This window comes from Malania oleifera, chromosome 3 (assembly GCF_029873635.1).
Source record: "Malania oleifera isolate guangnan ecotype guangnan chromosome 3, ASM2987363v1, whole genome shotgun sequence".
Lineage (NCBI taxonomy): Eukaryota > Viridiplantae > Streptophyta > Magnoliopsida > Santalales > Ximeniaceae > Malania > Malania oleifera.
Window position 1 is genome coordinate 95,367,205 of NC_080419.1, and position 72,089 is coordinate 95,439,293.

At 36.1% G+C, this 72,089-nt stretch overlaps 1 protein-coding gene across 1 annotated transcript; it reads left to right on the forward strand.

Annotated features, from left to right (window-relative positions):
• The first annotated feature begins 41,596 nt into the window (after positions 1-41,596).
• On the forward strand, positions 41,597-50,711 carry LOC131151443 (uncharacterized). Its single transcript, XM_058102689.1, has 3 exons — positions 41,597-42,972; positions 46,077-46,267; positions 49,417-50,711. Exons 1-3 carry the CDS (start codon positions 41,711-41,713, stop codon positions 50,709-50,711), a joined length of 2,748 nt encoding a protein of 915 aa, XP_057958672.1. The 5' UTR covers positions 41,597-41,710.
• The last annotated feature ends 21,378 nt before the right edge of the window (positions 50,712-72,089 follow it).

Below are 72,089 nucleotides of genomic sequence, written 5' to 3' on the forward strand. Positions count from 1 at the left end.
GTCTCCAGCAATCTTAATATCACTCAACGTTATTGCATGGACCCTCTCTGTGTAATGTTCCTCTGCTGGCCTCCAAGGGTCGCCTGATAACCACCCCGAAATGGTCTGTAAGCTAGTGTATGAGCTAGTAGTCCCTGGCATGACCAAGCCCTATGACCAGACCTCCCACAATGATAGCAGACGTTTTCTCCCACCTTATATTCACCTGGATGCCTCCAGCCACATCTAGGGCAGACACGAAAAGTCTGCCCACCTTGAAAAACTGTTGCGCCTTATCACCTGCCCCTGGCCTCCTCCAAACCAGTCTCCTCTCCATAAGCCCCAATTGGAATCCGTCTGAAAACCCAAAGGCATGGGCCTCTTCCTCTGACTCAGTACTCCCACTTCTGCCTGTTCACTCTCCTCTGCTACCATGGCTCTGTCAACCAGCTCAGAGAAATCCTACATCTTTAGTATTGCCCCTTGCTTATATATGTCTCGCCTCAAGCCTCTCTTGAACATTCTAGCCTTCTTAGCTTCATCTGGCATAATATATGGAGCAAATCATGACAGCTCTATAAACTTCGCCACATAGGTCAAACTTAGGAACAATTGTACTTTAGCCTCTCTGGTCGTGGCTGGATAGTATCTGTCAAAGAATATATTTCTGAATCGGGCCCAGGTAATGGTCACTGGAATAGGTCTCTACTCCTCCAGTAATTTCATGGCCGTCCACCATCTCTTGGCCTCTCCTACCAACTTATACGTGGCATAGAGGACCCTTTACTCGTCGGTGCAGTGGAGCACTATCAGTACGTTTTCTATCTCCTGCATCCAGTTCTCAGCAACTGCTGGATTAGTTGCTCCTAAAAATGCTGGAGGGTTCATCTTCGAGAACTTCTCTATCATGCACCCCTATGTAGTAGATGGACCTCCCTGCTCCCTAGAGCTCCATGCAATCTCAGCCATGACCTTCTGAGTCATGCTACGTAATACCGCATCTGAGTCCCCGCTTCCCGCACCAGAAAGCCATGCTCCATCATCGCCACTAGCATGGGCGCTACTACCTCCTAGATCAATCCTTCAATAACACCAAATTATCCTAAAAATCCAAACCTCATAATACTTTTCTAACTAAAATATTCTTATACCTCATATTTCTAATTAGAGGTCTAGTTCTACCATATAGAAATAGAAACCAATGATAGTTTACTATGGCTTTCCTGGAATCGTCACGCTAGGAAAAACATAGAAACCACCCCAAAGTTCCTGCTTCTAGACTACAGAACAGAACCCTAAATTCTCATCATAATCCCCAACATTAACTCACTGATCTGTTTTATTCTTCTTAAGATTTCATTCCTACATTCTGGTATTGTTTTCAGTTGTATTATAGAGTCTACAAAACCTAACAACCTAGGCTCTAATACCAAACTTGTAGCAACCCAAAAATTATACCATTTTTTTTTTAAATTTACCCTCATACCACTGTATTACCTACTATAACATCTCAGACCCCAAGGGAGCACTGAGGAAACCTTGATCATATTACATACCTAAGCAGCAGAAAACATAAAGTTGTACAATCAAAATTTACAATACCAGAATTCTATATTTTTCCCAAAGTATGCATACATGATTACATGATTCCCAGTAACATCTACCAAAAAATCCAACTCCCTGAAAACACTTTCCCTTTTGACAGGGCACTGTGAATGACTTCTTTATCTACGAGCCTAATCTGCTCGCCTAACTTGATCACCTGAAAAATGTTAAATCACTGGAATGAGACAATGCTCAGTAAGAGGAAATATGCTATTACTAGTGTGTGGCAACTGAGCTGCATATATATTATAGTGATAAAAACTTTGAAACTATGTCAACTAGTAAAACATTATACAGTATAACGCACACCTATATAGTTTAAAATGCAACTGTGTTAACTTTATACTTATTTATACTGCTAATATTATAATATATTTGTTGTTACCTGTAAATTTGTATACATATAAATAACTGTGATAATACCCTGGAAAATAGTACGTCGTGATTTAGCCCCTCATGACAGAGTTGTGCGGCCGTAGGCGGGACTTATCACGGGTTGGCCTACCAAGTAAGTCAATCTGAACTCTACCATCATCAATCTGGCCAGCTACAATCCCTCCGGGCACGGTAACTAATCTTTACCTCGTCAAACCAATCACCTCAACCTATACTTTTGGGGAGCCCACAATCCCTCCAGCCATGGTTGACGGTATCTCACACACTAATTTTACTCCACAAAACATCAGTATATTCTCATACAACACAAAATCTGGACTCAGATATACCTGTTAATACTGAAAATACCTAAATAATCTACTTACCCTGATTTTAGGATGGTGACCAAGTTGCCCTAATTAACAATCTATTCCAGCATACTTGTAGAGAATCTCCCCAAGATCAACGTGACGACTTCTGATCGTCAAAACGGGGCGAGAAATCTAGAGAGAAGGAGAGAGAGCCGAGCAAAAGAGCAAAAAGAGAGAGAGAGAGAGAGAGAGAGAGAGAGAGAGAGAGAGAGAGAGAGAGAACTAAGAGATTTTTTATTTCCTTGTTGAAATGTGGTTTTCATCTTTTTACAAACCTGGTCACGTGGCATCGTCGACGAGCCACAACACCTCATCGATGAGTTTCAAGCCTTGAAATTAGCCCTCTCGGTAAGTTTTCGTCGATGAGACATGTGTCTATGCCGACGAGCACAAGAATTATCCCCTTTGAGATTTCCTTTTCTCTCTCCTTTCTTTATTATTTAATTTCTATAATTATCAAGGTTACTACAGAAGTTGTGGCTCTTGTAAGTAGTGGAGTGTAATGGAAAGCTTTGTCCTATTTTAAGGAGCGGAATAATAGAATTCTTGGGGATTTTGCCCAAGGTGAGGACGTAAGTTGAGTTTGGCCGAACCTTGTTAAAAATTTGATGTCTGCTCTCTCTCTCTCTCTCTCTCTCTCTCCTCTCTCTATATTTCCGCACTTAAATTCATATTATATCTGCAATGCATGTTTTAAATATTGATATATATGAATATCTAAAATACGTGAGAATAATTGGGTAATAATGAATTAATTGAGATATCCACTAATTAAATTAATTGAGTTGTATAATACTGAATTCGGTGTATATCCAAATTTGTGCTTGTATGGTTGGGTTTTCAATTAAGGATTGAAATACCAAAATACTTTTAAATACCCAATTCACCCCTGTCTTGGGATTACACCTAAATTAACATCGGTGTTAGATCTTTAGAGAAATGGAAATGACAATTTAAGATGTTAAGTGTTGGTGTTGAGACAAGGAGTACCAGGACAAGAGGTGCAATCTATCGGGTCGTGTTAGTTATCAATTTTAATAGGATTGTTCATTAGATAACTTATAATCGTTGGGTTCACGATAATTTTCATTTGGAGTTGATGGTTAGCAAATTTCGAGGATGCAATTTTGTTAAGGAAGAAAAAATGTAATGCCCCAGAAAACAACATGCATATAGGTATATATAAACATAATTAGTATACATGAATGCCGAAAATTAACTAGACAATGTTTAAAATTAATTTCCTTTAATGAGAAGCATTATGTATATTGTAGGAAAAGAAGACAATAAGATGTAGTGATCCTAAAATAATAATAATAATAATAATAATAATAATAATAATAATAATAATAATAATAATAATAATAATATTAATAATATTAATAATAATAATTAGTTAAATAGTTAACTAATTAATAATTATTATTAATTAAATCATATAACATAATATATTAATATAATATAATATTATATTATAATATTATATATTATATATATATATATATATATTGTTGACCTTATAGGTCACACCCAGTTTTGATAATGACAAATACTATTGGTATTTGATGACTTTTGGGTTTGTATGCAAGTATATAATTAGCAGATCAACTAATGGCTCATGAAGACTCAAAGTCTAAAAACCCTGAAGACTTCTTTAATTATTGTAATCTATATTTCATTTCACTGGGTCTATAATAGTAACTAGGTATATCGGTCTGTAATAATCCCTGCATGTCATGCATGTAGGTGTGTAAGCTCAGAAATGCCATAGACTAACCATACAGACCAAATGACCTTAGGGCACCCTTCAGTCGACCTTCGGTCAACCGATGCCAGGTTTTTTGGCGTACTTAAGAAGACCCAAGGTCCCCACACAAAATGCACAAAATAGTCCCCATTATCATCTTCATGTCAGGGGAATTATAATTTGCAAAAATTGGACTAAAAATTGAAAAGGGTTGAGAGGGTTCGAGCGACCGAACCTATGCCGTGTAAAGTGGCCCAGGCGACCGAGCAAGTCAACATGTTGACTTAGCTTCAGGCAACCAAACCTATTTTGTACGTATCTTCCTTGGGCACCCGAAGGCTTTTTCAGAGCACTTTTCAACTACTCGGGCGACCGAACGTTTACGTTCAAAAGACGCTTGAACTGCCTAATTCAATTAACCGAACTCCAAGTCGAGCACCTAAACCACGGATAGAGAGTTTCTATCTTTGGTTCAGCCAACCGAGCCTAGAGTCGGGCACCCCAACCTTCAAGGGTGGCTTTTCTGACTGAGTCTGTTCGGATGACCAAACCAAGGTTCCGCCACCAGAACCTCGACGGGTTAAAAATATTTTAATCATGGTAAATTTGGGTTAAGTTAGGTTAATTGTGTTTAAGCTATTTGAAACTTTTCTAAGAATATACAATAGGTCCCAAACGGTTATATTTTTAACCTTGTCTATAAATATGGGTTCATTTGTGAGGATTAGAAAAAGATTAGCATCAAATCATTTACAAAATCCTCTCTACTTCAAAATCCTATTCTTGCCCAAATACTCTAAAATTTCTATTTCCTTGATACATTCTAGTATTGTGAGAGTATATTGGTTGTGCTAGTATTGCTAATACTCCTAGTGTGCCTGTGTGATTGAGATACTGTTTTTGGGGAATTTAGCTTAGGTTTATCCCACAGATTTTCATACTATAAATCTTGTGTTGGGATAACCTAGTAAGCTTAGGATATTTGCATCATTATTGCGAATGTCCAATAGCTTGGATTTTGGTTGTGCAAAGATTTCTTTTAAACAAGCAAAACATTTTCAAACTAGTATTGTGCTTAGTTCATTGAGGAAAATTCTTTTGAACTAGTTTGATTATCTTATTCATATATTTGGAATACTGATTTGCTATTGAAGTGCCTTGCTTAGATTCCAAGATATTGCTTGTATTGAACACTTTTGAACATTATTGTGATCATATCTTGTTGAGTGTTATTTGCACATATATATAGACATCACTGAGCTTACATTTACCTACATTGTTGATGGTGTGGTTGATTGATTATACTGTGCGTATTTGGGTTCATATCTGCTTTACTTGAAAGCATAATCACTCTACCATTTTATTTATTGAGCAAAATTGTTGTATTCTAGGCATGGGCCTGAAGAGGGAGACTAGCCCTGTGGAATAGTCCCGGATTGGCTTAGACCCGGTTAGGAAAGTTAGGTGCGCCATCCTATTAAGGTGTGTAGGTTGAGGTCAGCCCTGTGCTAATTGACCTGGTTGTAATCGGTGCTACTCCACTCTTAAATGAGCCTTTAGTGGAATCCTCAGGCTTGCGAGCTAGAAGCGGGGACGTAGGCACAGTTTGCCGAACCCCGATAACATATCGTGTGCCAATTTATATTTCCGCACTTTATATTTACCGCACGTGTATATTATTGTGTGAATGATGCACATGATTTAAAATTCTGCATATTATACTTATTTGTGCATTTTGGTAGATAGACCTAGGTTGTGAATGTACTGTTGCTAAACTAGTTTAACCTAGGAGAAAAAGTTTTAAATTCCAATGCACCCCTCCCCCCTCTTGGGAATACGCCAAAGCTAACAATTGGTATCAGATTTTCGTTACACTAGACTTAAACATTTTTGCAAAAAGATCACAATGGCTCAATTTGGTGTATCACCATTTGGTGAGGGATAGTCACTTTCTAGTCCTCCATTATTTTGTGGTGTCGATTACACCACGTGGAAAATTAAAATTACCATATTTTTGAAATCTCTAGACTATAGGGTCTAGCTTGTGACTGCTAAAGAAAGATGTGCACAAATAAATGAAAATGATTTTAATATGATTAATTCTATTGCCATGGATATATAGTACTGTGTTTTAGAGACTAGTATCTTTGTTGAGATTGTGGCATGTAGTAGTACACAGGTAATCCGGGATGAACTTGAAAACAAATATGGAGAGACCAAGGAAAAGGAGGTAAATCATAAGCTAGTAATCAGTGATGAGGTATATGATTCTCACTCTAGCTCGATTGATGATTCTTATGCTAAATGTTGTATCGTGTCTCATACTGAATCATCTATTGATAATAATGTTAATGATGTATACGATGATTCTTGTGAAAAGCACTGTAGCATATCGTATGATGAATCATCTGATAATCTTTGTGATAGCCATGTTGAACATGCATGCAATGATTTGCATGAAAACTATTGTGTTAATTCTTATGATGAATCATGTGCTGAATTGAATAATAAAAGCATGCTGTCATTTGAAAAACTGGAAAAGACTATTGAAAATGAATAAATTTCTAGTTAATATATTTAAGCAAAAATCATTTTTGAAAATTGAGAATAAGGGAATAGCTATACAATTAAAAGAATTAAAAGATTATCATGCTATCCTTGAGAAGAGAAAGATTAAGATGATATTGAAAATTATATGCTCAGAAAAGGAAACAGGTGATTATTCTATAGTTGCACCCAAAGTAGAATATGAAAAGAATAATCACAATAAACCCTCAAGAATTAAAAGAAATAAATCTTTGAAAAAGGGTTCATACTTTAAGTCCCACAGTCATATAAATGCCTTAATGAGTAAAATCAGAATAAATAAGCACAATCTTTCACGCACATATAAAACTTACTTATTCATTGGAAAGATAGGGCACATGAAATATAATTATCCACCTAAAGGTGCCAGGGGCTTAGACAAACAAATGAAATGGATAATCAGTAAGGCAAACTCTGTAGGATCTAAGGAAGATCAGGTTCCCATAGAAATTGTATAAATATTTTAATCTTCCCTTAGTTCCTAGGTTTTGGGATTTCGATGACTATCGGGTTAGGAAGTGGTTTGCATTTAAAATGAAAATTCTTAGTATACGTATTCACTATATATTGTTTCCATACTAAGAAATTGAATAATCTTCACTTCTAAATGGACCATACATCATTGTTAGGTAAATATTTCCAAATGCTTAACCCATGATTAAATATAATACTTTAAGTTAAACCACTTTTATCCATTACACAAAATTGAGTGTTAGGGTTCCATCTTATATCATATATCACTATACCCTAAACTCACATTTGAATATGAAAAGCCTAAATCAAAATTTAGTCATCACTTTGGGCTTAAAAGCACAATTGATTATAAATGATTAATATATATTAAATGTGCTCTTCATAAAACATCCTGCTATAATCAAGATTAGAGGCAACAACTAAAGGATTCAAATTTTATTGATTGATCAAAATATTCCCTTTGAACCAAAAATGTAAAAATCCTCTAATTGTGGTTTATCTTATCCATAGAAAATCCTTACCAAACCAATCATATTCGGTAAGGTTTCACCCATTCCTTGGTTTGTATCCTTGCTTCTTTATGTAATCATATCTAAAGGATACTTTCCAATCACCAAAGAGCAATGTTTAAAAGTTCATATACTTCTAGTTGCTCTTTGTCTAAATGGCTTGGACATATTCACTATCATAAAACTATTTTAATAATGTCCTAACTCTTCTAAATACTCTTCTAAACTTAATAGAAATTTAACTACTAAGAGCATTTAAATCATCATCACAAGCTCTTAAAATTTAAGTGAAAACCTTTAAAGCTTCATCTTCATGAATTAAGTTAAATGGCTAACATGATTGGTTTAGGTTTCAACATATATGAAAATGCAAAGTTTCAAGAAACCTATGCACAATTCTTAAAGTTTAATGCCATTTAAAATTGTGCCTCTCACATTTTGAAGATAATAAGAAAACAGGCAGTTATAGCCTTATCATACTTAAACGAATATACATTGTGACTTTTTTGTCCAATAAGCCTAAAGCATTTATGCCAAGTCTAAATCCATTGAAAATCTTATAACTCTTGGCTAAAGAAATTAGAAAATGAAAAAGGCATTAAATGAGAGTAGTACATAATTCAGGAGGAACATCTCTTTTCAAAATTTCATGACTCTTTTGAATGATCTCATTATTATATTTCCATATGCCTTTATGAAAAGCATGACAGCTCATAACTCATAACTATCCACTATTATTTATTGTTCATATTATATCTTGATGGATAGTGATTTGTGATCATCTAGTATTGTGAACTGTTATTGAATATACTATTTGATAATACTGGATTGCATGGAATGTCATCTGCAAGGCTGTTGCAGAAACTTATTTACTTGCATGCTTGTATGGAACACCAACTGCATGGCTAATGCAGTACGTTGTGTATTACATGCTGATAGCAGTGTAGGTTCTCATGTGCCCTGAACTTAATTATAAATTGCTTAAATGAACCTATTAGGTACAGGTTTTATGGGAAAATATCTGATTTACAGATGGCATGCTGCCAAAATTTCAACAGGATTTTTCCCAAACCAAAACCTTGTGTTAAAGATGATTATGATAATAAAAAGGTTAAAATGTTTTTGAAAGGATGAGTGAAACCAAATAGATAATTAAACTTCATCCTAACATAATCATCAACCATTTAGAAAGGCTCAAATCCATCCCTATAGGAAGCACATAAATGATCCATATGCATCACCTTCATCTACTGAATTATTGAGGCTCTTATGAATACCCTAAACATTGTATCCTGTACTTAAAGGCTTATGCTTTGATATGGAATGTTCTTGGGTTATGAACATTATTGCATGCCTTAATACACACTTTTATGATACATCTATGGTCTATAGGGACAACTATATTGATAGGGGTAAATAGAGTGATTAATATTCAGTATAGTTTATTTTAAAGTGTCAAAATGAATGGCTTATACTGAGCAAAATGAAATTAATCTTTCGATAGTATAAGTAGTGAAAGAATCTAAGCATGTACTCAAATTGATAGGGGGAGCATCTAAACATAAATTCCTATTTTGTTTTGCTCACAAACGTTTTAGCTTAGATATGGTGTTGAATCAAATGTGGCATGTGCTTGAACAAAATAGTTATATTGAAAATGTTTAAGTTGAAATATGTTGTTTTGCCACAGTCAATCGATTTGCCATCTGATCTTGCAAGTGATTGTTAAATCTTTAGGATCATCATGGTTGTAGTTTTTTTTTTTTTTTTTTTTGATATATTTCAGTTTGTGTGCTTAATTAACAAGCCAGAAAAATGTCGCTTGTTTGCATGATCTTTGAAGTTTGTTTTGCAAGCATCACCCCCAGCACTATTTTGCAGAAATCATAAGGGGGATATATATTTATATGTATATACATATATATTTATGGTAATATTTTATGGCAAGAATTAATTTCAAAACTAAATTCCTTTTTCCTCTCTTGCCTTATTATTATATATGGTTTTAAAGTCACATAACTGGTTCATTGATAATAAATGAAATGCATGTGAACTAGTTAGATCATTTTTATGCTCAAACCTACTATTTGGTATCATATGCTGTGTGTTTTAAAACTCAAATCTTTCACGGGTCTTATGATATGTTTCAATTTCCATGGCTTGCGCATCTTTATGGGTTAATTTAGTTGTCATGTCATTCAAATCTTTAAATGACCAGTTATATTGTTTGGGTGCGTAATTGTTATATCTTATACTTTATCATTCATTGTGCATTATATGGTTATATTATTATCTCTTTGGATGTTGAAAGTAATATATCTTGATCATACTGCAACTGTTTGAGTAGTTGTAGATAAATTTCTTGGTTTTATTAACTCAAATAGGTCATTGTTTATATAGGATTTGTTTTGGAAAGTCCTATTTTCAAATGGCACTCTGCCAAAATTTATAATGTATAAAAATGATGTTTACCCATTGCCTAGAGCTGCTATTTTTATGACCCTTTTTGCTGTTGCCAAAAGGGGGAGATGAAGAGGCAAAAATTGGGTCGAATTGAACTTAAATGAAAAATTATTTGCACTGATATACATTATGCATATTGTTAAGGGGAGCCTTCTAAGGCTATACCCATTTTTGCACAATGTATTTTTCATCATCAAAAAGGGGGACACCCAGTTTTGATAATGACAAATACTATTGGTATTTGATGACTTTTGGGTTTGTATGCAGGTATATAATTAGCAGATCAACTAATGGCTCATGAAGACTCAAAGTCAAAAGACCCTGAAGACTTCTTTAATTATTGTAATCTATATTTCATTTCACTGGGTCTATAATAGTAACTAGGTATATCGGTCTGTAATAATCTCTGCATGTCATGCATGTAGGTGTGTAAGCTCAGAAATGCCATAGACTAACCATACAGACCAAATGACCTTAGGGCACCCTTTAGTCGACCTTCGGTCAATCGATGCCAGGTTTTTTGGCGTACTTGAAAAGACCCTAGGTCCCCACACAAAATGCACAAAATAGTCCCCATTATCATCTTCATATCAGGGGAATTATAATTGGCAAAAATTGGACTGAAAATTGAAAAGGGTTGAGAGGGTTCGGGCGACCGCACCTATGCCGTGTAAAGCGGCCTGGGCGACCGAACAAGTCAACATGTTCACTTAGCTTTGGGCGACCGAACCTATTTTGTACATATCTTCCTCGAGCACCCGAAAGCTTTTTCAAAGCACTTTTCAACTACTCGAGCGACCAAACGTTTACATTCAAAAGAGGCTCTGGTGACCGAATTGCCTAATTCGATTAACCGAACTCTGAGTCGGGCACCCAAACCGCAGACAAAGAGTTTCTGTCTTTGGTTCAACCAACCGAGCCCAGACTCGGGCACCCAAACATTCAAGGATGGCTTTTCTGATTGAGTCTGTTCGGCAAACAGAACCAAGGTTCAACCACCCGAACCTCGACGGGTTAAAAATATTTTAACCGTGGTAAATTTGGATTAAGTTGGGTTAATTATGTTTAAGCTATTTGAAACTTTTCTAAGAATACCCAATAGGTCCCAAACGGTTATATTTTTAACCTTGTCTATAAATATGGGTTCATTTGGGAGAACTAGAAAAAGATTAGCATAAAATCATTTACAAAATCCTCTTTACTTCAAAATCCTATTCTTGCCCAAATACTCTAAAATTTCTATTCCCTTGATACATTCTAGTATTATGAGAGTATATTGGTTGTGCTAGTATTGCTAATACTCCCAGTGTGCTTGTGTGGTTGAGATATTGTTTTTGGGGAGTTTAGCTTAGGTTTATCCAACAAATTTTCATACTATAAATCTTGTGTTAGGATAAGCTAGTAAGCTTAAGACATTTGCATCATTATTGCAAGTGTCCAGTAGCTTGGATTTTGGTTGTGCAAAGATTTCTTTTAAATAAGCAAAACATTTTCAAACTAGTATTGTGCTTAGTTCATTAAGAAAAATTCTTTTGAAGTAGTTTGATTATTTGATTCATATCTTTGGAATATTGATTTGCTATTGAAGTGCCTTGCTTAGATTCCAAGATATTGCTTGTATTGAACACTTTTGAACATTATTGTGATCATATCTTGTTGAGTGTTATTTGCACATATATATAGACATCACTGAGTTTACATTTACCTACATTGTTGATGTGTGGCTGATTGATTATACTGCGCATATTTGGGTACATATCTGCTTTACTTGAAGGCATAATCACTGTACCATTTTATTTATTGAGCAAAATTGTTAAATTCCAGGCACGGGCCTTAAGAGGGAGACTAGCCCTGTGGAATAGTCCCGGATTGGCTTAGGCCCGGTTAGGAAAGTTAGGGTGCCATCCTGTTAAGGCGTGTAGGTTGAGGTCAGCCCTGCTAATTGACCTGGTTGTAAAGGTTGAGGTCAGTTTTGTGCTAATTGACCTGTTGTAATCGGTGACGCTCCACCCTTAAGTGAGCCTTTAGTTGAATCCTTGGGCTTACGACCTAGAGGTAGGGATGTAGGAACAGTTGGCCGAACCCCGATAACATATCGTGTGTCTATTTATATTTCCACACTTTATATTTACCGCACGTGTATGTTATTGTGTGAATGATGCGTATGATTTAAAATTTTGCATATTATACTTATTTGCGCATTTTGGTAGATAGACCTAGGTTGTGAATGTACTTTTGCTAAACTAGTTTAACCTAGGAGAAAAAGTTTTAAATTCCAATTCACCCCCCCCCCCTCTTGGGAATACACCAAAGCTAACATATATATACTAGTTCAAAGTTCATAGATTACCCCCCTCTCGTTTTTTCTCTCTCTCTCTCTCTCTCTCTCTCTCTCTCTCTCTCTCTATCTCTCTCTCTCTCTCTCTCTCTATCTCTCTCTCTCTCTCCTCAAACTCTTTTTCTCTCTTTCTTCAACTTTTCAGCAATTACATGGTCAAATCGAAAACGTACACCATATCCGGGTCCCAACTTCGCCCCCGAACATTTTAACCAGAGTGGATTCGTCGTTCAGACGTTGTAGGCACCACTCCAAGGTTAAGGTAAGGGGAATAGATTATGTCAGTTATTTTAAAATACTTCTAATTAAATTTAAGTATGTGAATTTAATTAGTTTTATGTTAATTAAAATTTTCCTGAGTTAAATTAAATTGCCGAGGTTTGATTATATCATATTTTTGGGAATATTTTTGAATTAAATCAAATTGCGGGAATTTGATTATATTGATTTTTCTAAATAATTCAGGCATGTGGAAACGATGTTTTTTTTTTTTTAGTTATTATATATGTATTTGGAGAAAACTAAAGTGAGTAGAGTAATCATTTCCCTTTTTCCTAAAAATGTATATTGTGAGTTAAATAAAATTATGGAAATGATGAGACCTTTGTTTCTTGCAAAATATATTTTTTTCCCGCATAGTTTATCATATTATGGTATAAGCATTTGAAATGTGTAGCATGAGAACAATTTGTTATAATTGTAGAATTAAATCGGTTAGAATCCTTTTTACGATATTATACAGTGAAATTTTGATTTTATACATAAATGTGATTTTATATTGAGTATGGATTTTTAAAAGAGTTATGAATATATATAGAGTTGTGATTTTACACTGAGTTGTGATTGTATACGGAGAATGTGGTTTTATACTAATCAATGGAAATATTAAGAATACTGTGGAATTTTGAAAAATGACGGTTTTATACTAAGTTGTGAAAATGAGATCATGCTACTATTTTTATCACGAAAATTGTAATATAACATTGGTAGGATATGAGGAGGTCGTTATATTGTTATTATATAATATTATGAAAATTGCAATATAACGCTGGTAGGATATGAGGAGGTCGTTATATTGTTATTATATAATATTATGAAAATTGCAATATAACGCTGGCAGGAGATGAGGAGGTCGTTATATTGTTATTATATAATATTATGAAAATTGCAATATAATGCTGGCATGATATGAGGAGGTCGTTATATTGTTATTATATAATATTACATAAATTGCATTATATGGTTTAAGAACCCTAAAGGACCATATATGCTAAGAGCACGGTGTCGTAGCTATAGAGATATGTCAATGCAACCACATTACTCAGAAAAGAGTGTTGGTAATGGAAGTCGATTTGGCCTACAAAGTATTGTGGACTGCCACTGAAGTCTGGACCAGGTTGCTGTAGGCAAACCGTACTGGAGACAAGAGATTTTGACTTAGCTTGGTGGTAGGCCAGCCAAAGCTAAGTCCCACCTTTGAGTCGCACAACCTGATCGTGTGGGGCGATTACATGATGTTATATGATTATACATTCAAGGAGGTTCTTTTATGCCTATATGTGAATTTACGTATATAGGGAAATTTATTAATCCAGAGCATGTTTTGAGAAGAAAGTAAGTATTTTTAAATATATAGGCGTGAATACAGTTTTACATGATTTCTCAATTAAAGTTAAGTTAATTATTGGATGTGTTTTTACTACACTAAAACTGATCATGTTGCCACACACTGATAATAATTTATTTCGTCTTACTGAGAAGTATCTCACCCCATGATTATCCAATATTTTTCAGATGCCATATGGAGTATAATAGTGATCAGAGTAGCACAATGAAGCGTGGGTGGGATAGAAGATTTTATTTAGAACAAATTTTTATTAAATTATGTTTTTGATGTATTTAGGGGTGTTAATTGTGATATTGGAAATGATATTGTTATATTGGGATAATTAGTACTCTAGTAATCAGCATTTGAGGACTTTCGCTGTCTTTATTAGTGATTATTATAATATGAAATATTCAGGTTATTACAGATGGTATTAGAGAAATTGGACAAAATTTTCTAGGTTGTCACAGGGTGAATTGAGTTTTAAAACTTTTTAACCAAATTAAACATTTACACGATTCACCACATATCATATCCCATTTTAATAATGGTCGTGTATGTAAAACTAAATAAGCAATGTGTGTAGACATACACGTGTATCTCATTTAAAATAAATGTGTGCATGCAATTAGTTATAACCATAAATAAACAAGCATACACATACTGAATTTAAAGTGTGGAAATTAAATTAAATAAAGAGAGAGAGAGAGAGAGAGAGAGAGAGAGAGAGAGAGAGAGAGAGAGACGATATTTGTTATCAAGGTTTGGCCAAACCATCCTATGTCCCCACCTTGGGCATACCCCCTTAAAGATTCCACTAACCCTGCTCACTTAACGGGTGGAGTAGAAACCGTTTACAACTCATTACGGGGCAGAGCCTCCCCAACTCAAATTACCAAGTTGAGTCCATCTAGTCTCCCTTACGAGGCAGAGACACCCCAGCTCAATTTACGGGCTGAGTCACAACTAACACACCTTATGAGGCGGTGTCAACTCAGTTCTATTCACCAGGCTAAACCAAACTAGGTTCTCTTTACGAGGCGAAGTCTCCTCAGTTCAATTTTTTAGCTGAACCGAAATGGTCTCTCTTATGGGACATAGACTCTCCAGTTCAATTTGCGGGTTGAACCCAACTGTTACATAAAACTATTTTTGTACAAAATAATGCTTCTAAATACAAGCAAAGATGTACAAGTTGGTGCTCTAAAATGCACTCTCCAATGATATGAAATAAGCTCAAAGAGTAAGGGTGTTTTTCTTAAAAGGATTCTTTCACCTTTGAAAATAATGTATATGATGAGTATTGAAAGGTTTTGGCCCCAATAAAAATTTCTCTCAAAAACTATTTTTCAAGGAATAATAATAGGAGAACCTAGGGTTTTGTTCTTAAGATGAGTTTTGAAAAAACTAATATGTTTGATCTTTTGTGTTCAAAAATGTTTTTGCAGTAAATACAATATAAGCATTTGAATCTTGCAATGGATGTGCAAAGATTCAAAAGCTGCTAAGAGTTATCCTAATAAATATTTATCAAGGAAATAATATGGGAAAGACTCAAGGCTTACTCTCAACGATGATTTTAAAAAATGATAAACAAGTGAGAGTAAATGCATATGGATATAAAAATAAATGCCCAAAAATAAATGCTCTCTTTCCATAAATATTTTTTAAAAACAATGAGTGAAAGAGATTTGAAGAGAATATAAAAAATTTGCCCCAAAGAAATATTTTTGTAATAAAAAATGGTTTAGGGGAACTTTGATTAAAAATAGCCCAAAAAGATTAGAGAGAAAAAATTTCCTAATCAAAGTTACTAATTGAAGTTATCATAGGGGTATTTTATAGATTTTTAGAAAATTTGACCGTTAAGAGATACGCTCGGTATTTTAGAATTTGTTTAATTAAAAATTAAACATGGATTAGCGCTGAAAAAATATCGGAACTCGAGAGGTTCGGTTGACTGACGTTAGCATTGGTCGGCTAACCTCAAACAAGAATTTAAATTTTTAACAAGGTTTAATCGGCCGAGCAAAAAATTTGAATTTTTAATAGGGTTTGATCGGTCGAGCAAAGGACGAGTTGGCTGACCTAGGTCGATTTTCCTTTCTTCATAAGTTTGGTCAGCTAGCCAAATGACCGGTCGATCGAGCCATGAAGGCCAGTTGGCTGAGGATGTTTTGAACTAAAAGTGTCGGTCGGCTGAGGAAGGCAGAAAGGCCTAGTTCTTAGGTTGGTCGACTGTGAAAGCTACATTCAAAAGTTGGTTGGTCAATTGAGCCTAATCAAACTTTGACTGTCGGCCTAATGTGTGGTCGGCCGACTCAGCTATTTATAACTTGAATTGGTCGGTCGATCGAGGTTAATGAATTCCTCAATTTTTGCCTTGATTTTGACCCTAAAGCCATTCTAAAATCTTTGTATGATTTTAACTTTTATGAAAAATATTTTTGATGAAAGGATAGGTCCACTAAGGTTAGTCTAAAGTCATCTCAACTTAACAATTCATATGATGCAAATGCATGCTTTATTATAGAACAAATATATAAAAACTAAAATGCATTTACAAATTAAATCAAATAAGTCTTCTTCTTCTCCTTTGCTCTTTTGTCTTCATGGAATGTGCTAGATGTATAAGCTTTACGTTCCTCCCGACTTGCATTTTCCCCATGTATTATGTGTGTACCAAAATATAAACATGTTCAAACAAAGATCCTTGGGCTTTATCAGCATCAAAATAGGGATCGGACTCTAAAAGACAACAAATATTTTGCTGGCACTAATAATTATCACATACTCTTTTCACTTCATTTTCCGAGCTTTCAATGTAGCTTTTGATGGCTTTTTCCTCAGCTAAGCGAAGTCTTTCCTGCAGCCTTACCTTTTCCTATAGGCATACAATTCCTTGAACTGCCCTTCCTATCTGAAATTGAACCAAGATCCTAAAAAATGAAGGTCTTGTCTGAAGAGTGGGAGCTACCTGAGAAGATGTTGGTTGGAAATACATAACCTGGTCAGATTGCCCCTTAACTCCTTCAAAATATTTGATTGAGTGTCAACTTTAATTCGAGTTGGTGACATCATATTAATTCGTCCTATCAAGTTGTCTCCTTGATGACTTTGCTAGACTTCTGAATACTACTATACTTCTATTTTTTCTTCTTTGTACATCACTACAGAGTCGTACATGGGACAGTTTAGGGCTAATTCAGAATTTTGGCAAAGTTGTCTGTATGCTTAAAATGAATGCACTAGAATGCGGTAACAATATTAAATATAAAACAAAAGGGAACTAAAAATAATATACAACAAAAGAATGGACTAAGTCTATGAAGAAGGATGAAGCTCTTGTTGTAAGAACCCGAACCGTGGTATGTGGATTTGATATTTGAAAGAAGGGTAAAGTGGTAATTTGGGCAAGCTTCATCGATGAAGTCAGAGTTCATCAACAAAGTCCCTTCTATTCTCAGCGACGAAATTCAGTGTCTCATCGACGAGGAGATCTTGAGGGATTTTGGGGAAAATCTAGAATCTTGGCTCGTCGATGAGGCCACCATCTTGTCGATGAAGGCAATGGCAGACTCATCGATGAGAACACCAATTCGTTAACGAATTCACCCAAGTCAAAAGGGCTATAAATATACAAAAGAGTTGCTTCCAAGCTAAGTTAGCTTGATTTTCTCTCCCCCTCTCTCTAGAACTCGAAGCTCTCTCTCTCTCTCTCTCTCTCTCTTGATTTCTTCGACGTTCGTCACCTGATTCGTAAATCGGGCATTACTACAAGGATCGGAGAAGGATTCTCTATGTTTCAAGCGGATCGAAATCTCGTTTCGAGCAATTTTGGGTTTCGGGCTAAAATCGAGGTAAGGCTCAGTTTTTTTTTCTGATTCAAAATATGTGTAGTAGTACGTATTGTAAGCATGTATTGTACTGTGATTTGTAGGTTTTGGGGTCTCGATTTGTAGTTTTGGGAACCGTAGAGTTTGTAGTTGGAATTCGGGTTAAGGTAATGGGTTTCAGTTTATATCAGTTTATTTTCAAAATCGGGATCGATAAGCTTATAGACTATGATCGTATGTATGTTTTGGTAACTTATTTAGGGAATTCTATCAGGTAAAATACAAGATTTTCAGGTTATAATTTTCAAGAAAATTTAGGGATTTTGGGTATCATCTCTACTTTGTTCAGAAAACTTTCTGTTTTCTTTAAACTATATTCTTGAGATAACTATTATCCATAATTGTATAAAACTGTATACTTGAATTGGAGACAGTATGATTTTTCGTAAACCAAATAAGTGTGGTATGTATGGTTGTATGTAATTGTTCCAAGCATTTTGTAAAACAGCTATGTGGTGGCCAATTACCATACGCTAATATGTATAGGAGTGTGAGCTCCAAAATGATTCTAGGTTTTGTGAAATTGGCTAGTGGCGGCTAATTATCGTACGACAAAACATCTAAGTGGCGGCTAATTACCGTACGCTGCACCATCTACTGGCATGAAAATCGTGGGCGAGAGTTTTCGGGTCTATGTCCGAGGGTGTAAAATATCACTACGTATCCCGGCTGGTCACCAAAGGGTGTGAGCTACACTCTATTGGCAATGTAATCACCGTCAAGTTTCGAGTTTCATGGAGTAGTTGCATGTTGACAATGTAATCGTTGTGAAGCTTCAAATTCATGGAGTAGTTGCGTACTAGTGTGAGCTACATCGTATTGGCAATGTAATCGCTGTGAAACTTCGGATTTCATAGTATAGTTGCGTATTAGTGTGACGACACTAACCGTATGTTTTGGGTGTCGTATGTATTGGAATGAATTTGTGAAAATACTGGAACTGTATGGAAATGTTTTCGAACTGTATCATATGTTATAGTGTTATGTTTTGCGTAAAATAACACTGGTATGCCACACACTGATATAACTTGTTTTCTTCCTTATTGAGAGGTGTCTCACCCCGAATATACGTACAATGTTTTCAAGTCCATCAGGTAGCCATATTTAGCATCCTAGCAATCGGAAGCAGGGGTGTCATTAGCTGCTGTTCATACCTGATTAGGTACGAGATTTTGTAACCAAGTTGTTGTGATGGTCTTTGTGGACACTCGGAGTATATACGGTATTTATGGGATTGTATACCTTAGTATTGTATGGGTTCATGTATCCTAACTTTGTATAGACTCTGGTATGGTATGTTATATGGAAAGATGAAGCATTTTCTATTGTGTAACTAATGAGTATGTATATATATATATATATATATATATATATATATATATATATATATGTATGTGTACAGGGCATCTATGTACTCCACGGGGTCATACCCTATTATTGTAATGTATCATGTATGTTTGAATTGATACAGAGATAGGTTAGGTTACTATATTCACACCTGGGACCCATCTGCGGGTTCAGGACGTGACAACTTGGTATCAGAGCTAACCATGTTGTTAGGTCTTGTAGAGTTGGTAGGCTTAGCTCTAAGTACATGCCAGAGTATAGGATGTAGGAAATGGGTAGTGTAGGTCAAGGATTGTGTTGTTACTAGATGGGGACTCATTGGTGGTGATTTGTGTTCTTCCTAGAATAACGATTTCAGAAAGATCATGGCAAACCATTGATGAATTTGTGTCAGTGTGACGGGAGAGCACTAGACCCGTGGGATTGGTAGTTCACATGATTAGGTGTTTGATTGTGTTAACTGTGTACGATATAGGAATTCTAACTGATTCCCATTGTTTTCAGAATGGAGCCTAAGGATAATAACTTGGAGATTCACTCTGAGGAGACGGCAAGCGATGAGTCTCCTTCTGTGTCTCATGGTTTGGCGAGGCAGATGATCCGAGAGATTGGGCGGAGTGTTAGGAGACATAAGAGCTCTCCTACTGATGCGGGGTGTACCATCGAGAGGTTCACACGCATGCACCCTCCGACATTTACGGGATGACCTGATCCGATAGTGGCGGAGGACTAGGTCGAGAAGACCGAGAGGATTTTGGAAGTCCTCCAATGCACTGAGCAGTAGAAGGTCTTGTACGCTACTTTATATTTGACTGGGGAGGCAGAGCGTTTGTGGACGGCGGAGAGTCTACTAGAGAGGTAAAGAGCTAGCTCATCTGGTATGACGTGGGGCTGCTTTGAAGAGGTATTTTTCGAAAGATACTTTTCAGTCTCCACTCGGGATGCGAAGGCCGATGAGTTCTCAGGCCTGACATAGGGAACTCTGATGGTGCAAAGTTATGCTGCCAGGTTTATCGAGTTGTCTCGATTTGCGCTGTACTTGGTTCTGAATAAGCATGAGAAGGCTCGGAGGTTTGAGAGGGGTTTGAGGAAAGACATCCGCTGTCTTGTGGGGATGCTACAGATCCGTGAGTTCTCTATCTTGGTGGATAAAGCCACCATAGTTGAGATCGACCTTCAGAGAGATGAGGTGGTGCAGGACCAGGGGAAGAGGCCGGTATCTTCTGATCCTCGGCAAGGATAATGGAAGAAGAAGAAGAAGAACTATAGTTCAAGTTATCAGCAATCTACCAAGCGGCAGAGTTATTAGGGGGATCCATCCTCCACACCATGGGCCAAGTGCAGTAAAAGGCATGATGGAAAATGTCAGCCGTTCTGGGAAAACTGCTACAACTGTGGCAAGTCGGGCCACATGTCACGGAGTTGCCTGGCACCAAAGAGAGATACGCCTACACAGAACTGTGGCATGTCAGGCCACATGTCAGGGAGTTTCCAGGCACCGAAGAGAGATACGCCTACACAGAGTTAGAACCTTGGGAGTAATTAGATGTCTCAAGGGAACTACCAGGCAACCACGGCTCTGGAAAGGGTATATTCACTGATTCCAGTAGACACGGAGCACGCTGGGAATGTGGTGACAGGTACCATGTTATTGCTTTCAAATAGAGCTATTGTTTTATTTGATTCGGGGGCATTCCATTCGTTCATATCTGCTAGTTTTGTGAAGTCGTGTGGGGCTGAAACCTATGCGATGAATGAGATATTGTCTGTGACTATGCCAACTGGGAGTGTAACGATCTGTAGTAAGATGTTAGGGAACTGCCCAGTGGGAATCCAGGGGAGATTGCTACTAGCGAACCTTGTAGTATACAAAATGTATGGTTTTGACGTCATACTAGGGATAGATTGGCTATTCTCCAGTTTTGCAGTGATTGATTGTCATAGGAAGGTAGCAGTGTTTAGACCTTCTGGAGAACAGAAGTATGAGTTTGTAGGATCGTGTGTGCATTCGACCCCACAGGTTCTATCTACGTTACAGGTGAGGAGACTACTATTGGATGGGTGTTAGGGGTACCTAGCTTGTGTGAAGGAAACGCCGCGGGATGAGTTGAAACTCGAGGATATTCGGGTAGTCAATGAGTTTCTAGATGTGTTTCTTGATGATTTACCTGGTTTACCTTCGGATCAAGAGGTGGAGTTTGCGATAGAGTTGCTACCTGGCAAGGCACCGATCTCTAAAGCTCCGTACCGGATGGCTCTAGCAAAACTTCAAGAGTTGAAGGAGTAGTTGTAGGAATTACTAGACCAGGATTTTATTCGACTGAGTGTTTCGCCCTAGGGAGCTCAAGTTTTTTTTTAAAGAAGAAGGACGGGTCGATGCGCATGTGCATTGATTACCGTGAGATCAACAAAGTAGGGTGAAGAATAGTTATCCTTTGCCTCGTATAGATGATCTTTTTTACCAGCTGCAGGGAACGCAGGTCTTTTCGAAGATTGGCCTACGGTCAGGGTATTATCAGGTGAGGGTTAGATCAAAGGATGTAGCGAAGACTGTTTTTCGAACCAGATACGACCACTATGAGTTCTTAGTAATGCCGTTTGGGTTTACCAATGCGCCGACAATGTTCATGGATCTAATGAACAAGGTGTTTCATGAATATCTGGATCAGTTCGTAGTGGTGTTCATCGATGACATTCTGGTATATTCGAGAAGTCCAGATGAACAAGAAACCATCTGAGGTTGGTATTACAAATTTTGTGAGAGAGGAAGTTGTATGCTAAACTGAAGAAGTGCGAGTTCTGGTTGAATCAGGTCGCATTCTTAGGCCATGTGTTGTCTAAGGGCGGTATCTCAGTTGATCCTAGCAAGGTTTGAAGCTGTAGTCAACTGGGCGAGACCGAAGAGTGTGTAGGAGGTTGGGAGTTTTCTAGGACTGGTGGGTTACTATCGTCGATTCATAGAGGGTTTCTCTAAATTGTCTAGACCTCTGACACGATTAACAAAGAAGGGGGTGAAGTTTGACTGGACTAGTGATTGAGAGCAGTGCTTTCTTGAGTTGAAGCATCGGCTGGTTACTGCTCCACTATTGATCATTCCTTCGGGGGATGGGGGTTTTGTGATCTATAGCGACGCGTCCCTGAAGGGTTTGGGATGTGTGCTTATGCAACAGGGTAAGGTAGTAGCTTATGCTTCTCAGCAACTTAAGGAGTATGAGAAGAATTACCCTACGCATGATCTAGAATTGGCTGCTGTAGTTTATGTCCTAAAGATCCAGCGACACTACCTGTACAGTGTTCAGTGTGAGATTTTCACTGACCACAAAAGTCTCAGGTACTTTTTCACACAGAAGGAGCTAAATATGAGGCAAAGGCGGTGGCTAGAGTTGATCAAGGAGTATGATTACATGATCAGTTATCACTTGGGGAAGGCTAATGTGGTAGCGGATGCGTTGAGTCGGAAGTCGAAACATGCAGCAGTATCTGCAGTTGTAGCTCAGCATCATGTCAGACGGGATTCGGAAAGCCTTGGCATGTAGTTGGTGTCTGATGATCATCAGGCTTTCATTGCTAGCTTGGTGATCCAGCTAACCTTGTTTGAGCGTATTAAAGCCGTGCGGGCTAGTGATACGAAGTTAGCTGAGATTGTGGGGAAAGTGCAGCAGGGTTTGGTTGTAGATTTTGACATCTCTAACAGAGGTATGTTGAGGTTTGGGACCAGGCTGTGTGTTCCAAATGACGACGAGATCAGAAGAACGATTCTGGAGGAAGCACATCATTCTTTGTATACAGTACATCCGGGTAGTACGAAGATGTATTGGGATTTGCGGGAGTCCTTTTGGTGGAGCAGCATAAAGAGGGATATTGCCCGATTCGTGAAGCAATATCTAAGGTGTTAAAAGGTGAAAGCCGAGCATCAAAGGCCGGCGAGGCAGTTGCAGCCTTTGCCTATTCCGGTGTGGAAATAGGAGCACATTTCCATGGACTTTGTTATTGGATTGCAGCCAGCGCTTCACAGGAAGAATGCTATTTGGGTAATCATGGACAGATTGACGAAATCTACTCACTTTGTATCGACAAAGGTTAGCTACCCTTTGAGTAGGCTAGTGGACCTGTATGTGCATGAGATAGTGAGAATGCACGGAGTACCAGTGTCCATTGTTTCAGATCGAGATCCAAGGCTTACTTCTTGATTTTGGAAGAGCTTGTAGGAAGTACTGGGGACGAAGCGTACTTTCAGTACATCGTTCCACCCCTAGACTGATGGACAATCGGAGAGGACAATACAGATCTTGGAGGATATGTTATGGGCTTGTGTATTAGACTTCGGTGGTAGTTGGATTTAGTTTCTGCCACTAGTGAAATTTGTCTATAACAATAGCTTCTAGGCTAGCATCATGATGGCACCGTTCGAAGCTTTGTATGGTCGGAGGTGTCGATCTCCTTTGTATTGGGATGAGGTCAGTGAATGTCAAGTTTTTGGACCTGAACTCGTGTAACAGGCATTTGAGAAGGTGGGTTTGATCCGGGAGAGGACAAGATCGGCTCAGAGTCGGCAGAAGAGTTACGCAGATGTTCTTTGCCATGAGTTGGAGTTCGAGGTGGGGGGTAAGGTATTCCTTAGAATCGTCTGATGAAGGGAGTGATGAGATTCGGGAGGAAGGGCAAGTTGAGCTCGAGGTAGATCGAACCATTCGAGATTATTGAGTGAGTGGGTTCAGTAGCCTACAAAGTTGCACTACCCCCAACACTCTCGAAGGTCCACAATGTGTTTCATGTATCCATGTTGAGAAGGTACGTGTTGGATCCATCACATGTTATCAGTTATGATGAGTTTGAAATTAAGGATACTTTAGCATGTGAGGAAATACCTGTTCAGGTTCTGGACCGTAAAGTTCAAAAGCTTCGTACCAAAGATATACCGTTAGTGAAGGTATTGTGGAGAAACCATGAGGTTGAGGAAGCTTTTTGGGAACTGGAAACGAAAATATGCCGAAAGTATCCGCAGTTGTTCTGAGTAGTAGTTGGATAGCAAGGTGGTATGAGTATGTATGTATCTATGTAATACTCTGTTATCGTATTAATATTGGGTGGTTAGTCTCTAGGAGAGTCTTGTTGTATTGTAAGCTCCCGAGGCCACGTATGTATGTAACCATAGTATTCCTCCGCCATAAGTGAGGGAATGTATGTATGTATGTATTGTATCGGGGCTGCATATAAATGGCCGCCGTTTTCTCTAGAGTATGTATGTATGTATCATAACGATGTTGCATATAAATGGCCTCCGTTTTCTCTAGAGTATGTTTATATGTATCATGACGGGGCTGCGTATAAATGGCCGCCATTTTCTTTAGAGTATGTATGTATCATAATGGGGCTGCGTATAAATGGCCTCCGTTTTCTTTAGAGTATGTATGTATCGTAGAGGGGCTACGTATAAATGGTCGTCGTTTCACCTCAGAGTGTGTATGTATGTAGTAGTTTGAATGTGTTCGTAATGAGAGATTGCAAATTTCAAGGACGAAATTTTTGTAAGGAGGGGAGGTTGTAAGAACCCGAACCGTGGTATGTGAATTTGATATTTGAAAGAAGGGTGAAGTGGTAATTTGGGCAAGCTTTGTCGATGAAGCTAGAGTTCGTCGACAAAGTCCCTTCTATTCTCGACAACGAAATTCAGTGTCTTTTCAACGAGGAGATCTTGAGGGATTTTGGGGAAAATTTGGAACCTCAGCTCGTTGACGAGGCCACCGTCTTGTTGACGAAGGCAATGGCGGACTTGTCGATGAGGATGCCAATTCGTCGATGAATTCACTCGAGTCAAAGGGTTATAAATATCCAAAAGGGTTGCTTCCAAGCTAAGTTAGCTTGATTTTCTCTCCCCTTCTCTCTAGAACTTGAAGCTCTCTCTCTCTCTTGATTTCTTCGTCGTTCATCGCCTGATTCGTAAATCGAACATTACTGCAAGAATCAGGGAAGAATTCTCTACGTTTCTAGCGGATCGAAATCTCGTTTTGAGCGATTTTGGGTTTTAGGCTAAAATTGAGGTAAGGCTCAGTTTTCGTTTTTGATTCAAAATATGTGTAGTAGTACGAATTGTAAGCATGTATTGTACTGTGGTTTGTAGGTTTTGGGGTCTCGGTTCGTAGTTTTGGGAACCGTAGAGTTCATAGTTGGAATTCGGGTTAAGGTAAGGGGATTCAGTTTATATCAGTTTATTTTTTAAATTGGGATTGGTAAGCTTGTAGGCTACAATCGTATGTATTTTTTGGTAACTTATTTGGGGAAATCTATTAGGTAAAATACAGGATTTTCAGGTTACAGTTTTCGAGAAAATTTGGGGATTTCAGATATCATCTCTACTTTGTTCGGAAAACTGTCTTTTTTGTTTAAACTGTATTCTTGAGATAACTGTTATCCATATTTGTATAAAACTGTATACTTGAATTGGAGACAATATGATTTGTCGTAAACCAAATAAGTGTGGTATATATGGTTGTATGTAATTGTTCCAGGCATTTTGTAAAACAGCTATATGGTGGCCAATTACCGTACGTTGATGTATATGAGTGTGAGCTCCAAAATGATTCCAGGTTTTGTGAAATCGGCTAATGGAGACTAATTACCATACGACGAAACATCTAAGTGGTGGCTAATTACCATACGTTGCGCCATGTACCGGTGTGAAAATCATAGGCGAGAGTGTTCGGGTCTATATCTGAGGGTGTGAAATATCACTACGTATCTCGGCTGGTCACGGAGGGGTGTGAGCTATACTATATTGGCAATGTAATCACTATGAAGTTTTGGGTTTCATGGAGTAGTTGCGTGTTGGCAATGTAATCGTTGTGAAGCTTCGAATTCATGGAGTAGTTGCGTACTAGTGTGAGCTACATCATATTGGCAATGTAATCGCTGTGAAGTTTCGGATATCATAGCGTAGTTGCATATTAGTGTGATGACACTAACTGTATGTTTTGGGTATCGTATGTACTGGAATGAATTTTTGAAAATACTAGAACTATATGGAACTGTATGGAAATGTTTTTGAACTGTATCGTATTGTATAGTGTTATGTTTTGCGTAAAATAACACTGGTATGCTAACCTACTTTCTTCCATACTAAGAGATGTCTCTCCCCGAATGTATGTACAATGTTTTTAGGTCCATCAAGTAGCCGTATTTAGCATCCTAGCAATCGAAAGCGGGGGTGTCATTAGCTACTGTTCGTACCTGATTAGGTACGAAATTTTGTAACCGAATTTTTGTGATAGTTTTTGAAGACACCCGGAATATGTACGGTATTTATGGGATTGTATACCTTAGTATTGTATGGGTTCATGTATCCTAACTTTGTATAGACTCTGGTATGGTATGTTATATAGAATGATGAAGCATTTTTCGCTGCGTAACTGATGAGTATGGATGTATATGTGTATGTGTACAAGCCATACATGTACCTCGCGGGGTCATACCCTCTTATTGTATTGTATCATGTATGTTTGAATTGATACAAAGATAGGTTAGGTTACTGTATTCACACCTGGGACCCATCTGCGGGTTTGAGGCATGACACTTGTCCCAACCCAAGTAAATTCATTGAGTACAGGTGTTAAAAGACTCTATCCTAGGATAGGAAACTACAGTCAAGTATGTGTGGTTCAAGATCTATTCCCATAAACAATAGGTCCTGAACATGTTTCCTATCCTTACCCATTAGGTTTGGACAAAGTACAAACCAAATAGAGCGATTCACATGCTCCTAAATATTTATGCCTCACAGAAGCTGACGCTACTATACTCCTTATCTATTCCTAAAAGGATAAAACCCGTGTATAAGGCTTGTGAAAGCGTGTGTGCTTACATAAGGTTGAAAGCCTAAACCCACAACACATTATATCATCACACCCTATATATACTTATCCATTCATTCACAACATTTATACAAACTGATATTCACAAGCAAGATATTCACACACACACAACAATTATTTACAAGTAAAATATTGTGGAAAAATTAAAAGAACCATTAAATTCATATTTGGGAAAATTCACAATTAATTAATGGCTCGACCCTAGTGCTCCCTAGCAGAGTCGCCAAGCTATCGCAACATCCTAAAGAAGGGTCCAGAATGGCAAGGGATAGTAATAAATCGAAAGTTCAATGGAGTCACCACTAACATATTATTTTCCTATGCGCATTTGGTTCACCTAATTACTACCCATTGATTTGTCTCTAGATTAATTCTAAGGTCAATGACCCAATAGTCTCAATCTTCTTTAACTAAAGCTGCGATTGGAAGTACAACTATGTGAGAAGAAGATATTAGTACCCTTTACACACCTGTTCTATGCAAACTACCTAGTTAATTATGAATTATCCCTAAATTGAATCAAATGGTTCTTAATTAACTCCTTAATAAACAAACAAATATTACAATTTTAAAAGAAAATGTAAAAAAAAAAAAAAAAGTGATTTAAGAGTATCTAATGAGATCTCCAAAGAAAGGAATCTTATTAGAAAACCCCCCTCAGAACTGACATAAGTGAGGTTTGAAACACTTCTTTACCCTTTATTTTATCATTGGGACACACACACACATCAAATAAAATATATACAGATATTTACCACATGAAATGATAAATAAAAATCATCAAACTCAAGAAAAAAGTGTTCCTAAAACATTCTCAAGTTTCCAAAAATTTATTGAAATTTTTTTTATATTTTTTTGCAATTTTTAAGGATTTTTTCTCCATTCTACTTATTTTGGGTATTTTATTTTTTCCAAATTTTTATCCTAGTAAAAAATTACTCAAATAATTTTTCTTTATTTTTCTAATATTTAAAATTTTTCCTTTTAAAAAAAATTACTATTTTTTTCAATTTTTAAAAATTAAAAATTATATAAATATTAATTTTAAAATTCAAAAACAAAATGAATGAGTTTAACCAATTTGAATCAGTCAGTGGGTCCACCTGTGTTGACCTGGGTCAAACTGGATTGATTTGGTTCAGGGAAAGGCTGTCATATGTCAAATGACAGTGGCAACACGTGGTGTAGGAGATTTTTTATTTTTTCATTTTTTTTAATTTATTTTGACATGGTGACATCACTGCAACGTCACCTGCCATGTGGTAGAACGCAAAGGGCACTGGGGATATAACATGGACTGACGTCGCAGCGACCCAACCGTCTGAGGAAAACACATACTAGATGGCCAGGACTGTGTCACATTGCTCCTTAAATGTGTGGTCCTAGTTGCACCACGTGTCACCGTCTGTAAGGCAACACATTTCCCATTATTTTTCTTTTAAAAGTTATATATATATTTTTCCTTTTTTCCTTTATTTTTTCTCAAGTCTCCCTCTTTCCCTGCTCTGTCTCCTCTCTCTCTCTCTCTCTCTCTCTCTCTCTCTCTCTCTCTCTCTCTCTCTCTCTCTCTCCCTCTCCCTCTTTCAACTCTCTTAGATTTCTTTTTGCTCTCTTTCTCTGCTCTTCACTTTCTTTTTTTATTTCTTTCTCTTTGCATTTTGTTTTTCTTTCTGATTCTGCCTTTTTATTTTGTATGTTGAAGTACTAATCTATAAAGACGGAGTGTTAAACTCTCTACCAAAATCTTTCCAATCAATTTTCTGTAGATTAGTTCCTTTTTTTCTTTTTTTTTTGTATTTCTTTTTTCTTTTTTTGTTTTCTTTCTAATTTCCTAAGATTTTCTTGGATTTTCTCTTGATCCAAATGGAACAATAGGTTAAAGGCTTACTAACCTAGGTTGGATGACTGAGGTTAAATCAATCTAACTATGGTTGAATTTAAGTCATCTGATTTGCTCAATTTTGGGCTCTAGTAGATTAATTAACTAGGTTTTGGGGCTCTGGGCTTAGGTTAAGCCTAATTGGGCTAGTTGGCCTTGGGTTGAGCCCATTTGGGGCCTTGAGATATCGGGCTTATTTGGGACTGGGTAAATGAGATTAATGGTTGTGATCAAATTAAATAAATTCAAAACCCAATTGGGTATGGTCTAAACAAAACTAGAATGGGCCTAGGTTTTAAATTCAATTAGACTTGGCCAATTGGGTTGATCCTAATAGGTTATGAATGGGTTGAGTTTGAATAAGGTGGACTTGGGTTCCAGGGTCAAAGTACCCAGGTCAAAGTTGACTTGGGTTTCAGATCCAATCGAGATTCAAGGTCTTTGAGTCAATGGTCATGAGCTCGAGTCAAGTTGATCTAGGTCTTCGAGTCGGATCTGAGTGGTTCAGGATTTGGGTATTCAGGAGAAAAGCTTGGGTTTTATTGGATCGAAATTGAATTCTATTCAAGGCTCTTGTTCAAATTTAAATTCAAATTACACAATCTTGAATTTGAAATTGTGCAATTTTCAAACATGCCAGAAATTGAAACAAAATTATATTTATTAATACAAAATTAATAGAACCAACCTTTATTTTTGAATCCTCCAATCTGCAAACCTACTCTTTCTTTGCTTGAACTCTCTTAGGTTCACACTTGCCAAGCTTTTTCCAGCTTTTCCAACTCGAGCTCTTCAATCCTTAGTCCTTCTCCAATTCTTCAATCTATATTATTTGGCCTTTTTTTTTTGTTTTTTTACTTCTCTCCTTTTTAGTGAGCAATTCTTTCCCTTAATTCTCTCCTCATTTTTTCAAATAACCAGCCATTCTCCAATTCCTCTCCCCCTCAACTCTTTGTAAATCTCTATTTATAGGTCAAGATGAGAACTTCCACTTAAGTATGATTGCTCAATCAATTTTACTTCATCAATCAAACTTAAAACTAATTAGTTTGATTAAATTCAATTGATCAATCAATTCTAATTTTTCAATTTTTTTATTTTCCATGTATTCAATTTTTTATTTCTATGTATTTAATTTTTTTATTTTCCATGTATTTTCCCATTTTCATTGTTTTAATGAATATTTACAAAAACATATACAAATTTAAAATTTGAATGAGAAATAACACTTCGGAAAGGATCCAAGAGGCACTAAAATTAAATCTTAAAAATTAAATTTTTTTTATATAAAACCCCCAACAAAATCAGGTGTCTACAATTAACATGTATATATATTAATCTTAAAAGGTGAATTAAGTGAAAATTATTTTGTAAAATTATTTTAAAGAATGAGATTATTAATTCATTAGGAATATTTTTATCTCAAATTATACTATAATAACCCAAAAAATATATATATATATATATATATATATATATTAATAATGGTCATTTAGTTAATATCAAAACGAAAGAGTTTCTCTGTTAAAATCCTTGATTCCATGTTTGATGCCTAAGAAAGACTTTGTCTAAGCGAGTGCTCAGAGACCATTGCGGTTCAGTCGCTCCCTAGAGGTCGACCTGATCAAAATGAAAATTTCATAGGATAAAACATGGTAGACACTGTTTATATACATAAATAAGTACATAAAATAATGTTTTAACTGACATAATCTGTAGAAATATATGATAAAATAATCATAATTTAGGTATCCTATGCGGAGCCCACAAGACTGTATGAGCCCACATGAGTCCCGAAGCCATGTAGAGGTTTACACGAGTCTCGAAACTATGTAGGACGCATAAAATCGTATGAGGATTATTCAAGTTAGGTACGATTCATTTGAGTCTCAAAGTTGTGTGGGGCCCACATGAGTTTTCAAATTCCAATTTAATTCTTATTCAAAAATAAATAATAAAATAAATAAATATTAAAAATAGTTTAAAAGTAATAACAATGATAATAATGATTAAGAAAAATAATAAAATAATTAATTAACTAATTGATTAATTAATTAGGTAAGTAATTAATTAAAAATTTATTTAATGGGAATGGTGGCAAGCACTCACACATGGCCTCCATCCTCATCTCATACTCAACCCATACCTTACCTATCCCTTGTCCATTCTTTAATTTTAAAAAAATAATAATTTCACCCCTCCCCCACTTTTACAAATTTCATTTCTTCCCCAAATTTTTTTTATAAATAGGGAGCTCTCAACCTTCATTTTTCACAATAATTTTCCAAGGAAGAGAAGGATTAGTGAGTGAAAGAATTTGTAGTGGAGAGAGAATTTTTTAATAAGTTCTCACTCACCCACTCTTTCCGATCTCATCTCTTAGAGATAGTTATAGTGTTCGTAGCACAAAGTAAAAGAAGAAGGTAAGTAAATTTTGATTATGTTAGTTTTTTTTTTATTTAAAATTCATACCCAAGTTTATTTTATAAATAAATTTCAATTATGTTAATTAGTTCCACAAAATTTTCATGAGTTTATTTTTACGTGTATTTAATTATACCAGTTCTATCTTTAATATACTTACATCCATTTTTGGGTTAAGAAATGTTCTAATCCCCTAGGGTAAATTTTCAGCATTTCTTTCTATTCAAAAATAAAATTATATATATTTTTAACACAAAAATTGTGTGGCATGAGTTTATTTTTACGTTACATTTTTTATGAAAATATGAGTAAAGATGAGATTTTCACAATATTATTTTAAATTGCATAAATTATAATAAAATGATTTTAAAAACCCCTTATGGCAATGTTCAAAGTTACAAATGCTTGGTACCACAACTTAAAGTTTAAACGGATCCGAGTGTACCCACACTATTTACAAAGTGGTTATTTATGTTAATAGATTTTTCCTGAGTGTATACCTCGTTCCAGACCAGAACTTAATAAGGAAAATCTCACTTAAAGTTTACGTACGTTGATTTAGTTTGGTCGGCCAGCCAGCTAAGTCCAGTCTTCGGATCGCACAATCCAGTCATGGGGGTAAACATGACTTACGGCAAATAGACCTAAGGATGGTTTTTACAATATATGTTTACACATATTTAATTAAGTGTAAAAAGTTACTGATGATTTGAAGAAAAAATATAAGTTCACATGAAAAACATAATTCTGGTGTTTAAATGACGATCTAAGGAAAATGTATAAGGAAAAGTATATGTATGTTTACCATTAAATATTTTTACAGTTTTAAAGTTAAAAGTTTAATTTAACAGTTGTAGTATATAATTATAAAATTTTACAGTTGAAATTGACGGTAAAAGTTTTATGTAGTAATTTTTAAATGTATGTTTATATTAGAAGCAGTTTTGAAGTTATAGTATTAAATATTATTCTACGAAATTTTTAAAAAACTCATTTTGGCCACACACTAATAATAATCTTATTTACTTACTGAGCGTTGTCTCACTCTAATCATATTTTTATTTCAGATAACTCTGAAGAGCATGTCGGAAATCAGGCTTAGCAAGTATGCGGGTGGGGATAGAAAAATAAGGATTGTTTAGAAATATTAATATGATGCTAGATATCTATGCTTGTGTAATTTTTCTTCTTTTGAAATAAATGATTGTAATATGGATAATTAGTGCTCTAGTTTAATAATAATTGAGTTTATTTGTTTCCATTGTAAATCAATAGTAAAAAGTAAATATCTCAGACCCTTCGGGGTTGGGGTGCTACATTTGGTATCAGAGCAATAGGTTATAGGTTCTGTAGACTTTAAGAAATAATTTTACCAGAGCATAGGCATAACCATGATGTGGATAAGAACGAGTAAATTAGGATGTTTTTCTTTTGTCTATAAATTTGATTAAATTTTAAAGATGAGGTTATGATTTTAAAATAACTCTAGTCCTTTCCTTCAGAATGGACCCAAGGAACAACAACGTAAGTGTTGAAGGAAACGAGAATAATACGAGTACTTGCAATGGAGAAGACATCAATGCTACTATAGTGTTGTGTGATGTGGCACAAGTTATGAAGGAATTTCTGCGGAACTCCAAGGATCAAAATGATCCACCAACCCATGATGGTTGTACAGTTGAACAGTTCAATCGAATGCGCCCTCCAACTTTTGAGGGAAAAGCTGATCCAATTGTTGCAGAAGATTGGATGCAATCAATGGAAGAAATACTACGAGTCCTTCATTGCACGGATGAACAAAAGGTGTTATATGCTGCCTATAAAATGACTGGTGAGGCCAAACGCTGGTGGAACTCAAAAAAGTTACTCCTAGAGGAAGGACTAAATCCAACAATCCTTATGTGGGAGCATTTTAAGGAAGTCTTCTTTGAACGATTTTTCCCCAAAACCACCAGAGATGCTAAGGCTAAGGAATTTTTGGAGTTGAAACAAGGAAATATGAATGTACAACAATATGCAGCAAAGTTCATTGAATTATCTCGTTTTGCATCTTTTTTGGTTCCGGACGAATCAAAGAAAGCTCAAAAATTTGAAGAAGGATTGAACTCAAGGATTTATGAGATGGTAACAGTATTCGAGCTCGAAGACTTCTCCCAATTGGTGAACAAAGCAACGAAGGCATAAGAAAGTCTACAAAGGAGTGCGGAGATATCCGAGCAGAGAAAGAGGCCCATGCCACAAGGGTCTCACCCTAGTAGAAATCAAGGACCTTGGAAAAGGAGCAACAACAACAACAGCAATAGCAACAGCAACAATGTGGGGCGAGGGCAAACAGCGAGAAACCCAAACAATGCACAAGGCACCCCTTGTCCAAAATGCAACAAATTACATGGGGGAGAGTGTCGATCTGGATTAGGGGTATGTTATCGGTGCGGTAAACCGAGTCACATGCAATGAGAATGCCCATAAAACAACTACAACCCAAATCAACAAAGAGGAAGCAACCAGGCACCTCGAAGCAACAATCAACAGAACACCACTCAGGCACGTGTCTATGCCCTCACTCCAGGAAATGCTGAAAATACTAGTGATGTGGTGATAGGTATTATTCCCATATTCTCTAAGAAAGCAGTAGTATTATTTGATTCTAGAGCCACACACTCCTTTATATCTACAGCTTATGTTAAAATATGTGGGGTAGAGACTCAGCCATTAGAGACTGAGTTATCTATGGGTACATCAACGGGAACCTCGGTAGTATGTAGAAAAATACTTAATGGCTACCCAATTTGTATTGAGGAAAGAATACTACCAGCTAACTTGGTAGTATTTAATATGCACGGGTTTGAGGTAATTCTTGGGATGGACTGGCTAACTTCTAGTTATGCTAGTATAAATTGCTATAATAAGGAGGTGGTGTTTAGACCTCCTGGAGAGCAAGAATACAAGTTCAATGGAACTCATGTATACCCTTCACCACAAATATTGTCGGCTATCCAGGCAAAGAGATTACTCTTGAATGGATGTCAAGGGTACCTAGCATGCATGGTGGAGGCACCAAAGGAAGAATTGAAGCTTGAGGATATCCCAATAGTAAGGGAATTCTCATATGTATTCCCTGAGGATTTACTTGGGCTACCTCCTGACTGTGAAATAGAGTTTGTTATAGACCTACTACCAAGGACAGCGCCGATATCTAAAGTTCCATACAGAATGGCACTGGTAGAATTGAAAGAACTGAAGAACAATTACAAGAGTTTCTAGACAAAGGATTCATCAGACCTGGCGTGTCACCATGGGGAGCACCAGTACTGTTCGTCAAAAAGAAAGATGGATCGATGAGAATGTGTATTGATTATCGGGAAATAAATAAAGTGACCATTAAGAACAAGTACCCAATACCTCGCATAGATGACTTATTTGATCAACTCCAAGGAACACAAGTCTTCTCTAAAATTGACCTTCGATCAGGGTACCATCAAGTGAAAATCAAATCAGAAGATGTTCCAAAGACTGCATTCTGAACGAGATATGGTCACTATGAATTCTTAGTCATGCCATTTGGACTGACCAATGCTCCTGTTGCCTTTATATACCTTATGAATAGGGTTTTTCATGAATATCTAGATCAATTTGTGGTGTTCTTCATTGATGATATTTTGATTTATTCAAAAATCCCCCAGGAACATGAAAACCATTTGAGGCTAGTACTCAAAATACTAAGAGAAAAGAAACTCTATGCCAAACTTACAAAATGTAAGTTCTGGCTAGAAAGAGTTGCATTCTTAGGGCACGTGATATCTAAGGATGGTATTTCTGTGGACCCAAGTAAAATAGAGGCAGTAGTGGATTGGGCGAGACCGAAGAATATTAATGAGATTAGGAGTTTCTTAGGTCTGGCAGGATATTATCGTCGATTTGTGGAAGGGTTTTCTAAAATATCTGGTCCTCTGACGAGATTGACAAGAAAGAATGTGAAGTATGAATGGACTAATGAATGTGAGCAAAGCTTTCAAGAATTAAAGCAATGACTTATCACTGCCCTGGTGCTGACAATTCCATTAGGAGAAGATGGTTTTGTGATCTACAGTGACGCATCTCGGAAAGGGCTCAGATGTGTATTAATGCAATAAGGGAAGGTCATTACATATGCTTCTCGATAACTCAAGGAGTATAAGAAGAATTATCCCACACACGATTTGGAACTAGCAACTGTGGTATTCACACTAAAAATCTGGAGACACTCTCTCTATGGTGAAAGGTGTGAGATTTTCACAAACCATAAAAGTCTTAAATACTTTTTCACACAAAAGGAATTAAACATGAGACAGAGAAGATGGTTAGAATTAATCAAAGATTATGATTGCGCCATCAACTATCATTCGGGAAAAGCTAACGTGGTAGCAGATGCAATAAGTCGAAAGTCAATAAATGCATCAGTCTCGGCAATGGTGACCCAACATCAAATTACCTGGAAAGATTTGGTGTGGAAATAGTGGAAGGAAATCATCAAGCTCTCATTGCTAATCTGGTAATCCAACAGACCTTACTGGAAAAGATTAAGGCTGCACAGATGGAAGATGCAGAGCTAGTGAAGATTATGGGTAAGGTACAGAGTGGACTGAAGGGAGACTTTAACATCGCTGACGATGGAGTTTTGAGATTCCAAACTAGATTGTGTGTGCCCAATGACAAAGATATCAAAAGAACAATCTTGAAAGAAGCTCATCGATCTATTTATACAGTGCACCCGGGAAGCACGAAGATGTATTGGGACTTGAGAAAGTCTTTTTGGTAGAATAACATGAAGAGGGAGATTGCACAATTTGTTGAACAGTGTCTTACTTGTTAGCAAGTAAAGGCTGAGCACCAGAAACCTACAGGACCACTGCAACCACTCCACATTCCTGAGTGGAAATGGGAGCACATCTCCATGGATTTTGTAATTGGGCTACCTCCAGCACTCCATGGACAGAACGCCATCTGGGTGGTTGTTGATCGTCTAACGAAGACCGCTCACTTTATTCCAATCAAAGTTAACTACTCTATAACCAAGCTTGTAGAGTTATATGTTCAAGAGATAGTTAGACTACATGGCGTGCCCGTGTCTATCGTATCAAATCGAGATCCTCGATTCACATCACAATTTTGGAAGATTTTGCAAAGAGCCTTGGGATCACGACTTACTTTCAGCACAACATTTCATCCTCAAACTGATGGACAGTTAGAGAGAACCATTCAGATATTGGAGGATATGTTGAGAGCTTGTGTACTGGATTTCAAAGGAAGTTGGATTTAGTATCTACCGTTAGTTGAGTTCGCCTATAACAATAGTTATCAGTCCAGCATAGAGATGGCACCATATGAAGCGTTATATGGCCGAAAGTTTCGATCCCCATTATATTGGGATGAGGTTGGCGAACGAAGAATTTTAGGTCCCGAGATTATACATAGGACCTCTGAGAAAATTAAGCTCATCTGGGACAAAATAAAAACCGCTCAAAGTCGGTAAAAGAGCTATGCGAATACCCGTTGGCGTGAGTTGGAGTTTGAAGTGGGGGATAATATATTTTTAAAAGTTGCTCCAATGAAAAGAGTCATGAGGTTTGGGAAGAAGGGAAAACTAAGCCCCAAGTATATTGGACCATTCTAGGTATTGGGGAAGATTGGTCTAGTCGCTTACAGAGTTGCCTTACCTTCTGCCCTATCGAGAATTCATGATGTATTCCATGTCTCAATGTTAAAGAAGTATGTTCCAGACCCTTATCATGTGATAAGTTATGATTTGTTAGAAGTTAATGACACTCTATCATATGAAGAAGTACCAATCCAAATTTTAGACAAGAAGGATCAGGAGTTGTGCACAAAGAAGATTTCACTAGTAAAAGTGCTTTGGCACAACCATGACATTGAGGAAGCATCATGGGAGCTAGAAGCAAAAATATGTCAGAAATACCCACATCTTTTTAACGATAGCACGATCGGATAAAAGCACAACATTATACAAGGTACTCATTTAAATTTTTGTAAATTTCGAGATCGAAATTTTTATAATAAGGGGAGGATGTAATAACCCAAATATATATATATATATATATATATATATATATATATATTAATAATGGTCATTTAGTTAATATCAAAACAAAAGTGTTTCTCTGTTAGGATTCTTAATTCCATGTTTGATGCTTAAGAAAGACCTTGTTTAAGCGAGTGCTCAGAGACCATTGCAGCTCAGTCGCTCCCTGGAGGTCGGCCTGGTCAAAATGAAATTTCATAGGATAAAACAAGGTAGACACTGTTTATATACGTAAATAAGTACATAAAATAATGTTTTGACTGACATAATTTGTAGAAATATATGATAAAATAATAATAATTTAGATATCCTATGCAGGGCCAAAGACTGTATGGGGCCCACATGAGTCCCGAAGTCATGTAGAGGTTTATATGAGTCTCGAAACTATGTAGGACGCATAAAATCGTATGAGAATTATTCGAGTTACGTAAGATCCACTTGGGTCTCGAAGTTGTGTAGGGCCCACAATACCATGTGGGGCCCACATGAGTTTTCAAATTCAAATTTAATTCTTATTCAAAAATAATAATAATAAAATAAATAAATACTAAAAATAGTTTAAAAGTAATAACAATGATAATAATAATGATAATAATGATTAAGAAAAATAATAAAATAATAAATTAATTAATTAACTAATTGATTAATTAATTAAGTAAGTAATTAATTAAAAATTTATTTAATGGGAATGGTGGCAAGCACTCCCACATGGCCTCCATCCCCATCCCATACTCAACCCATACCTTGCCCATCCCTTACCCATTCTTTAATTTTAAAAAAATTATAATTTCACCCCTCTCTCCACTTTTACAAATTCCATTTCTTTCCCAAAATTTTTCTATAAATAGGGAGCTCTCAACCTTCATTTTTCATAACAATTTTCCAAGGAAGAAAAATATTAGTGAGTGAAAGAATTTGTGGTGGAGAGAGAATTTTTGAGTAAGTTCTCACTCACCCACTCTTTTCGATCTCATCTCATAGAGATAGTTACAGTGTTCGTAGCACAAGGTAAAAGAAGAAAGTAAGTAAATTTTGATTATGTTAGTTTTTTTTTTTTTATTTAAAATTCATACCCAAGTTTATTTTATAAGTAAATTTCAATTATGTTAATTAGTTCCATAAAATTTCTATAAGTTTATTTTTATGCATATTTAATTATACCAGTTCTATCTTTAATATACTTGCATCTATTTTTGGGTTAAGAAATGTTCTAATCCCCTTGGGTAAATTTTTAGCATTTCTTTCTATTCAAAAATAAAATTATATATATTTTTAACACAAAAATTGTGTAGCATGAGTTTATTTTTATGTTACATTTTTTATGAAAATATGAGTAAAGATGAGATTTTCACGATATTATTTTAAATTGCATAAATTATAATAAAATGATTTTAAAACCCTTTATGACAATGAAAGTTCAAAGTTACAGATGTTCGGTACCGCAGCTTAAAATTTAAACGGATCAGAGTGCACCCACACTGTTTATAGAGTGGTTATTTATGTTAGTGAATTTCTCGTGAGTGCACACTTGGTTCTGGACCAGAACTTAATAAGGAAAATCTCACTTAAAGTTTACGTACGCTGATTTAGTTTGGTCGGCCAACCAGCTAAGTCCAGTCTTCGGACCGCACAATCCAGTCATGGGGGTAAACATGACTTACGGCAAATAGACCTAAGGATGGTTTTTACAATATATGTTTACACATATTTAATTACGTGTACAAAGTTACTGATGATTTGAAGAAAAAATATAAGTTTACATAAAAAACATAATTCTGGTGCTTAAATGACGATCTAAGGAAAATGTATAAGGAAAAGTACATGTATGTTTACCATTAAATATTTTTACAGTTTTAAAATTAAAAGTTTAATTTAACAGTTGTAGTATATAATTATAAAATTTTACTGTTGAAATTGACGGTAAAAGTTTTATGTAGTAATTTTTAAATGTATGTTTATATTAGAAGCAGTTTTGAAGTTATAGTATTAAATATTATTCTACGAAATTTTTAAAAAACTCATTTTGACCACACACTAATAATAATCTTATTTACTTATTGAGCGTCGTCTCACTCCAATCATATTTTTATTTCAAATAACTCTGAAGAGCATGTCGGAAATCAGGCTTAGCAAGTATGCGGGTGGGGATAGAAAAATAAGGATTGTTTAGAAATATTAGTATGATGTCAGATATTTATGCTTGTATAATTTTTCTTCTTTTGAAATAAATGATTGCAATATGAATAATTAGCGCTCTAGTTTAATAATAATTGAGTTTATTTGCTTCCGTTGTAAATCAATTGTAAAAAGTAAATATCTCAAACCCTTCGGAATTGGGGTGTTACACATACGCCATACTTTAAAAAAGAAACTCATATTATTAGGTTATTTATCTTATACAAAAGGGAAAATTAGGTAAAATTAAAAGAAGAATAAAGAATTATACTTTTCTTTATTAATGGACTTCTATAAGTATCTTGTACTTTTCTTTACTTGTGGGCTTCTATGAGTATCTCTCTCTTTCCGTAGATTTTTTGTTGTTGTTGATTTTTTTTTTTTTTTTTGTAGATTCGATTAAAAAATTTAAATTTATAGAAATTTAGAGAAATTCCCAACAAATTTTAGTTTCTTATATATATATATATATATATATATATATATATTTATTGTTTCATTTATTATATAATAATAATAATAAACGATTACATAATTTTATTTTAAACTTTTCAAAAACAGGTATTCCCCCTATATTCCTTATCATATTTTCATAATATGTTTAATATTGTTATTTAATTTATACTAACAATACATATTTTTTAATTAGCTACAACTAATTATTATAAACAGAGTAAAATATACTAACATATTTTGAGATTTCAAAATTTTTATAAAATATTTTTAACATTTTTAAAAATTATATAAACTTTTATTGATATTTAATATTTGAGACACTTATACCTCTCGAAAGGTTTATTTTTTTTTTATGAAAGTAAGGAAAGACATTTGCTAAAATATACTAATATCTTTTGAGATTTCAAAATTTTTATAAAATATTTTTAACATTTTTAAAAAGTACGTAAACTTTATTTGATATTTGATATTTGAGATAATTATACCACTCCAAAGGTTTATTTTTTCAATGGAATAAAGGAAAGACGTTTGCCTTTTTGATAAATTTCATGGGGAGAGTTAGAAAATTTTTGAAATTTGAGAGGCAAATTTTGAAATCTCAACTAAACAAATCCCCCCTCCCCGCCCTATAAAATTTCTTTTTTTTTCTTTTTTGTTTTTTCCAATCTTAAAGAATCGTTCTCTTTTCTTTTTCCCCACCCTTATAAAACAGTGAAGCAAACATGTCCTAGAGTTGCCAATAAAAGATCCGAGTATGAGACCTCCCACACGTGTGCAAAGTCTCCGTCCCCATTCTCATCCAGCTTCCTTCTGTTTTTAATTACCCTGTCTAATGTTTATCATGACCTATCACCTTCGACCTGCTGGAGTTTGGCCGGCGGCCACAAGTACTGCACTGCTTTCAGGTTACTACTTACTACGCATTCTCTCTGTTAATATTGTTACTGCTTCCGTATATTTGTTTGTGAGCACTGTTTATTCTCTGGTAGTGATTCTCAATTGTTTGCGTGTATTATGATAACAAGATCTAGCAATATAAGAAAGTTGCTTAACATTACTCATCGACTTTCATTTCAATCTTCCAGACATTGTGATAATTAGATCGAGCATGCTGAATCCAACTTTAATTTGAACTCCTTTTTTTTTTTTCATGGGCTGCACTCAGCAATTGTCTCAAGTTAATGCCCAAATTCCCAAAGTTATGGCTGGCCAGCACTAGCATCTCAACTCAACCTACATACCAGTCTTCGTGAAACAGATCATGAGTACATGTTCATCGTTCTCTACATATGAACTGCCTGAGATCTGTAACCCTTCTGGCTTTCTGATTCTAAAAGGAGTGAGGTTTTCATACCATGCTACTATGGTGTAAAAGAAAATTTTGCAATTGTCGAAGGGAAAACCACAAAACTAGTTGAAAATTATAATGTGGGCTTGTTTGCCTTTGAATTGGAATGAGCTGGTAATCGTATACGAAGCCTGAAATCATCCTTAATTCTCTGATTTCTTTCGAGGACAAGGACCTTAAAAAGGATGGTAAAGGGTCACCTGGAAAGTCCAGACACTTGCATACCAAATTTGGTCACTGGCATTGCATCAAAACTAGAAACTTTGCCTCCATTTTACTCCTCATGTTCTATCTTCAAAGTGCCTGAGAGACTTCGCAACATAAATGAACAGGCCTACACTCCTAGGGTTGTCTCAATTGGACCCATTCACCTTGGTAAACCAAACTTAGAAACCATGCAGCGGCATAAGTGGTGGTACTTCAAAAGGTTTCTCCAGCGATCTAAGCAGGGGATAAGCTTGGACAATTATGTGATAGCTATTAAGGGGTGTGAACTACGTGCTCGCCAGTCTTATGCTGAAACCATTTACCTTGACAGTGACCAATTTGTAGAAATGCTGCTAGTTGATGCTGCCTTCTGCATTGAACTTTTCTGGATGGATCATTTCCCTGAGTTGATCGATTTTAGTTATGATGGTATATACTATAGGCCATGGATAAAGAATGACTTGCGGCGGGACATGGCACTGCTTGAAAATCAGATCCCATTTTTTGTTATCCAGCGGCTGTTCGAGCTAGCAGAACTGGTTTCTCCTCACCAAGGAGATGCACCCTCCTTGCTTGACATAACCCTTGGTTTCTTCAAAGAGAGGAGCAATGCAGTTTCACAATTCGCATTGGATTATGGAATAAGGCATATCCTTGACATCTTACGATATTGCTACTTGCCCTCAAACCTAGAGAAGCAGTTCAAAAATATTCGGAAAATTGAATTCGCAGTAAGTGCAACAGAGCTCCACGAGGCTGGAGTTGAGTTTCGGATTGGTAAAACCAGTAGCATGCTTGAGATACATTTTGACCTTGCGAATGGGGTGCTGGAAATCCCACTTATAAAATTAAAAGATAAGACCGAATCGCTATTCCGAAATCTCGTTGCCTTGGAGCAATGCTTATATAGACATTGCAGCTACATAAGTGATTATATGGCTTTCATGGACTGCCTCATCAACACTTCTGAGGATGTGGACTTGCTCATTCAAAACAACATCATTGAGAACTGGCTAGGTGACAGCAGTCGAGGAGCTGCTCTTTTTAACAACCTTTGCAAAGAGACTATATGGTGGAGGAAAAATTTTTATTACTCTCATCTATGTGAGGACCTCACAGCATACTGCAGAATCCCTTGGCACAAATGGAAGGCAACCTTGAAACGTGATTATTTTAGTACTCCTTGGATGGTCATTTCAGTGATTGCTGCAGTGGTACTGCTCGTACTCACTTTCATACAGTCCATTTGTTCTATCCTTGCTCTCTAGGATTGTACCGTGTTTTGGGTTTCTTTTCCTTCTTTTACTTATTTTTTGTTGTATTTATTTGTTTAAAGTAAGTTTTATATGAGGGGCTGTTGTCACAATCATAATTCAATTTATGAGTGTATCAGTAAAATCATCTTCCTGGATTGTAGATTATTACCAAATAAGTATTATGTAAGTTACTGGTTATGCTCCCTTTGAAGCTCTGAGTGGATCTTTCTCTGTAAAGAGTAGATGCTGATTATAGAAGGTAAAAAATTATGTCATGCATTAGGATTATAGCTATCACCTTATGTTGCTCCTGGAATAAATATTAGAATGGATAGATCATATATCATATTAAAATGGTGCCGCATTTTATGACTAATAATCTTGCTTTTGCTAGCAGGAAATTTAAATGGGGTCCAGCAATACACATCCTATGCTGTTAGTTTAGTTTTGTATGGTATTTATTTAGGCTCCATTTGGATCAAGGATTTGCTTTGAGAAAAGAAAAAGGGAAAGCAAATAAGACATTCACTTTCAATTGTATTTTCCTGCATAAAATATAATTAAGGATTAACATTTGTTCTAATATGCTTAAAAGTAAAGAAAAATCAAAGTTTACTTAAGAGTAAAGTCAAATTGTTGTTTATGGCGTGACTCTTATATTTTAGGGGTTTACAAACAAAGGAAGAAAAACATATGGATGTGTTCTTGGTGCAGGGTAGCAACAAAGACTCGTCGACGAGCATGGTGCTTGTCGACGAGTAAGTATCGAGAGCCAGAAAATCTCAGAGTTTAAAGACTCGTCGATGGGTGGATAAACTAGTCGATGAGTGCTTTTCTCTGTCTCGTCGATGAGTGCCTTGTTTTTGTTAACGAGTGCTTCTAGGTTGCGAGAAAATATTTGAATTTTGATTGTAAATGTTGTGATGGTTGGGGATTCGGAGGGAAGCCTCTGAGGGCTTGTTATATATGTTCTTCTGGGCATATTTTGACATGTAAGAGAGTGTGAGAGGGTGAGAGAATGAGAGAAGATCATTGTAGTGTGTAATCTTTGATCTTCATAGTGAAATCTCTTGCCGATTGCTCCCATGGATGTAGGCTTTGCCGAACCACGTAATTCCTGGTGTTGTCTTTATTATTACTTTCTTTATATTGCTGTGGTTGTGGATATATTCTGTATTCACCATTTACATTGTATGCAAGTGTATGATTGATCCTTTTACAACAATATCGTTATTCCGCCGTGCATTGTTGGAAGAGGCCCTATTTTCACAACAATTGGTATTGGAGAGTGTTGTATGGCCTCTGAATTGAAGGATCTCTTGGTGTAACAAAGTTTGGTGAAAGGTTTATACAGAATTCAACCGGATAGCATGGATGCAATAACTTGGAATGAATTGGGAGCAATCATTTGTCTTTGTTTGGCTAAGGACGTGTTGTATCACGTCATGGATGAGAATTCTCCAACATTAGTTTGGCGGAAACGGGAATGCCGATATATGTCTAAGGTTTCGTCAAAATATGCAAGTGTAGTGGAGGAAGACTCAGAATGCAGTGATAGAGATATGTTGTGTGTTTCATTGGGTTCGGAGTGCCTCACGAGTGATTCTTGGATCTTAGATATTAGATGCTTTTATCCTAGAAAATGGTTTGACATCTACAGGTCAGTTTATACTAGTTGTATTTTGATGGAAAATGGTATTTCATGCAAACTAATCATAATGTATAATGGTGTTGTGAGAACCATATGTGATGTAAAGCATGAATCAGGGCTAAGGAAGAATTGTATTTCAATAGGAACTTTAGACCGTAATGGATATTGTTACGAGTTTGAATGTGGAGAAATGAAAGTGTGTGAAGGTAACTTGATAGTGATGAAAGGGGAAAAAGTAGCGGAAAATATCTATGCACTGTAAGATATTACGGTTGTAGGTGGAGTTGCAACTATTGAATCTGAGTTAGATATCTTGTGGCATATGCAATTAAAGCATATGAGTGACTACATGTATTCAGATATTTGGGAATAAATGATGATAGGATCAGGGGATAGATATGTGTATTTCGTGGGATTGTCACGAAGGGTCTTGGTGTACTTCATGCAGTGGCTTGAGTGGAGAACCAGACCGAAAGAGAGATTCTCAAGTCAAATATTTTGGCTGAGTACACTGATTTTGTTCAAGAAGTTTTGTGAGCAGGGCAGGTTATATGCAGGGCTTGCAGGGTACATCTTGGTAAAGTTAGTATGACGCGTTTCTTGTATGACCGATCGCCAAAGGTATCGCTAGATGGGAAAGTTGCAGGTAAATTGTAGGCAGATGTTGCGGTATACTATTTGGTTGTGAGTGGATGTCCATTGGTGCATTATTCTAGTGATGGAGGATCTAGGCTTGGTGTTATGTTCGGATGGTACACTTTTTTAAGGTATAAGAAAGGTGGGTGCAAGCTGGGTGATCCTATGGCAAACAAAGGGGTGATTGAGGACATGAATTTTGGTAATAAAGTCATGGGACAACGTATTTAAGTAAAGAACGAGAAACAAATGCCAGAAAATTGCGGCAGCAACAATCATGTTATTCAGGTGGAGTTAGGGACTTAGGGCAGAAATGTGGGGAGTTCTATCTCGGGTCAACAGTATCATGGTTTGAATGGGCATGTGATAAAGGTGAAGCAACATACTCAGGGCAAAGATGACATAGTTCATATTGTAGGGAGTGTCAGCTCGGGAGACCAGCAGAATCACGGCGGGCCCATATGCACTATCAGACCACCACTCAGGTATAAATTTGACATTATGGTGTTTCGTGTATCCATTACTACCAGCAGCAAGGTTTCTACTATTTTGGAAGTTGCAATGCATGGCAAAGGGAAAAATAAAAGGATAAGTGTTATGATGGAGAAAAAGTAGATGTATTGCATATGTACTGGGTGTGTGAGTTGGTGAGACTTCTAGTGTGGAAAAGGGTGATAAGATGTCATGGATTGATGGGAGATGTATCAATATGGAATTTCTACCATACGGTACCCAAGGACGGGTTGTGATGTCCGAGATATGTCAAAGGTCCCACCATGATTGTACAATGGGGTGTTTTAGCAAGCAACAGAGTGAACCGTCAGTTGTTAGTTTTATTGAAGACTATGCAGGGGGCTTTGGTCATATAAAGCTTGCAGTAGTTTTTGTGTTTTTTGTTGTGGAAAGGTCTTGTTGGAAGTCTAGGGTGAAGTTTTCGGGTGTTGCATCTACAACTGTATTGGGGCTAATAGTAGAAGCTGAAATTGCCATCGGCAAGTTCAAGCAGCGTTGCTTGGACTTGGTGCATGTTTTCAAGTGCTAGAAGGGAGATGGTCCCAAGCGAGTGTTCTGAGTTAAAGGTGGAGCAGTTAGATATGTTTTTCGGGTTCTCCTAAGGGGCTTATAATCACCAAGGTGGAGATTGTTGTTTATGGTATGACTTTATACTTCAGGGGTTTATAAACAAAGGGAGAAAAATATATAGATATGTTCTTGGTGCAGGGCAGCACCAAAGACTTGTCGACGAGAACCCTGTACTCATCGACGAGGAGATACCGAGAGTCAGAAAATATCAGAGTTTAAAGACTCGTCGAAGAGTGGATAGACTAGTCGACAAGTGGTCGCCTTTGTCTCGTCAATGAATGCCCTATTCTCGTTGAAGAGTGCTTCTAGGTTGCGAGAAAATATTTGAATTTTGAATGTAAACGTTGTGACGGTTGGGGATTCTGAGGGAAGCCTCCGAGGGCTTGTTATATATGTTCTTTTGGGTATATTTTAACATGTAAGAGAGTGTGAGAGGGTGAGAGAAGGAGAGAAGATCATTGTTGTGTGTAATCTTTGATTTTCATAGTGAAATCTCTTACTGATTGCTCCTATGAATGTAAGTTTTGCCGAACTACATAATTTTTGGTGTCGTTGCCTTTATTATTGCTTTCTTTATATTGCTGTGGTTGTGGGTATATTCTGTATTCACCTTTTACATTGTGTGCAAGTTTATGATTGATCCTTTTACAACAATATTGTTATTCCGCTGTGCATTGTTGGAAGAGACCCTATTTTCACAACACAAATTTTTATTAATTGATTTACTCTAAATTATTTTTTTTATCACTTTCATTGATAATAACCAGACATGAAAAAACAGATTTCATCATATATATTAACGAAAACCCCAACTTTATTAAAAACCCTCACTTATGGGGGAGGAAAACCCTGGTTACAAATAAGCCACAAGGGGTTTACAAAAACTAACAAGACCAGCCGAGGCACCAAAACCACAACAAGCCTAACTTAACCTGAAACATTTAACCAACTTAAGCAAACTAAACATTCCCAAATGAATTCAAAACAAACAAACACGAGCAAAAAACAAGATACCTGCAAACTGAAGACAAAAACCTGCAAACAAAAATCCTAGGAAAAGATAGAAGAGCCAAAAGATGACAATTAAAGACGAAAACTTGGAATACTCATCTTATCCATTTGAATTCGACCTCTCATTTTACTCGGCAACTCATCACCTACAAAATATCTCATGTGTTGCCTCCCTCGCCTTGACAGGTCAAGTAATTCGCCACCTGATTACCTTCTCTAAATTGGTGCTTTATAGAAATTTGAAGGCCTTGTAGCTCCTCCTCTAACAATTCCCAAAAGTCCCATAAGTATCAGGAAGATCAAATTCTAGATGTGATCCATCCCACCACCAATTCCAAGTAGCTTTCAATACAAATATTCTTTTCCTAATATTTTTCAAATTCCAAATAAGACCTTAAAGTATAACAAATCAACTCTTGGACGAGGTGTATTCATTTTACTGTCTGATATGTAAACTCTTTCTTCCTAAATGGAAGTTGATTTCGGTGTTCCATCTCTCTTATTTAGCTGCATCCATCAACAAGGTAGTGCCTAGATTATGCAGTAAAAGTGTCCTTCTAATTGAGTTGTCATAACCTGTATAGTTGTATTGTTATTTTGCCAGCCATAAGTAGTCAGGTACATATGTTTCCTGAAAACAGACATTTTTCCTGCACTAAACTTGTCTAAACTTGTTTGATACGTTAGAATGGAATGAGTTGTGAAGAGAATGAAATAAAAAATTATATGGCGAAATGTAAAATTATAAAAATCAAAATCAAAATCAATTCCATTCCATGGGTAGCTTTATTGAGGCTGAGCCTCTGAAATTTTTCTGCATTAGACTTGTTCGGTGCTCTGGAATGGAATGGATTGTGAATGGAGTGGAATGAAAAATTACATTGTAAAATATAAAATTATATAGATCAATTCCATTCATGGGTAATCTTTATTGATGCTGAGTCGCTTTGTATACAATATTGCTCTAGTGGCATGTCCTTGATCTTAGTCTTTCATTGCCTAAGGCCTTAGTTATATTTTAGAAAAAAAAAAAAAGAAGAAGGAAGAAGTTCTTTTCAATTTTCAAACATGTAATGAGATCATTAAATTTGAAAATCCCCAGAACCTCTTTCCATTTATTGGAATTTAGAGAATTCGTAGTTCTGCAGGCACAAGGCATCAATGACGTAAAATGGCAGAGTATTTCAGTTCCTGCAATGAATTAATTTAATAATAATAATAATAATAATAATCAATTATTATTATTATTATTATTATGGCCTTCATATAGATCATAACAATTTGCAGCCGGTAAGAACAGCTAGATTTTCTTCATCTGATTTCATCTTCCCCAGAGATTTTAGTTTTTGAAAGTTTAAGGCTCTGCTCAAGTATATGTCCTTACATCATTATGAGAAATGAGAGATGTGGTAAGCCCGTAAAACTGCAAAACCGAACCCATCATAGCTATAAATCATACTCTAGTGTACATCATCCGATAGTAACAATTTATAAGAATAGGTGAGTTTTTAGTATCAAATGTGAAGGGAAAGAAAATTTTGGCATAAGTAAAGAAGATTTTATCTCATTTCTGTTAACATAGTTGACCTATTAAACTTTGGTAGGTTGGAAGGACTTCCGTGGTCTCTTTCATTGGTGTGGGCTCAGTTGTGAAGATTTTCGTCTCAGTTCTTAACTTTAGTTGACTTAGCTTGGCTGAGCACTTAGGAAACGACAAAGGTCTTCGGTTGAGTCCTTAATATGTAGGAGAGGGGAACAACACAATCCCAACAATCTCTCATACATGGTTATTTAAGCTCTGGTGTTTCAATTCCCCAGGCTTTTACCAGGTTGTTGTTTTGTCACCCTATTTACCCACCCTATCTCAGTACTCACATTCCCAGAGCATTTGTTTCCATATTTCTTTTTCTTCTGTTTTAATTTTATTTTCGTTTGTTTAGGACGAACCTGTTTTGAATCCCCTTCTTGATTGAGGTAAACAATGGAAGATAGTCTTTTGTTTTAATAATGTGCTAATTGTGTTCTTTTGATGTGTGTCACTTGAAAGAAGAACAAAAGAAGATGGACCATATTTCAATCATCATTGAAGATCCACACATACCTTTGGCAGCTTCCATTAGAGGGATGCTAGAAAGGTTGCCTCCCATATCACCCAACTGTTCCATCTACAGAGTTCCCAAAAAACTTCGCAATACAAATGAAAAGGCCTACACACCCCAATTGGTCTCCATTGGCCCTCTTCACCACGGTCAAAAATGCTTGCAAGCCATGGAAGAGGTTAAGTTGAGGTACCTGCAGAGTTTTCTCAATCGTACCAGCTTGAGTTTGGAGAATTTTGTGAAAGCAATGACGGCATGGGAAGCAAGAGCCCGCAACTGCTATGCAGAAAGCATCGGGTTCAGCAGTGATGAATTTGTCACAATGATGCTAGTAGATGCTAGCTTCATTATTGAGACCATATTGATGTATAACAGCCCTTTATCAGAAGATGGAAACAATCATGTTCACTTTAGACGTCGGACAGTGGCTGACCTGCGGTCTGACATGATCTTACTTGAAAATCAGCTTCCTTTTTTCATTCTCGAGGGTCTATTTGATCTTGCCTTGGCCTCTCATGGACAAGGAAATCCTTCTTTGCTTGATCTTTCATTATATTACTTTCAGGGTTTTATGATAATGAACAACGTTTCAAGGACAATGAACTCAACTTTTGAAGTAAAGCACTTTGTTGATTTGCTGAGAACTTGTCATCTACCATCATCCCAGAGATCAAGTTCAGGCTATATGGCGAACTATGCAGTGGTTCGCAATGCAACAGAGCTCCACGAGGCAGGAGTAAATTTCAAAAAGGGCTCGAGAAATCGCTTACTCGATGTATGCTATGCTTCAGGGCAGTTGCAAATTCCACCCTTTAGAATACACGATGCTACTGAAATCGTGCTGAGAAACCTTATTGCCTTGGAGCTGTGTCACTATCAGTTGGATAGTTACATAATCGATTATATTTACTTCATGGGTAATCTTATTACCACTCCTAAGGACGTGGATTTGCTCATTAAAAATGGAGTTATCGAGAACTGGCTGCGAGACGATGATGCAACCGCAACTTTGTTCAATAATCTTCCCACTGAGGTTTCGTTGTTCACAACCAACTTCTACTATTTTGGTCTTTCAGAAGAGCTGAATGCATTCTGCAAGGTCCCATGGCACAGATGGAAGGTGACCTTGAAACGCGATTATTTCAGTACTCCATGGAAAGTGGCTTCGACCATTGCTGCAGTTATATTCCTACTACTCACTTTCACACAAACAGTATGTTCAATTATCTCCCTCCAAGTTTAGGCCTCTGCATATATAGTACCAAACTACCAGTAATAGTTGCCTTTCACTTTCCAACTGAGTTTGCATTTCTATGGTTGCTTCTGTATAGTACCATCAACGGATATCATAACTAATACTCATTAATACCTTTGTCCTAATGCATATATATATATTACAGATTACTATAGTGTAGCTACAAAACTTTAAATGTTAGTTGAATGAAACAATGGCCTTTCTATTTCGACAATCTTCAATATTCTAGTGTATGCTTCCCCATACTATACCAGGGGACTTTCAATGAAGAATTTGTCAGGACTTTAATTTTTTTTATAACCTAATTTAGTCTAATTATGATAACATAAGAAAAGGCATGCCTCCTCTCCGAAGAGCCTACGATCTAAACCTTCATATATGTCGCAATTTTTTTCTAGGTGCTGGGTGTAATGGTATTAGCTGCTTTATTAACTTTACTTTAGTTAGGCATTATCTATTTTAATCTTTGTCTCAAGGTTTTGTCCTATAAAAGGTACTGCATTTGAAGTAACCTTATAAACAACCTAATTCACATTTGATATGGCATCGACACTAGACACATCTATGGAATTAACTTTTACACTCTGTTTATTTTAAAATATACATTTTATTGGATTTTGTTTATATTAAATACTTTTGAAAAAACAATTTATTTTAATATGATTAACTAAGAAAGATCAAATGTTAATTAATTAATTAATTTTTTACTTTTTGGTAATCTAATATTAACAAATAGATAATTTCCATATTAAACTACTTATAAAAGTACAAAAGTTCAAATTTGGCAGTCCTAGGTGACAAAAATCAAAATTATCCTTATGTTTAATTCATAAAAAAATTGAAATTCCGTCCATGTCTCAAGCGTCCTATCTTTAAGGAGAAAATAAGAAAATTATATATAAACAAAAATTTCTAAAACTTTTATCTATTATGACTTCTATTTAGCATCATCATGATACTTATTTAACTTTTGTATCGTAGCTCACAAAGAATTTATTCGGAAAATCCTGAGAAGAAACGCATGATAAAGAAATTTGTTTGGTTTAATTATATTTTACAGTTGGATGATGGATCTATGTTTTTCCAGTTTGACTAATTCTTCTCAATTTCGAGTTTTATAAGTGGCTGCATTTTTTCATTGTAGCAATAGATCTTTATTTTCCTTTATGAAAAGATGTATGAGCGTGAATGCTAAAAATTTTTAATGTATACTGAAATTCCAATCTTAGGTCATTAAATTGTGGTCTTTTAATTAAAGAGTGAAGCTATAGGAAAGGATTCATGCAACTGGCCTCAAATTGTTGGGATGAGACTTTTGAGTCAATTTTTTATATATTATTGGAAGAAATATTTCCTTTTGAGTAAAATTGTTTTACTGATAACTGTTTAAGATTTGATTGTAGATTTATTTGCTCAAAGCAAAATTGTTAATTGTGTTACTTATTTAGAGTTGAAAATTATCATATGAAAAAATTCAGCTCGCTATATTTATATTTTATAACTAATAAATGGAATTTGAAATCATGTTCCAAAGCATATGGATTCATATTCTAAAAAATTGTATTTGTGGTCTATTTTAATATCAAATACACTATCATTTCTTCCTTCATTGCACATCCATATATGGTGACTTTTGAATTTGAAAATTAATATTGGGAATAATTGGTTGGTTCATGTGCTTGTATTATGTACCTCATCATTTCAAGCTTATTTTTCTTAATTGAGAGTTTTCCTTTAATCTATTTTTTGGAATTCTTGCCTCTTAACTTGAAATCAAATTCTAATTCCTAAAATACAATTAATGTTGCCTTATTCACCATAATGCATATATATATATATATATATATATATATATATATATATATATGATATGATATACCCCAAAAATATCCTCATTAATAGGAAGACCATAGTTTGACCCCACTCATTATAACGATTTCCATAAATATGTCAGAAGACTTAATCGCTCATTAATGGGGGAGTTACCAAGTTATCCAAGTCAATGCTCTTAAAGGTTAGAGCGATTCATGTCTGCGATTCATGTCTGCACAATAATGCGCCCAATAAAAGGGGATTCGGAGAGGAGGTAAGGCCATCTCATTCCAACCTATTCTTTACTATTGCAATAAACCTCTCGATATAATCCCTTACTTAGGCATCAGAGTGATCCCCCGAAGTATACCCCAGATCTTCCAAGTCATTCATACTTTCTCTCTTTTTAGGTGGCTGTGATCAAAGAACATCTCCAAAGATCGTTCAATTTTATTCAGCAATAGTTGGCACTGTCTGTGGGAAAAATTCTTGAGAGGTTTTTTTTTTCCAATCTTTGAGTTATGACCAACATCCAATAATTCGGAGTTAGAACCCGCCATGGGTGATTAGTCAACCTAGTCTATACACTCTGCACCATGCGACCATTCTAGTGTAATGAGAGGTGAGTTCCTTGCTTTCCAGAAAATGATAGAAAACATGACGGCTTCCCAGAAGAAGATGGAGTACATGTTCAATATGATCTTACAGCAAAAGGGTCATAAAACATTTGTTCCTCATCATAAGCAAGTAGATCCTGGGTCGCACAGAAAAGTTGCAGTCCCACAGGAGATTGATGAAAAGGTTGACCCCGCAAAGGAGGTGGAGGACCTGAATAGTGTGGGAATCAACGAGCAACGATCAAATGAATTGAAAGAAAGATTCAATAGAACTGATCAACTAGAGAAGATGATGAAGGAAGCTCACACCAACTTATCCTTCGGAGAGTCTTCGTTGAAGTCTTCAGACTCGCCCTTTACCAGAGAAGTGATGAGTGTTCCTCTGCTTGGTAAGTTCAAAATGCCTAGTTTTTAAAGGTATGAAGGCTCGTTTGATCCCTTGGACCACCTGGATACCTTTGAAGTGCTAATGTGATTGTAAGATGCACCATATGCTCTCATGTGTGGGCCATTTGTGGCCACTCTAAAAGGGATTTCCAAGGCGTGGTATTGGACCCTTAAGTCTGGTTCTATCAGTTCCTTTCTTGAAATGAAGTAGCAGTTCATGGGGCACTTCATCAGCAGCCGTAGAATAGCCAAAACCTCAACTCATTTGATGAGCCTAGTCCAAGGAGAAAGGGAAACATTGAAGAAATTAATGCACAATTTCGTCACTGCAACCCTAGAGATTCGAAACTTGGATCACAGGGTAGTAGTGGCGGCCCTAACAACGGCTCTCCAACCAAGGGACTTCTTGTACTCACTGGGGAAGAAACCTCCAGCCGATATGGAAGAATTGATGGTACGAGCTCATAAATATGTCAACCTAGAGGAGGTGATAGACACGAGGAGAAATTGAACTGAATTGAAAAGGAAGGGCTCGAGATATATAGAGGAGACCACTACAGTAGGAAAGACGCAAGATATTAGCAAGCCGTAGAGTAGCTCCAAGGGGTTAGGACATATAGCTAAGTTCTAGTCCTACACTCACTTGAAACATCCCAATGCATATCAAAGAAAAAGGGTATGTTTCGTGGCACGATCCTATGCGCGCACCATCGCAAAAGCAAAACATGGCCAAATTCTGTCAGTTCCACATAGATTATGGGTATGACATGGAAGAATGCATCCATTTAAAGAACGAAATCAAGGCCTTGATAAAGAGAGGATATCTATCAAGATTTGTGAAAAGAGGAGACCGCCGAACAAAAGCTCAGGAGTATAAGAAGCTAGAGGTAAAGCAGATTGTGGGAGTGACTGCTGTGATTTTTGGCGGACCAGCCAGCAGAAGAGATAGTGCAGATGCCTTGAAAAGGTACACAAAATAGGTGCTTTTGATGGAAGGAAATGAGCAACATCACAAAAAAAAACAAAAGCAAGAGGAAGCAATCACCTTCACAAGAGAATATGAAGAAGGTGTGCAGCAACCTCACGATGATGCCTTGTAGTGTCACTACTAGTGGCCAATTACCTCGAATTCGTTATCGTACTTCACTAGGTACAGTTGAACCAATCTTAGGTAAAATTCTGGATGTTTCATTCTTCAATACTGAGTTTTCAAATATTCTTCCATTATATCATGCCATTGGTTGGTTTGATTTCATCACCCAACAACCCAAAGGATGTTTTTCTTATCTTGTCAAAATTTTCTATGCTAATATGACAAATAAAAATGGGATTTTTTTTTCGGAAGTTAAAGGAAAGAAAATTTTGTTTAATTTTGAAATATTGTCTCCTATTTTCAAAATTACTCCAGGTGATTTTAACTGTCCTATGTTTGCTCAATCTTGGATTCTAGAACAAGGATTCACTCCTAAAGCTTTTCTTCCAATGATCATGGAAAATGAACCTATCTATTTTAGGCATCCTCCGTTATACAAACAATTAAGCTTAAAGGGCCAGATTCTACACAAACTCGTTTCAAACAATATCCTACCTAAACAAGGCTCTTTGATCATCTTTCCTATATTGAATGTTTTGTTCTTTGGTGTCTTCTTAAAGGAAAGAAACTAGACTTGACTAGTTTAATCATTAGATGGATGTGGACCAAACTGGAATCTTCTCGAGTTGTTCTTCCTTATGGAGGAATTCTTACTCTTCTCTTTAATCATCTTCATATTACTAATAGTTCTGAAATCTTTATAAAAAGAACCCGATATGATCTTTTCAATGAGACTTCCCTAAAGCAAATGGGGTATAACAAGGGGAGTTCAGGATGGTACTTGAAGTCAGGAAGGACTCAACATGCAACACCAGCCTTAGCAGCAGCCTCAAGATTAGCCTCAGCCTTAGCCTCACCACCAATATCAAAAGCAGCACAATCTTCTTCTACACAGGACCTTGGTTCATCTTATGACACACCTTCATGGTTTTTATCCTTCCAAAAGGATTTCTCCAACTTTTCATTTGAAGTACGCACTGGACTTCAGAACATTAAAGAAAAAGTCAAATCACTTGATAAGCGAGTCACTCATATAGAACAATATCAAGCCAAATCTTCTAATGGAAGTGATCCCATGGATATTAGCTTCGCTCCTCAAAGTGGAGATGATGATGATGATGACTTTGCAGAAAAAGAAGGAGATTCTGAAGAAGAAGGTGATGAAGTCAATACTGAAGAAGAAGGAACCCAAGAAGAAGAAGAAGAAGAAGAGCAAGGGGATGGCTCTGAAGAAGAAGATTAGGATAGTTAGAAACTACCTAGCCTAGGTCACTATGACACTTTTTGTCTGTAATAAAAAATTAGGACTTATGTACCTCAGATGTCTATAATCATGATGCTATGCAGCTTTTTGTGTCACATTTCTGCTATTTGTAAGGGAACTTGAATTTTTGAAACATCTCTAGATGATCCCTTGTACTGACTACATCTTGTTATAAGAATCTTGATGGATTTTCATAATCTTGTTACTCTTTTTGACTAATGACAAAGGGGGAGAGAAAGCTCAGTACAGATAAAATATATAATGATGAATGGACACATGTGAACTTAAACTTAACATGGCTATTTACATGGCTTGCTTATTAATGCTTAAAGTAAGGGGGAGTACTTCATCTACATGGCTATTTACATGGCTTGCTTATTAATGCTCATAGTAAGGGGGAGTACTTCATTTCACATAAAATTTTTATCTTTACTCCTTGTTTGTCATCATCAAAAAGGGGGAGATCGTTGGCCTAACAAGGTCTTTCAATCGGTTTTGGTGATAACAAACAAAGGACAATTTAACTTAGAAAGGTTGAATTTTTGTGTTTTAGGAAATATGGATCAAGTGAAGATCAAGTATGGATCAAGTGTGGGTCATCAAGGAAGATAAACTAACGAATGATCCAAAGAGAAACTAAGGCATTTGCAGATAAAGCTAGCTCAAGCAAATATTCAAAAAACTTTAAAAGCAAAGAATGAGAATGATCTCAAGCATGACATATAAAGTCTTAGGAAACATATTGTAAGTATTTCAAAGCTAAATATCGTTTGAAATATGTTTTGAAGCTTTTACAAGATATTATGAGGACCTAAAGACCTATTTAGGATAATTGAAACAAGTTTTGTGAAAATCAAAATAAGAGAGTAAATCATTTTTAATGGAAAATATTTTTTAAAAACAGCTTTTTGTCTGCTCAGATGACTGAACTTTTAAGTTCAGATGACTTAAGTGGTAACTTCAGATGTCTGAAGATTTTTTGGGACAAAACCGAAACAGATAGTAGCTGTTCAGACATCTGAACTTGATACTTCAGACATCTGAACTCGACACTGCAGATATTTGAACCCATTCTTCAATCATCTAACCCTGTGTTCAGTTCATTTTTTAAAGGATTTTAGAAATTTTAGATGACTGAACTTGACTCTTCAGTCATCTGAACACTATTCAACAGTAAATTTTTTAAAATCTGATTTTTTAAAATATAGCCGTTTGAGCTCCAAATTTTCTAACAACTTGGGAAACTCTCTAAGGAAATTCTTGCAACAAGGAAACTTGTTTAAAAGCCTATAAATACATGGTATTTGTAAATCAAAACATACCAAGCATTGAAAATCTCTCATAAGCGCTCTTGCTCTCAAAGTCTCACCTTGATCAATCTCTTGTAAGCTGAAAGTGTTGTGATTCTGATATTTTTGTTCATCAATTCCTGAAGATAGATTACTAATTTCTCATTTGGAGAAAAGGAATTTAGTGAAATCCTTGTTAAGCTTCAAAAGTGTATTTCTTTCTTGATATTTATCTTTTGAAGTACATAATTTCAATTTGTACTAACCTGCTCTTTGTGTGAGCATCTCTTGTACAGTAGCTTCTTGTTATTTCTCTTGTAGATTTTGGACAATTCCAGGTTGTTGGATCGTTGACCAAACAAGGGTATATTGTTTGGAGAAGGCGGACTCTAGCTTTAGCAAAGGAGTGATTGTAAATAGGCGTTGTTCCACCCGGTAACGGAACTGCTATATTGGAACCCTTCGGTATTTTGCCAAGGGCAAGCACGTAGGCTGTGTTGAAGCCGAACCTCGTAAAAATCTTGTGTCTTTCTCTCTTCTTTACATTCTATTTTCTATACAAGCTGTTGTTGTGTGATTTAAAGTGCAGTTGCAGGTTCTAAAGTGAGAAATAAACAAAGACTCTTGATATTTAGAAAGTACGTTTTGATTAACCGTTTGCTGAAACCCAAAAGGGAGTATGTTGGTTAATCTGTGGAAATATTGATCAAGAGAAGTGCATACGAAGAGGTTATCTAAAGAAGGTTGTGAACATCTCCAGGGAAATTGACAAAAGTACTAAGATTCTTGCTTAAGTGGTTGAATTGTTTAAAGTTTAATTGATTGGCTTGTGAATTTAAATTTCAGCATTTTTAAGTGTGATTGTTAGTTACTTATTGTGTTTTTCTTGGTGTCTTAAGTAAAGCTTAAAAAAATATTAAAATTCAAAAGAATCCAATTCACCCCCCCCTCTTGGGAAGCTATTCCTAATTTCAATTGGTATCAGAGCCTAGTTATAGAAATTCCTAACAAGAAACTATAAAAGATCAGATGGCAAATATTGGAGTAGCACCTTTTGGTGAAGGTCAATCCTCAACTCGTCCACCAATTTTTTGTGGACATAATTATACCTTTTGGAAAAAGAAAATGAAAATATATCTCGAACACATGGATTGGAAAGCATGGGAAGTTGTTATGCATGGAAACCTTATTTCCACTAAGATAGTTGATGGAAAACAGATTCCAAAATAAAAGAAAGATATAACCAACAGATATGACCGACTTAGATTATAAAATGCTTCAAATAAATGCAAGCGCTATAAATGCGTTATATTGTGCATTAGATGCTAATGAATTTAACAGAGTCATGGTCTGCAAAATAGTTAAGGAGATTTGGGACAAATTAGAAGTAACTTATGAAGGAACAGTTGATGTTAGAGACAATATGATAGACATGTTAATCAGTGAATATGAAGCATTCAAAATGAATTCTGTTGAGACAATATCAAACATATATTACCCACATAATAAACTCCTTAAGCGCCTTAGGAAAAACCTATAGCGCTAAAAGCATCTAGCCACAGCACTAGTGAAGAAGAAAGTGAAATAAGTGACTTAGATCAAGATGAATTAACATTCATTACTAAAAGACCAGGAAAATTCTACAGAAGAAATAAAAGGTTTCCTAAAAAGTTTAATAAAAAGAAACCTGAAAAAGGAGAGACAAGTAGAAAAGAAAATAAAGGTAAGAATGAACCACCAATTTGTTATCATTGCAAAAAACTAGGGCATATCAAATCGGATTGTCCATTGCTCAAGAAAGACAAGAAGAAAAGAAAGAAAGCTATGAAGGCTACTTGGGATGGCTCAAGCTCCAGCGAAACAGAAATCGAAACAAGTGAACAAGAGATGGCAAATATATGCTTCGTGGCAAATGACGAAGAGGTAAATTCTTACAACCAAATCTCAAAATGAGTCTTGTGATGAGTCATGTGATAGTTTGCCATCTTATAAGGAATTACAAGTTGAGTTATTCTCACTACATAAAAGATTCATAAAAATTTCTAAGAGAAACATAACTTTGAAAGATCAAAATAAAGAACTTGTGAAACAACTTGAATCATTCAAAGCTATTGAAGAAGAAAAAAATTCTCATATTAAGAAGTTGGAAGAAGAAATAAATATAGCAACACAAGAGTTAGGTAAAACTCATAAAGATAATTTGAATAAAAAAGATCTAGAAATAAATGAACTCAAAAAGGCAGTTGAAAATAAAGAAAAGATTATCTATAACTTTACCAAAGGTAAAGAAAATTTTGAAAAGATGATTAGACAGCAAAGACTTCATGGGAACAAAGAAGGAATATGCTACAACGGTAAAGCAAATAAAAGGAATAAAAATTTATACATGTGATACTTTGTTAAAGAAGCTAAATACTATGCTAGCACTTCATCAAACAACAAATATGAACACACCACTTGCTATATGTGCAAAACTAAAGGTCATGTGATGTTTAATTGCCCATTAAAAAGGAAATATGTTAAAGTTCAAGAAGAATGGAAAGCCAATAGTAGAATTAACAACAAAACAAAGAAAGTTAAAAGAATTTGGGTTCCAAAAACTAACACATAGTATCCCTCATTGTAGGTTTGCCTTAGGACAACCACGTCAACAGACAAATGGTACTTGGACAGTGGGTGCTCAAGGCACATGACCGGTAACAAGACCAAGTTCACTACATTAAAACAAAAGGATGAGGGATACGTCACCTTCGGCGACAATGCCAAAGGTAAAATCATTGGCATCGGAAAAATTGGTAAAGAACCTTCAGTCACTATAGATAATGTGCTATTGGTGGAAGGATTAAAACATAAGCTTTTAAGTATTAGTCAACTAAGTGACAAACGGTTCGAAATAATTTTTATGAAATAAAAATATGTTCTCCAAAATCCTAAAAATAAAGAAACTCTGTTTATAGCTCATAGAATAAATAATGTCTATTGCATAAATCTTGAAAAATTAGCTAATCAAAACATAACTTGTTTGACAACAATGAATGAAGTAAGTTGGTTATGGCATAGGAAACTAGGACATGCAAGCATGGACCTACTATCCAAATTATTAAAGAAAAATCTTATAAAAGGATTACCAAATACTAAATTCATAAAAGACAAGATATGTGATGCTTGTCAAAAGGGAAAACAAGTAAAAACAAGCTTCAAAAAGAAAAAATACATATCCACCAAAAGACCCCTAGAACTCTTGTGCCTAGACTTATTTGGTCCAACTAGAATCTTAAGCTTAGGAGGTAAACAATATGCTTTTATAATAGAAGATGATTATTCAAGATTTACTTGGGTAATATTTCTAACAAACAAAGATGAAGCTTGTAACCTATTAAAAACCTTATGCAAGAAATTACAAAATGAGAAATGCTATAATGCAACAAACTTTAGAAGTAACCAAGGAAGAGAGTTTAAAAACAAGGAAGTTGATAAATTTTGTAATGAACATGGAATAACTCATAATTTTTCAGCACATAGAACTCCACAACATAATGGAGTTGTAGAAAGGAAAAAAAGAATTCTACAAGAAATGACACGAACAATGCTTAATGAAAATAATCTACCAAAATACTTTTGGGCAGAAGCTGTAAATAAAGCATGTTACATTGTAAATAGGGTATCAATAAGATCAAAAATAGACAAAACACCTTATGAACTTTGGAAAGATAGAAAACCTAATATTTTTTACTTTCATGTATTCAAATGCAAATGTTTTATCCTTAACACTAAAGATGATTTAGAAAAGTTTGATGCAAAGTCGGATGAAGCTATCTTCCTAGGTTACTCTACAAATAGTAAAACTTATAGGGTTTATAATAAAAGAACTTTTACCATTATGGAATCAATACACATAACATTTGATGAATCAAATAATCATGACATTAAAAATAAGAATGATGAAAAAGAAGATACTCCACAAAAAGAAGAAGACCTTGAAATAAAAGAAGAAATTAATAATGATGCTCCAAATGAAAACCTTACAGAAAATCTGAAACTTCCTAAAAAATGGAAATATGATAAAAATCACCCAAAAGAACAAATTCTTGGTGAAACATCAAAAGAAATAACCACTAGAACCTCACTAAAAAATATTTGCAACTATTATGCCTTTTTATCTCAAGATGAACCCAAAAATATTGAAGAAGTCTTAAATGATGATTCTTGGATTATAGCTATGCAAGAGGAACTAAATCAATTTGAAAGGAGTCAAGTGTGGGAACTTATACCTAAACCCAAAGATAAATTAGTTATAGGAACTAAATGGGTGTTTAGAAATAAAAATGATGAAAATGAAGCAGTTGTAAGAAATAAAGCCAAGCTAGTAGCACAAGGGTATAATCAAGAAGAAGGAATTGATTACGATGAAACCTTTGCCCCTGTGGCAAGAATGGAAGCAATTACTTTTAGCTTATGTAGCCCATAAGGACTTTAAGTTATATCAAATGGATGTAAAAAGTGCATTCTTAAATGGATATATAAATGAAGAAGTGTATGTCAAACAACTTCTAGGTTTTGAAAATTCTAAAAATTCAAACCATGTATTCAAACTGAAAAAAGCTCTTTATGGTTTGAAACAAGCTCCAAGAGCTTGGTATGAAAGGTTAAGTAAATTTCTACTTAAAAATGAATTTACAAGAGGAATGGTTGACAGTACTTTATTCATTAAATCCAAAGACAAAGATATGCTAATAGTTCAAATACATGTGGATGATATTGTATTTGGAGCTACAAATGAAGATCTATGCAAGGACTTTGCCACATGTATGCAAAAAGAATTTGAAATGAGTATGATGGGAGAGTTAAATTATTTTCTAGGATTACAAATTAAACAAGTTAAAAATGGAACATTCATAAATCAAACTAAGTCCATCAAGGGTATGCTCAAAAAGTTTGATATGGAACAAAGTAAACCCATAGGAACTCCCATGAGTACATCCACAAGCCTAGATAGAGATGAAAAAGGAAAACAAGTAGACATAACACACTATAGAGGAATTATTGGTAATTTACTATATTTAACTGCTAGTAGGCTTGATATTATGTTTAGTGTGTATATGTGTGCTAGATTTCAATCAACATCCAAGGAATCCCACCTAACAGCCGTTAAGAGAATTCTTGGGTACTTGGTAGGATCACTTGATCTAGGTTTATAGTATCCAAAGGATACTGATTTTAATATGATAAGTTACTCCGATGCTGATTATGTCGAATGTAAGATTGATAGGAAAAGTACAAGTGACATGTTACTTTCTAGGTCATTCCTTAGTATCATGATTTTCAAAGAAACAAAACTCTATAGCCTTATCAACCGCTGAAGCTGAGTATGTAGCAACCGGAAGTTGTTGCGCACAAATCTTATTGTTAGCTTTACCGTGATCCTAAGAGGGGGGGGTGAATTGGTATTTTTAAATTTTACCTCCTAGGTATTTCTTTCTAACAACAGTATGTTCACAAGCCTAGGGTCAATCTAATGCAATTAATGTAAATATACCTGAAATTAAATAAGGCAGTTTAAACAATCATAAAAGCACTAGAAAGTAGTAAAGAGAGGATGACACAGAGATATGTTATCGAGGTTCGGCCAACTGCCTACGTCCCCGCCTTGGCTAACCAGCACAAGGATTATCACAATACCTTGCTCACTTAAACGGGTGGAGCGGCACCTATACAAACCAGGTCAAATTACCACAGGGCTGACCTCAACCTTTACACCAATCCTTACCGGGCTGGATTACCGCCCCCTCAGGCCACGCCTGGAATCTCTCAGATATACAATCAAAGGTACAATACAAGAGTGCTTTCACGTAAAGCAGATTTGTACCACAAATGCGCACAAACACAAACACCACAGATGATTTAAAATGTAAGCTCTGTGTGGTCTAAATATGTCAACTCTCAACAATGTTTTCTATCTGTGTAGCAAGTACGTGAGAGAGTGTCAATAATAATCTGTGTACTTCGTAATATTCAGTCAAGAGTGTTCACACAGAATATCAAACAAGCCTCAATATTACCAATCAATAGAATGCGTATATGCTTGAATTGCAAAAAGGATAATCTTTGTTTTCGGCAAATGATATATATACTTGTATAAATAATACCACAAAGATTGATATATCACACACACGAATATCTTCACAAATATATCAATATGAACACCACAAGATATTCGAATATGTTTGAAAGTATATTTGCAATCTCTAAACAAAAACGAACTTCCTAAGATATTGCAACGAGAATGCAATACTTGGGATGTCACAAAGAGTCTTTCTTAGGGCAGACTTATTGGCAAAGAATCCTAAGAAAACTTAGGTTATGCTCTCAAAAATCGATTCAAATATTACAACAATAAGGAGAGCTAACCTTTAAAAAGTACTCAATACACTTACAAATGATTTAGATTGATGAAGAGTGTAAGCTTGAGTAGGTTTCAAAAGAAGTGTGAGCAATGAGAGGCACAAATGAGTATTTTGGCTTGAGAGAAATTGTTGTTAATCTTTTTGCTAATCCGTACTTAATACACCAAATGAATATGTATATATAGACATGCTGAAAATTTTGACCGTTGGGGACTTATTAGGGATTTTTGAAAAGGTTTAATGATACTTAAGAAAATTTAACCCTGTTTAAAAATTTAACCTCGGTAAAAAAATAGGAGCAACCCGAGAGATCCGGTCAACCAAAAGTAGTTCGGTCAACCAGGACACAAATAGCTCGGTCGACCGGGGGAATTTTGAACTGAGTGATCGGTCGATCGGGCAAAGGCAATTTTTCAAATCTCCGAGGTTCGGTCGACTGGGGCTATTTTGAACTACATCGCTCGGTCGACCAGACCGTTGGGAATCCTCCCAAGACCCTTCGGTCGACCAAGTCGTTGCAGTACAATTTTGGTCGGTCGACCGGGGGTCAAAATGTTGACTCCCAGAGTGTTCGGTCGACCGAGGTCAAATGACCTGTAAGGGGTTGGTCGACCAGGACTGGGTCAAACGGTTGACCCGGACCGGTTTCGGTCAACCGGGCCAAATTGAACTGAGTTGGCCGGTCGACCGAAAGTGCATCAAGTGTGCATTTCGGTCCCTTCTTGCAACATTCAAACCCTATACAAGTGCCTATTACATACAAGTGCAAAAGTGAGTGTCCTAAGGTCACTTGGGTCCAATTTGGAAACACCGAAAAAGTCCGGTGTCGGCCGATGGTTCACCCTAAGGTCTTTCTATGGTTCGGTTTGAGCTTACAAATTAAATCATGCATGTGATGTGTGTGAGCTTATTACAAACCAAATACCTAATTACTATTACAGACCAATTAAAGATATTACATTATGAAATAAAAACTTTGGTCTTCAGGCTTTTCTTGATTTTGTGCACATCGTTGTCTCAACACCTTTAGTTCCTACACATCCTTCTAACACTCATTAGATATAATGAGTATTTGTCATAATCAAAACCGGGCATGACCCGTAAGGTCAACAATCTCCCCCTTTTTGATGATGACAAATACGACAAGCAAAAATATAGGGTTAAGCCTAAGAAGGCTCCCCCTCACAATATGCATCTAAAGTATTTAAATGAATAAGACCATTATTTTTGCCTATCCATCTCCCCCTTTTGGCAACAGCAAAAAGGCCTATGGGAATTAAAGGTCTAGGCATGGGTCATTAAGTACATTTACACAAAAGCAATTTTGGAAAGAGATTTTGAAAAATTTCGGCAGAGTGCCGTTTGTAAATAGGACTTTCCAAAACTAAACCTGTGTAAGTGTAACCTATTTGAGTTTAAATTTCCTAACAGTTTATCCACAACTACTCAAACAGTTCAGTATGGACCAATACAACAAATAAACTTCCAAAATGGCCATGAATTGGACAAATGATGCAATCATAGGCAATAGTCAATATGAATATGCAATAAGTGAACGTATGACATAAGCACACAATCAACAACCAACTTTCACAATATCTCAAGCACAAAGATAAGTCAACAATGGAACTAGTTGCTTAGATTTGCAAAATTTTCATAAAGGAGCTCCCCCTAAATTTATGCAAGTTATTAAATATTTTAGTTTATGAAGCTTCTCTACTATGCATTAAGCCTAACTCACGTCTAATTTGTATGAATCTATCCTCAGGTAGTGGCTTAGTGAATATATCGGCCCACTGTTCATTTGTACATACAAATTTAAGAACCACATCTCCTTTTTGCACATGATCACGAAGAAAATGATGTCTAATTTCAATGTGTTTAGTTCGTGAATGTGAGATAGGATTTTTAGAGATGTTGATTGCACTAGTATTATCACATTTAATAGGTATTGTTTCATAGTGCAATCCAAAATCCATAAGTTGTTGTTTCATATATAGAGTTTGGGCACAACAACTTCCAGCTGCAATATATTCAGCTTCGGCGGTGGATAAGGCAACTGAGTTTTGTTTCTTAGAGAACCAAGAAACAAGAGATTGTCCTAAGTAATGACAAGTGCCGCTAGTGCTTTTTCGATCAACCTTACTACCGGCAAAGTCAGCATCAGTGTAACTAACAATCTCAAAGGTAGTGTGCTTAGGGTACCAGAGACCTAGCTCTATAGTTCCAACTAGATACCTAAGAATTCGTTTAACAGCTTTCAAATGGGATTCCTTAGGGTCAGCCTGAAATCTAGCACACATGCACGCACTAAACATAATATCAGGCCTACTAGCAGTGAGATATAGGAGACTTCCAATCATGCCACGATATAATTTTACATCAACAGGGATCCCTTGCTCATCTTTATCAAGCTTTATGGAAGAGTTCATAGGTGTGCTAAGAATTTTGCAATCTTCCATATTAAATTTCTTTGGCAAGTCCTTAATGTATTTAGATTGGCATATGAAAGTTCCATGATTAGTTTGCTTAATTTGTAGACCTAAGAAGAAACTAAGTTCACCCATCATGCTCATTTCAAACTCACTTTGCATGCATTTGGCAAACTCATTACACAACTCATCATTGGTTGCTCCAAAAATGATATCATCCACATAAATCTGAACGAGGAGCATATCATCATTTTTGGACTTGATGAAAAGTGTAGTGTCAATCTTGCCATGGGTAAGCTCATTTTCTAATAGAAAGCCACTAAGCCTCTCATACCAAGCTCTAGGAGCTTGTTTCAATCCATACAGGGCTTTAGACAACCGATAAACATGATCGGGATATTTATGATTCTCAAAATCGGGAGGTTGTTCTACATATACCTCTTCATTGATGTAGCCATTTAGAAATGCGCTTTTAACATCCATTTGAAATAATTTAAAATTTTTAAAAGCGGCAAAGGCAAGTAGCATACGAATGGCTTCTTATCTAGCAACAGGAGCATATGTTTCATCAAAATCGATCCCTTCCTGTTGGTTATACCCTTAGGCAACTAGTCTGGCTTTATTCCTTGTTACTACCCCATTTTCATCTTTCTTATTTCTATATACCCATTTAGTTCCAATGATGGTGTGCTCATTAGGCCTAGGAACTAAGGTCCACACTTTGCTTCTTTCAAATTGATTAAGTTCTTCTTGCATGGACATTACCCAAGATTCATCTTCTATGGCTTCTTTAATATTTTTAGGTTCTTCTTGGGATAAGAAAGCAGAGTGATTTACTATATTTCTCAATGATGATCTTGTGGCTACTCCACGGGTTGGTTCGCCTATGATTTGATCTTTAGGATGACTTCTAATGTATTTCCAATCTGTAGGCAGCTCTTGATTTCCATTTTCATTATCTTCAAGTGATTTTTCGTTTGCTTCTTGATTTTCACTTGCATTATTTTCAATGGACATTTTGTCTAAACACTTTCTAACATCAATATCATCTTCACCATCTTTATTAGAAAATGGATTAGATTCATCAAATACAACATGAATAGATTCAATCACAGTAAAAGTTCTTTTATTGAAAACCCTATATGCTTTACTATTAAGTGCATAACCTAGGAAGATGCCTTCATCAGATTTAGAGTCAAATTTTCCTAGATGCTCATTATCTCTAAGCACAAAGCATTTACAACCAAACACATGAAAATAGGAAATATTAGGCTTATGGTTGTTCCACAATTCGTAAGGGGGTTTTATTAATTGATGGTCTAATTAACACCCTATTCATAACATAGCATGCAGTATTAATAGCCTCGGCCCAAAAATATTTAGGTAAGTTATGCTCATTCAACATAGTTCTTCCCATTTCTTGTAGTGACCTATTCTTTCTTTCAACTACACCATTTTGTTGAGGTGTTCTAGGTGCAGAAAAATTATGAGATATACCTTCTAAGTCACAATATTTTTCTATGCTTTCATTTTTGAATTCCGTGCCTCTATCACTTCTTATGTGAGTGATTTTATATCCTTTTTCATTCTGAATTCTCCTGCAAAGTTTGGTGAAATGTTCACATGATTCATTTTTATGTGCAAGAAATAACACCCATGTGAATCTACAAAAATCATCCACAATTACAAAAGTATAAGATTTACCACCAAGACTTTGCATAGAATTAGGCCCAAATAAATCTAGGTGAAGCAACTCCAATGGTCTAGTAGTAGATATGAATTTCTTTTTCTTAAAACTAGACTTTGTTTGCTTACCCATTTGACATGCATCACAAATTTTGTCCTTTACAAAAGACATTTTAAGCAAACCTTTAACCAATTCTTTTCTAACAAGTTTAGACAACAAGTCCATGCTAGTATGCCCCAAACGCCTATGCCACAACCAACTAGCTTCATTTATAGCAGAAAAACATGTTACTTGTTGTGAAGCTAAATTATCAAGAGATGTAGTATAAACATTTTCATGTCTCTCAGCAGTAAAAAGTACTTTGTGGTCTGTTTTATTTTCTACTAAGCATTTGTCATTTTCAAATGATACTTTATATCCTATATCACACAATTGACTTATGCTAAGTAGATTATGTTTCAATCCATCAACCAACAGAACATTATCAATAGTAGGAGAGGAATCCTTACCAACCTTACCTACCCCGATGATGCGTCCTTTGGCATTGTCGCCAAATGTCACGTAGCCTCCATCCTTGGGAACAATTGAAGTGAATTTTCCCTTGTCACCGGTCATGTGTCGTGAGCACCCACTATCTAAGTACCACCGGTCCTTGGATGAGGATGATCTTAAGCATACTTGCAAAATAAGCTAAGTGACTGATGCTGGTCCCCAAATTTTATTGGGTCCATGGGGGTTAGTAGTAGGGTCTCCTTTAACTACCCATACCTTTCTGATTTTAGCATGCTTATTTCTAAGTGGACAATCAAATTGAATGTGACCAATCTGTTTGCATTTAAAACATTTCAATCTACACTTAGGTTCTTTAGGAGGGATATGAGATTTTGAATCACGAGTAAAATGCCCTAAGTAAAGATTAGGTCGTCTAACATTTTCAATGCCTTAAAAACCAAGACCCTCTTTACTTAAGGAATTTCTTTGGGCACCAAGTAATTTTTCAAAATTTTCTTTGCCCTTTGTGAATTTAAAAATGATTTTGGAGCTATCCTCCAATTTCCTCTCAAGCTCAGTAATAGTGATATCTTTTTCTTTTAAAATAGATGCATGAGAGATTTTTGCCATATTAAACAATTTTGGCCAATTTTCACATTTCTTTTTCAAATCATTTTTCTCTTTGGTCACTTTGCCAAGCAATTTTGAAACACGAATATATTCAAATTGCAATTCTCTAACTGTAGGTATGCTGTCAGAATCACAATCATCTGATGAATAATAAGAAGATGATGAACTAGAAGATGATACCTCATCCCCGTGTACCATTAAGCACAGATTAGCGACCTCCGTGTCACTATGATCTGAATCCGAGTCGCTGCTGCTGAATTTGCCCCATGACATCCCAGCCTTCATGGCTCTCTTCTTTTTCTTAGCCTCCTTTTTCAGTAGAGGGCAGTCAGGTTTGATGTGCCCCACTTTGTTGCAGTTGTAGCATGTAGGAGCATTTGATTTTTCCTTTCTTTTACTGGACTCTCCCTTCTCATTAGTGGAGTCTCTATACTTTTTAAAAGGCTTCCTGTTCTTCCTGAAAAATCTACTAAACCTTTTGGTTAGCATTGCCATTTCCTCGTCAGTGTCAGACTCACTATCTTCACTAGATGTGTCATTCGATGCTTTTAGTGCAGTCACCTTCTTAGCCCTGTTATGCTCATTAAGTCTTTCATTTATGGACAGTTCATAAGTAATCAAGGAACCTATCAGTTTATCTAGGCTCATGGCCTTAAGGTCTCTACCCTCAGCAATGGCCGTAGCCTTAGCTTCCCAAATAGGAGGTAAGCCTCTAAGGATTTTTCTGATCATCTCATATGTGGGATAGGTCTTTCCTAATGCATGTAGTGAGTTTATGATGTGTGTGAATCTAGTGTACATGCTCTGAATGGACTCACCTACATTCATCCTAAAGGCCTCATACTCACTGGTCAACATATCTATTCTACTGTCTTTCACATCTCTAGTACCCTCATATGTGACCTCTAACTTATCCCATATTTCCTTTGCAGTTGAGCATGCCATAATCCTGTTAAATTCATTTACATCAAGACTACAATATAAAATATTCATAGCAGTGGCATTAAGACTAACAGCTTTCATATCATCATCATCGTCATATTCATCCTCAAACTTAGGAACCCTAGCTGCACCCTCAATTCTTATAGGGACATAGTTTCCCTTAGAGACAATCCTCCACACCTTCCAATCAGTATTCTGAAGGTAGATGCGCATCTTCTGTTTCCAGAAGGTGTAATTAACACCGCTGAAAACAGGAGGTCGTGTGGAAGATGGTCCCTCAGGGAAAGGGGTCACGGAGCTATGAGCCATATGTGATCTTTGTGCAAAATAACAATTAGTCTATGCTACGTGGCTCTGATACCAATTGTTAGCTTTACCGTGATCCCAAGAGGGGGGAGGGGTGAATTGGTATTTTTAAATTTTACCTCCTAGGTATTTCTTTCTAACAACAGTATGTTCACAAGCCTAGGGTCAATCTAATGCAATTAATGTAAATATACCTGAAATTAAATAAGGCAGTTTAAACAATCATAAAAGCACTAGAAAGCAGTAAAGAGAGGATGAAACAGAGATATGTTATCGAGGTTCGGCCAACTGCCTACGTCCTCGCCTTGGCTAACCAGCACAAGGATTATCACAATACCTTGCTCACTTAAACGGGTGGAGCGGCACCTATATAAACCAGGTCAAATTACCACAAGGCTGACCTCAACCTTTACATCAATCCTTACCGGGCTGGATTACCGCCCCCTCAAGCCACGCCTAGAATCTCTCAGATATACAATCAAAGGTACAATACAAGAGTGCTTTCACGTAAAACAGATTTGTACCACAAATGCGCACAAACACAAACACCACAGATGATTTAAAATGTAAGCTCTGTGTGGTCTAAATATGTCAACTCTCAACAATGTTTTCTATCTATGTAGCAAGTACGTGAGAGAGTGTCAATAATAATCTGTGTACTTCGTAATATTCAGTCAAGAGTGTTCACACAGAATATCAAACAAGCCTCAATATTACCAATCAATAGAATGCGTATATGCTTGAATTGCAAAAAGGATAATCTTTGTTTTCGGCAAATGATATATATACTTGTATAAATAATACCACAAAGATTGATATATCACACACACGAATATCTTTTCACAAATATATCAATATGAACACCACAAGATATTCGGATATGTTTGAAAGTATTTTTGCAATCTCCAAACAAAAACGAACTTCCTAAGATATTGCAACGAGAATGCAATACTTGGGATGTCACAAAGAGTCTTTCTTAGGGCAGACTTATTGGCAAAGCCTCCTAAGAAAACTTAGGTTATGCTCTCAAAAATCGATTCAAATATTGCAACAATAAGGAGAGCTAACCTTTAAAAAGTACTTAATACACTTACAAATGATTTAGATTGATGAAGAGTGTATGCTTGAGTAGGTTTCAAAAGAAGTGTGAGGAATGAGAGGCACAAATGAGTATTTTGGCTTGAGAGAAATTGTTGTTAATCTTTTTGCTAATCCATACTTAATCCACCAAATGAATGTGTATATATAGACATGCTGAAAATTTTGACCGTTGGGGACTTATTAGGGATTTTTGAAAAGGTTTAATCATACTTAAGAAAATTTAACCCTGTTTAAAAAATTTAACCTCGGTAAAAAAATAGGAGCAACCTGAGAGGTCCGATCGACCAAAAGTAGTTCGGTCGACCAGGACACAAATAGCTCGGTCGACTGGGGGAATTTTGAACTGAGTGGTGGGTCGACCGGGCAAAGGCGATTTTTCAAATCTCCGAGGTTCGGTCGACTGGGGCTATTTTGAACTACATGGCTCGGTCGACCAGACCGTTGGGAATCCTCCCAAGACCCTTCGGTCGACCAAGTCGTTGCAGTACAATTTTGGTCGGTCGACCGGGGGTCAAAATGTTGACTCCCAGGGTGTTCGGTCGACCGAGGTCAAATGACCTGTAAGGGGTCGGTCGACCGGGACTGGGTCAAACGGTTGACCCGGACCGGTTTCGGTCTACCAGGCCAAATTGAACTGAGTTGGCCGGTCGACTGAAAGTGCATCAAGTGTGCATTTCGGTCCCTTCTTGCAACATTCAAACCCTATACAAGTGCCTATTACATACAAGTGCAAAAGTGAGTGTCCTAAGGTCACTTGGGTCCAATTTGGAAACACTGAAAAAGTCCGGTGTCGGCCGATGGTTCACCCTAAGGTCTTTCTATGGTTCGGTTTGAGCTTACAAATTAAATCATGCATGTGATGTGTGTGAGCTTATTACAAACCAAATACCTACTTACTATTACAGACCAA

What these genes read in the sequence shown, in the direction of transcription:
- LOC131151443 (XM_058102689.1), top strand. Translation starts at nt 41,711, where the DNA reads ATGGTAAAGGGTCACCTGGAAAGTCCAGACACTTGCATACCAAATTTG. An exon ending in CTCGTACTCACTTTCATACA is followed by an intron (nt 42,973 to 46,076) that starts GTCCATTTGTTC and finishes GGGGTGTTTTAG; the next exon opens with CAAGCAACAGAGTGAACCGT. An exon ending in AGAAGCTGAAATTGCCATCG is followed by an intron (nt 46,268 to 49,416) that starts GCAAGTTCAAGC and finishes GTCACTTGAAAG; the next exon opens with AAGAACAAAAGAAGATGGAC.